Below are 72089 nucleotides of genomic sequence, written 5' to 3' on the forward strand. Positions count from 1 at the left end.
CTACAGGAACTCAGAATGAGCTTGACCCAAGCTTGTATTACAAGAGTGCAAGATATTATAGCTTGTAAAGCCTCTCATTAAATAGTGTGAAAAATACAAATGCAAATAATAAAGTCTGAAGTTTTAATGATGATTGTCAAAGGGATATTGTATCAGAATCCTGTTTCATTTTAGATTAGTAGACCTTAATCATCATGGAATGAATTATCAAAGCAAAGAACATATACTAAACATATATTTATCTTCATAAGCCTAATTACTAAGCTTTAGTAAAGCCACTCTAACACTAGTTCTACTTACCTTCAAATGTTTATCTCTGTGTACTCTCTTGATAAAATGTTTAATACAGATTAATAGAAAATGAAAAGCTTTTAAAATTCCATCCAATGAGCCTAATATTAATAATCAGTAATATTGTACATTTATTGTTATTTACAAAAATAGCTATGAAGTAAATGTTAAAAACAAAGTGCTATAAAATGTTATTCACTTTTTATACTATGTACAATTATTTCTGATCATAAGATATGTAAGCACTTCATAGAATAATTAGAAACATATAAAGAAAAAACATAATTAAACATTATTTTAACTTATAATGGAAATAATAAAATTAATCATATCTCCTTTTTTCTTTTGCACATAGAAATCAAAGCATATATTAACATTCCATTATCCCAAGTATCTAAAGAAACAATTATGAAATTCAGATATGACTATTATTAAATGACCATTTGTTATGGTTTAGATGTGGTGTCTCACAAAAGCTCATGGGAAAAACAATTGAAGGAGGTTTGAAGAAGAAATTGTTGGGTTATAGCCTTAACCTAGTCAGTGGATTGATCTATGATGGGATTAACTGGGTGGTAACTGGGGGCAGGTGGGGTGTGGCTGGAGAAACTGATTCACTGGGGTTTTGCTGATGTGGTATATGTTCCTATCTTGGAAGTGGAGTCTCTCTGTCTCTGCTTCTTGATCACCATGATGTGAGCTGCTTCCCTCTTCCATACTTTTCCTTCAAGATGCTCAGTCTCACCTTGAGCCCCCCCAAATGGAGCTTTTCTAAAGACTAAAATCTCTGAAACCTGAGCACTCAAATAAACCTTTTCTCTTATCCAATTGTGCTGGTCTGGTCAGGTCCTTTAGGCACAGTAGTAAAAAATCTGACTAAAACACCATTTTTGTCTAAAATATGCTTTTATATATAAGAATCATATTGATTTGATCATTGTTTCATAATAATATTAGCAAATTATAATGATGGAGATTGAGTGGTGGTGGAATGCTCTCCCTGGTGCCCCAGTTTTTGGTGAAGGATTGGTATTCCTGTAACAAAAGCTGGTTTATAGTTTGATTAGAGAATTTTTTGGATCTGGTCTTGAACTAATCTAATGACGCAGGGGGCAAGCATGAACAGAAGGCCTATGACAAGAAGAGGGGTCAGTAAAAGAAGTGCCCACTGGAGAAGGGGGTTACAAAGCTGCCAACCTTCAGTAGAGGAGAGCTGTTGTTTCTGATGTTCAAGGTCTTGTTGGAGTTGTTTTATCTTTTCCTTTACTATTCCAGATTGATTGACATAAACATAGCATTCCTCCTATAGGTACAGAAAAAGTCCACCTTTTTTTGGCCATAAAAAGATCAAGGCCCCTTTGATTCTGCAGAACCACATCAGCTAAGGAATCAAGCTGGGATTGTATGGTTTATATGGTTTGAGCAAGTTGCTGTAAATCTCCTAGAAACTGGAATGATAATTCCTGGTAATGGTACCCCTGGGAGGTGAGTGCAGAGTAAGGCAAGAGGGCAAAAATGAAAAAGGGGAGGATGGTACTCATGGTTCTGCAGTGTACTCATGGTGCTCAGAGACCTAAGGAAGACTGGGAGTTCCAGCCTTGGAGAAATGCAGCTTGAGAGGGCCTGTGGGTGTCACTATATAAAAGGGCAAAGAAAAACATGTTTTTAAATTTTTTTTTAGCTGTAGTTGGACACAATGTCTTTATCTTATTTATTTATTTTTATGTGGTACTGAGGATTGAACCCAGTGCCTCACACATGCTAGACAAGCCCTGTACTGCTGAGCCACAACTCCAGCCCCGAAAACCATTTTAAATGGGAGTTATGAAGCCAATATGGGATATCCTAAAGGCGAGCAGCTGAGGGAGTGATAAGAATGACCTGATAGGGTCCAGTCCATTTTGCAGAGAGTTGAGAGGAGGAAGGTGACCTTGGTGTGGGGGGTGGGGGGTGTTAAGAAGTATGAGGAGACAGAGTGGAAGAAGAGGAAGAGGAAGAACTAGGCTTTGCCAGAAGAGCATTACTCTATTGCTAAAGAAGGTTTCTAATGTATGCAAGAAGGGGCCAGAAAAGATGAGGAGCAAGGGGTAGTGGAGAATCAGAGAGTGGTGAGCTGATCAGGGAGATAGGCCATCCATATAGAAGCTCAAAAGGGGAGATGCTTTATGGTTTCTCTGAGAAGGCTCATAACCTAAGAAGAACCAAGGGAAGAAGTTTAGTCCAATACAAATGTAATTCAATGGATAGTTTAGTGAGAATGTTCTTCTCACTAAGAACGTTCCACTTTGCCAGAAGACTGGAGATGGTAGGGGATATGAAGATATCAGGAGATGTGGAGTGCCCCAGCTAAAGACTATGAAATATGGGAAGTAAATTCAGGACCATTATCAAACTGGAGTGAGGAAGGGAGGCCAAATCAAAGAAGAATGTGATCAACAAGAATGTTGGCCACTGTTGGGGCACATTTATTGCTGGTAGGAAAAGCCTCGACCCATTCCGAGAAGGTGTTGACAAGAACCAAGAGAAATTTGTACAACTTGACCGGGGGCATATGGGTGAAATCCAACTGCCATTCAGAGCAAGGAAGATGTCCTCTTGCCTGGGGTAAAGGGAAGGCAGGTGGGTGGAGACTGCAGGTGGGATTGTTTTTTTGGCAGATTTCACAGGTGGCAGAGAGGGCAGAGAGAAATTGTAAATCCTCTGTAGAAAGTTTAAGTTGGGAAGTGAGAAATTGTTTTAAAGATGTGGTGTTAGGGTGAAAGAGGTTGTGAAGAAAGGTAAAGCATCTTTTGGGTGTCAGGTGGGGAAGAGTCTATCAGTGGACTAGAAAGGCAGAGAATGGCAGGTGGAGTAGGTTGTCAGAGGGCAGTGGACCTCCCTTCAGAGTCTGCCTTGTTGTTGCCCATTGTCACAAAGGAGATGTCTGTCTGATGGGATCTACAATGTGAAATTCCAATGGCAGTGGGAAGCTTTGAGGCCTGAAGGAGATCAGAGATAAAGGGGGCATTATTAGTTGAAGTTCCCTTGGTGGTAAGGAATCCGCATTCCTTCTAAACAGCAGAATGGGAGAAAAGTATTTGGAAAGCAATTTTAGAGTCAGTGCAGACATTGAGGGAGGCTCCTTTGTCAAAGTGAAGGCACTGATGAGGCCAACAAGTTCAGCCTGCTGATTGGATGCATTATCGGGAATGGGAGCCGCTTCCACAACTGAGATTAGAGAGACTATAGCATACCCTGCATGACGAACTCCTTCTTGAAGGAAGGAAGAGCCATCTGTGAACCCTAAGTATATTGCCTGGAGCAAGGGGCCTTCCTTTTTGTGAAAGGGATATGGGAGAAGCTCCATCAGAGTTTCAATGCATAAATGGTAAGAGGAGAAGAGGTGGAACAGGAATGAGGAGTGAGGAGGAGAGTAGCAGGGTTTAAAGGTGAGCACATGTAGAAAGTAAGACTAGGATCTTCCACCATGGAAACCTGTAGAGATTGAAGGTGACATGGGGGTAAGGAATGTAAGCCCTGGTAGGTGATGAGTTCCTTTAGGTGATGGGGAGCCAGGAGGGTGAATGGGGCCCCAAAGATGAGTTTCTTTGACTGGTTAATAAGTAGAGAGTCTGTGGCTAATGTTTGTAGGCAAGGGGTCCATCCACAACAGTAGGGTCAAGACCCTTCAATAGCTAAGCCAAAAGGGTAAAGTTTGGCCCCAGCATGTGTCTGAGGACCCCTAGAGCCAATCCTTGCTTTTCAGCCATGTAAAGGTGAAATGGGCGTGTGAGAGCAGGGCGATGGAGAGCAGGGGCCTGGAGGGGGGCCTGTTGGAGCCTTGTGAAAGGCTTTGAAACAGAGTGCAATAGGGGTTCAGATATTGGGCCCCAGGCCACATCATATAGAGTAGTTAGGAATATAAAGAGTATATATATATATATATATATATATATATATATATATATATATATATATATATAGAGAGAGAGAGAGAGAGAGAGAGAGAGAGAGAAGTTAGGAATCAAAGTTCTGAGGAATCCTGCCATACCTAGAAAGGAGAAAATTCTTCCTTAGCAGAGAGCATTGGGATATTAAGTATAAGGTCCTTTCTATCAACCACAATGGCTTTGTGTGTAGGGGTCAGAAAGAGGCCTAGGAATATTACCATTGCCAAGGAAAGCTGTACCTTGGATGGAGAAACTCTATAGCCATGGGCAGAAAGAAAGCTAAGAAGTTTTCTGGTGTCCTGATGACTGACCTTAAAAAAGGGACTGCAAAGAAGGTCATCAACACACGGTAGCACCATAAGCTGAGTGAGATGTATGGATGCTAGGTCCTTAACAAAGGCTTGTCCAAAGATCTGAGGGCTGTCTCAGAACCTTTGGGGGAGAACTGTCCATGTCAACTGAGTGGAGTTATAAGACTCGGGGTCTGTCCATCTAAAGGCAAAATGTCTTGAGATTCAGAATGGAGGGGAATAGAGAAGAAGGCATCTTTCAAGTCTAGTACTGAGAAGTAAGAGATCCCGGAAGGAATGGTGGAGAATTGATTACCATGGGATATATTAGAAAGACTGCAGAGTTGATGCAAGGGAGGTCTTAGACCAAGTGATAGAAACCATTAAGCTTTTTTACTGCTAAGATGGGGGTGTTATAAGGGGAACAGGTAGGTCTAAGGAATCCCTTTTATAAGATGTCTTGAATGAAAGGCTGTAAGCCTAGGAGTTTTTGTTGGAAGAGCAGGTATTGTGATTGGAGGGGTCTCCATTCTCTCCAGGAAATGGAGGGGGTCTTTGAGACAGATGTGAATGGGCTTGTGGTGTAAGGAACTAGAAGGACTTGAAACATCCCAGACAGTAGGGTCCACCTCAGAAGGGGGAAATGGGAAGGCACTGGCAGACGGAATAGGGATGGTCCTAAGGTAAGGGTGAGGATCAGGGGAGTGGCAGGCGAGTCTGGATGGAAGCATATATGGGGGAGATGGAAAGCATAGCTCTGACCTTTGTGAGGATAGCCCTTCCCATAAGGGGAAGAGAGCACTGTGGAATGACCAAAAAGTAGTGAGTCAAAATTAGAGCGCCAAAAGCACAAACAAGGCTAGGTGTCTGTAAGGGTTGGTGAGGTTTATTCTCTACCCTAACAATAGAGGTCACACAATGAGTAGTAGGCCCCCGGCACTCCTTGTGGACCAAATACATAGTCCCTGAAATATGCAGAGTACCTTGGGTTTCTGTGGAGTGATGGTAGTGGTAGGGTTATGGGAGCTGGGCCTCATCAGTCCTCTGCAGCCAGTCTTAACAGTTGGAAAGGGGAACCAGAGGGCTGGATGGCGGGGGGCTGCTATAGGCTCAGAAACAGTCAACAGCCCAGTGTCACTTCTGATGGCACTTAGGGCAAGTTCCTGGAGGCTTTCGAAGATTCAGATGTGTATGAGGCCAGTGATCCATCTGACCCCATTTAAAACAGTGTCTGGGCAGTCCCAAGGGACCCTTCCGTTGGCCAGTGGAACCAGGGACAGATGATAATGCTGGATGGATGGCTTGAGCGAGCATCTGATGAGAAAATTTTGGAAACTTAAATACATTCTCCAACAATCAATAGCTAAATAACTTTAAATGAAGATGTTGTGCTCCAGATCTGATGCCCCATATTCTATTCACAATAGAGTAATAGCTGTATACCATTTTGACATAATTTAATGATTATGATGGTATACTTTGAAGTAACATATTCATCTTTTGTTTTTAAAATGAGAAGTGGTGTATTTTATTCAAAGTGAAAAAATTATCAGATGCTTATTACATAACATTGCAGGGTAAGTAAAACCTCACCGGTAATCACTTGGGATATGATATTCTATCATCCATTTACAGAGTAGTGTGATATTAAGTGCAAATTTGCCTTTGCTGGAAGTGTTTGCATTTTATGACTTATAGCTTTTTGAGGAATGAAAACATTGGTGCTTAATTAAAAATGTTGGACATGAGTGCACAGGATAGGAAGGATTTAGACAGATAAGAGAACAACTGAGAAATATCTGATCATATTACACACTAGAATAATCTGTACAGTGTGCTTGTTAAGTTACTTTAATCAAAGCAAACATTGTACTCAGTTTATCACTTATTTGAAATTTATTGTCTTCCTTAGGGTTCTGACCCTGGGTTTGTTGTGGAGATAAGAGTAGTGTGTAAGAGAGAGCGACAGTGGAGATTCCTGTGGACCTTTTCACTGTAAATTTAGAAGGTCTGCTGATGACTTAAGATGTGTAATCCTGTAGCCTAGTACTATATTCATGTCCACATTCAAGCCTTGAAAACAGTGGCAATGTACTTTGAAAATGGATTTATCTTATTAAGCCATTAATAAATCATAAATTATTCATCCCAATAAAGGCTCTAATTTGATTTTTTCCACTTATTTACTATTATTACTACTAACATTGTAAGAACAGAAATTTCTTTCTCAAATCCAGTATTAATATAGAAAATATTACTATAGCTCCAGAATGGCAAATTTCCTAAATGTTAAGCGATTGACACACTCTAGAGTTATTAGCACAGATGGTGTGTTACCATCCAGACCTTATGAAGTTGTAAGCACATATCCTTTAGAGGATATGATTATGTGACTACTAATAAGACACTTGGACCTTACAAGTGCTACCATCTAACTTCCTGATTGTATACTTATGAAAATAATGCTAACAAATTATCATCCTCTTATCCTCTAGGGCCTTTTAAAGTATGCAGGAAATGTCTTAGACGTGCATATGCATCAGCTTTGTGTCAGCTCGTGATGAGCTACCTGTTCTGTTAGATATTTAAGGGAAGATATTTCCAGGAAAATATCCCAGCATATGGTATGACGACTGAATCCATCACAGTGCCACTTTTCATATTGTTTTATGGGCAGAGAAACAAGGCACATTATGACTATAGGGAGCAATAATTCACTGGAGGTTCTGTTTTTAACTTAGCCTGCACACTAAATTATGAAGGCAGATTGTTTCTTGGTGTATGCTGAAATTTATGGCATGTACATATTTTTCTGTAAATGTCTTTTCAACTGAAAGATGTTACACAAAACTCATAGGGGTTCTTGTTGAGTGATGGGTGGGGGATGGGTGATAGATGATTCATTTAGAATTCTGATTGATGTTATTTTAAACAGTTTTAAAAAATGTTTTAACCTATATTCAACAAAGGTGCCAGTGAAAATAAGTACAATTGGCAAAGACAGAATACAGACTGCTTACAAAGCATAAATTTTATCCCTAAGTTGTTCTCTTATCTGTCTAAATCCTTCCTATCCTGTGCACTCATGTCCAATATTTTTAATTAAGCACCGATGTTTTCATTCCTCAAAAAGCTATAAGACATAAAATGCAAACACTCCCAGCAAAGGCAAATTTACACTTAATATCACACTACTCTGTAAATGGATGATAGAATATCATATCCCAACTGATTACTGGTGAGGGTTTACTTACCCTGCAAAATCTAAACTCCGATAAGTCTATAGCAAGAAGTGGTCACTGTTACTAAAAGGTTCACTGGTCCTACCACTTTGCATTTAGATTATCAGGAGAAGTGAATTAGGTATCAAATTTTCAGATGAAAGCAGGCAGAAAGAAAAAAATAGTTTTGAGCTCCAATTTTATTCCTTGATGATTTTTCCAGCACCTTCTCCAAGCTAGTTTCCTCTCAACTCAAATGCATTCCTCAATAATCACTTTAACTCATATCTATAATGGAACATGCTTTTTAGAAACACAGAATTGCATTGGAGAAATTCCTGGTTTATCCACCTTCCATCAAACAAATACAATTAACTAAGTTATACTCCGTACTAAGTTATACTTCCTTGATTCCTTCTTTCAAATTGAAATAATTTAAGCTGCTGAAAATTCTGTCAAAAGTTTATTAAAAATGTCTCTTGAACTTCAGAGAACAATCTTTAGAAAGTAAAAAGAAAGTCCTAACGTTTAATATATTTAAAGTCAATAATTAAAAGTTGTACACAGGAAAATATTTATACCCCTGCTAGGTTGTTGGTAACTGTCTTTCATTAGTCAGACACATACAGACTACTGAAAGAACATAATCTAATCTGGATTACTTGTATGAAAAAAGGAAGTTTTGAGGAAACTCCTTAGTTAGAAAACACAGTATTAAAATTATTAAATAAAAACTTGAAAGACTTTACTCAAAACTCTAGGAAATCATGACTTAGGAGGTCCTATGGTATTAGCTCTCATTTTCTTGAAAATTGGGGTCTTATAGAAAGTGTGTAATTCAAACAAAACTTCAAAAAATTTGAAGAAAAATTATATTTTCATTTAAATACAGTATGTAGGAATATATTCTTAGTCAAATTTTGCAAAAAATGATTCATGGTGTTTGGGGATTTTTTTTTTAAAAAAATATGATTTCTTTCATTATTTAATATACTAATTTCACCTAAACTTGAAAATATGAGGACATTATAGAGGATATGTAATATCTAGTGCTGCAGAGACAGTAGGCTAAGGCAAATTAAAACTCATATTTCTAGGCTCTTTGGTTTTCACTTCTCTTGGTATATAAAAATTAAACTTTTAAAGACAGTCAAAGAGAAGCAGTTCAGGTTTGATAATAATTGATCTCTCATACATTAAAACAAATATAACTTTAAAATGCAAAAAACAGTGAGGCAAAGAAATAATGCAACACAGCTTTACCTACTTGAAAATTGTTTTTTATCTCCATTTTTATTTCACAATACTGTGGTCATCAGAAGATATTTCTAGCAATGTTACATAAATCATACTTCTACTCAGGAAAAAAAGTGATAAAACAATAAAACATTTCAAAGAAAAACATTGCTTAGGTAACCTAGTTTGCATTCCTGCTTGTTTTAATCATGTTTTATTAAGTGTGTTTAAAAATATGATTCAAAGCATGATTATTCAACAGGATATTATATTTTTAAAACACCGTTATTACTATGCAAAGGCAATTGGTCTTATTGCCCTAAAATAATTTTTTTTTAAAAAAGAAACACTCAAAATAAGTATTAGACTACATAATGGATACTAAATGTATGTATGAGTCTTAGATAAACTAGTAAAATATGACAAAGTTATTCCAAATTAAAAAGAAAACTGTAGTAATTTGGATGGAAATAGAAAGTAAATTGCTAATGTTGAATATTTGGGCTAAGTGTTTTTGTTAACATATTTGCATTCATGTTTGATGTGAAATTAGACTGAAGTTACTGTTTGGCAGATGATTTTCAAATGAAAGGCAAATAGTCTTTTCTAGGAAGAGACATATGAGCTGACCATTGATCATTGGTTAGGATGGCAACTATATTGAATTGTTTCAACTAAGAATTAATCTAATATGGTCTAAACTTATGATTTATGCTTTATATCTTCAATGTTGTTTTCTTCAAAGAATAATTTTTAGAGTTTATTATAGAGAAATTGTCATTTGTCTTTTTCTTTCATTGAATAATAATGAAGTGTGATGCTTCATTTTTATTAAATGCATCATTATCCATCGTTATGGGCTGCATTATACAAGCAGGAGTTCTGTGTGATTGATTCTACTGTACAGTAAAAAAAAAAAATCCTCATATTTCTATCTCAAGAATAGCTTATATAATCTTGATTCCAATCTGTCAGAGTTAAAATTCATTATAAATTTATCTTATTTTAGAATTATATTTTGTATTTAATGTTAACAGAAATTCTGAACTATTATCTTTCATTAATTCTTGCAAAGATTCCATTGTGTTTAACTTTTGTTTTAATTCAGATTATTAAGGTTTAACTAACTATAGAAAATTGGTCTTCGTTAATGTGTGCAGTACTCTGATTATAAATGTATAGATTAATGAAACTATAATTATACAATGTTTCTATATTGGCAATAAGTTATCTTTTGCCCCATTAAAATCAAACCTTCTTTCGTCTCCAACCCTTGGCAATCACCAATTTATTTGCCTGTTACAGAAGGACATATAAAAAGAACCGTTGTGAAGGTAGCCTGTTGACATTGACTTCTTTCATTAGTGTAATGCATTTCAGAACCACCCATAGTAGTTTCTGTTGTGGAAAAATATCACAGTTTGTTTATCATTCACAAGTTGAAGATCATTTACATTACCTCCAGCTTTGCTAATTTAAAACTGCTATAGTCAGGTGTGGTGGCACACATCTGTAATCCCAGTGGCTCTGAAGGCTGAGGCAGGAGGATCTCGAGTTCACAGCCAGCCTCAGCAATGGTGAGGCACTAAGCAATTCAGTGAGACCCTATCTCTAAATAAAATACAAATTAAGGCTGAGGATATGGCTCAGTGGTGGAGTACCCCTGAGTTCAATTCTGGTACAAAAAAAACCCAAACTGCTATAAACATTCGTGCATGTATTTTGCATGAACACAAATATGATTTCTATTGATAAAACACTGATCGTTGATCCTAAGGTAAGTGCTTATTTAACTCTGATAATAAACTACCAGAGTGTCATCCAAGCTGATTATACCATTTTCCATTTCTTCTAACATTTTGTGTGAGTTCTATTTACCTTCATTTGGAATCTGTGTGGGTTTTTTTTTCCCTTATTTTATCCCTCCTAAAAGCTAGAGTACATTTCATTGTGGTTTCAATTTGAATTTTCCTAATTACTAATTATGTACATCATTTTAAGTGATATCTTATTTGCCCTCATATCTTTAGTAAAGTTTCTTGAAATAGTTCGCCCAATTTTCCCTTTTGAAAAATGCCATTTTGCCAGATTTGTTGTTGTTGTTGTTTTCTTGTTGGAAGAGTGAGAGTGATGTTATTTAGAGTTTTTTCCATCCTGAATGGGAGTAGTACTCGTGATAGGCTAAAGTGGATTTCCTAATCCTTAATGTTATCTCTAAACTTTCTCCCAGAGCTTTGACCCAAAGGACGCAGAATAGGTAGGAGCTGCCAAGACTTGTTTCTAGTGTGTGTGATCCTACAAACTCTAACAGGTACAGAGTATAGACAGCAATGAAATATCCTGTAGTGATGGTTTATATTTCTGGTTTTCAAACACGACCACCTTCAGCATCAACTCTTTTCTTGTCAATCAAAGATTTAAGATCAATGCACTGGCCAACTTTTTACCAATCTGAACTGAATTTATCCTTTCTCATATGGATATGAAAGCTTTATTGTTTCCCACAATGCCTAATGAAACCCATCTTAAATTCTTTTTCATTTTAAGCCATTAAAAGTTACATACAGCATACTATAAGGTAGCAATCAATGAAATCTTACAAAACTTTCTGAAACAATTTTCAAAGAACCTATCTTGAATAATGAGAACAACTGTCCTGTTTCTTATACTAACTTCCCATCTGTGTAAACATCATTTAAAATAACATCACACCCATGAACCCGGATTTAACATTAAATAATATTTTATTAGGGGAAAATGATGAAAAATTAAGATACATAATCTCTGGAGTAAAACTATATTTATGGCCTCAGTTATGCATTAGACACTATAGAAACAAGGTTTGTTGAAGAGAGTCTAACTTGAGACTTTCTATCAGAAATTATAAACAAAATGAAGAAGGGACTATAATATGATAAATAATAAGCTGGATGCCGTGACACACACCTGAAATCCCAGTGACTCCAGAGGCAGAGATAAGAGGATTGCAAACTGGAGATGAGTGTTATCAACTTATTGAGACCCTGTCCAAAAATAAAAAAGTAATAAGGACTGGGGATGTCGCCCAATAGTGAATTACCCCCTAGGTTGCATCCTTACTACCCCTCCATCTAAATAAAAGAAAAGCAAAAGGACACTATTCAGATTTAAAGATCAAAATTTTATATAAGTAGTTACTAAACAAAAGAGTAAAACTGAATGAACAAAATAGTGAATATAATTAAAATAATATACACAGAAACTTTTCTCAGTTAAAGAATTATGTGAATCCAGAGTTGGAAAAGGCAAGGCAAGTACTCAGCAATTTGAATATCCTTAAGAATTCATTTATTTTAAAAATCAAATGAAAATTTTCTATAAATGTCTTAGCCAAAAACAAGTTTGAAAAGGAAACTAGTATACATTCATGGTAAAGGACAAAATTATACTGATTCCGGCCTTTCACTATATAAAGTCCTTGCTTAGCATATGGATGGCCATCTTAAGTGCCAGCTGCCATTTTAAGAAAAAAGTTTTTCTTTCCCACCCAAGGGCCTTTCTGAGAAAGGCTCACCACTCCCTTATATTATCCAAACCCTTTACCACCCATATTAGGACCCACCCAGCTCTGATTCCTGAGCCTTCCTCAGGACAGTCCCAGAACTCAAGGCTGTTTTGCTTCTCTCTCCTAAAGAGAGATGGCCTTTATTTGTTAGCTCTGAGAAATAAACTCTGGTGTATATCTCTGCCTGGTTTCTGTCTTTCATTTATTGCTTACCTATCTCTTGTTCCTCGCTTTCCCTTCATTTTGGTGCCGAAACATGGGATTGTGTTCCCCAGTGTGCCCGCTCCCCTCTTCGGGGGTCACTGAACATCCCCAGGCCCAATCCCGATTCCATCATGGGACCAGGCTATCCATTCTGCTGAATGCCCTCTCTGCACCCACGGGACATTTCAGGTAAGACGCCTGTCTCTGGTGGACCTAAATAACCTATGGGTCCCAGAGGAAGTGACTTTTGATTGGCCAGCACTCCCAAGGTTACCATGTGGTTGGGGGCACCCCCAACCACAGCTTTCATGGCTACAGCCGATCCCTACCATTGAGGAAGACTATAGGTGGCCTTTTATTTGGGTCCTGGGTTTTGAGAAGAAAAACACCAAGGATAATTGGGAGTTGTTTCTGGTGAGACCTCTCAGCCTTGAGTTAATCTCTATGGGCTTTTGCCCCTTCTATGGGCTTCTGCCCCTACTATATAGTCCCGGCCAGGTGCCCAAGTGCCTGTACAGTCTCCTTTCCCGAAGCTTAATCAGTGATGATGATGATCCCTGAATGTAATCGTCCTCTTGACTAGGCAATACTAGAGACTGAGGGACACCCCACCTCTAAACTCACCTCCTACATTCACCATGGGTAGTTTTTCAACAATTCCCTCCCATAGTCCCTTAGGCTGCCTCCTGGCTAACCTAGGGTCTGGGTCTCTCTCTCACCCTGTACCTAAACTTCCCAAAATTAATTTGCTTGTGCAATCAGATCTGGCCTCAATACCCTTTGTATAACTACTCTAAATGGCTATTTAATGGCACTCCAGATCCCAATATTATCAGGGATTCTTTCAACTATTGTGAGAGTTTGGGAAAATGGAAAGGGATATCACACGTTCAGGCCTCCTGCTTTCTATGTTCTAAGCCCTCTTTCTGCAACTCTTGCTCTCCCACACAAGTCCTCTTAGCTCTCACTTCCCATATGCCTGCTTCCACAGGGACAGAAGATCCTACCCAGGATTCCTTCTTCTCGACCCAGTGGACGAGCCCCTGCCATACCACAATTCTCTTTGTGATGAAGCTGCCACAGCAACTGTCCTCTCAGGCCCTCCACCCTTCTCTCCTTCTGGCACATGTTCAAGGGCTGCTGCTGACCAACCCACATCTCTGTATCCTCTACACGAGGTGGCTGGGGTAGATGGTATATTTCAGGTTCATGTGTCTTTTGCTTTGTCAGATCTTTCACAGAGAGAAAAGTGGCTTGAGTCCTACACTTCAAGTCCCACCACATATAACAAAGAGTTTTAACATCTGACTCAATCATATAATTTGATTTTCCACAATGTCTATATGATCTTGTCTAACACCCACCTGCCCAGTTTGGAAGCAAGCTAGATATTATGCTGTTGAGGAACATCAGACCTCCCCTGCCCATCCGATTGGCACTGAAGTCCCTGATCAGGACCCCAATTGGGATTATAATTCACCTTGATTAATAACTAGTAGAAACCCATTTGTTACTTGCCTCATTTCAGGATTTAGAAAGGTAGCCACAAGGCTATCAATTCTATCAATTCTGAAAGGCTCCAGGAAATCTTCCAAGATAAGAATGAACCCTTCAACATTTTTAGACCACCTGAACAAGGCTTTATTACAATATTCCAATCTGGACCCTGAAACTCCAGAAAGGAGACAACTACTAAAGACCTACTTTTTCTTCCAGAGTTTCCCTTATATTAAGGCCAAAGTAAGGTGCCTCAAGAGGGAGCCCTTAAACTCCCTAAGCCGAGATTCTGGAAGTGGCCTTTAAGGTATACAACAAGAGAGACTAGAAGGCCCAGAAACAGAAATATCAGATGCTCACTCAAGCCATCCATCCAGCATTATCATCTGTCCCTGGTTCCACTGGCCCATGGAAGGGTCCCTTGGGACTGCCCAGACACTGTTTTAAATGGGGTCAGATGGATCATTGGCCTCATACACATCTGAATCCTCGAAAGCCTTCAGGAACTTGCCCTAAATGCCATCAGAAGTGACACTGGGCTGTTGACTGTTTCTGAGCCTATAGCAGCCCCCCGCCATCCAGCCCTCTGGTTCCCTTTTCCAACTGTTAAGACTGGCTGCAGAGGACTGATGAGGCCCAGGTCCCATAACCCTAACACTACCATCACTCCACAGAAACCCAAGGTACTCTGCATATTTCAGGGACTATGTATTCGGTCCACAAGGAGTGCCGGGGGCCTACTACTCATTGTGTGACCTCTATTGTTAGGGTAGAGAATAAACCTCACCAACCCTTACAGACACCTAGCCTTGTTTGTGCTTTTGGCGCTCTAATTTTGACTCACTACTTTTTGGTCATTCCACAGTGCTCTCTTCCCCTTATGGGAAGGGCTATCCTCACAAAGTTCAGAGCTATGCTTTCCGTCTCCCCCATATATGCTTCCATCCAGACTCGCCTGCCACTCCCCTGATCCTCACCCTTACCTTAGGACCATCCCTATTCCGTCTGCCAGTGCCTTCCCATTTCCCCCTTCTGAGGTGGACCCTACTGTCTGGGATGTTTCAAGTCCTTCTAGTTCCTTACACCACAAGCCCATTCACATCTGTCTCAAAGACCCCCTCCATTTCCTGGAGGAAACGGAGACTCCTCCAATCACAATACCTGCTCTTCCAACAAAAACTCCTAGGCTTACAGCCTTTCATTCAAGACATCTTATAAAAGGGATTCCTTAGACCTACCTGTTCCCCTTATAACACCCCCATCTTAGCAGTAAAAAAGCTTAATGGTTTCTATCACTTGGTCTAAGACCTCCCTTGCATCAACTCTGCAGTCTTTCTAATATATCCCATGGTAATCAATTCTCCACCATTCCTTCCGGGATCTCTTACTTCTCAGTACTAGACTTGAAAGATGCCTTCTTCTCTATTCCCCTCCATTCTCACTCTCAAGACATTTTGCCAGAGCAATTCTTATGATTAAGGAGATAATAATAAAATATTGTACATGCTATTATGGTTTAGATGTGATATGTCTGCCAAAAATTCATGTGTGAGACAATGCAATAAAGTTTAGAGGTGAAGGGTGACATAATGAGAGCCTTAATCTAATGCACTGGCATTAATCCACTGATACGGATTAACTGGGCAGTAGTTGTAGGAAGGTGGGGAGTGGTTGAAGGAGGTGGGTCACTGGAGATGTGCTTTTGGGGTTTTCATTTTGTCCCTAATGAATGAAATTCTCTCCTTCCTTGTTGTCATGTCTTGAGCTGCTTTCCTCCTTCACACCCTACTACATGATGTTCTGCTTCACGTTGAACCCATAGTAATGGAGTCATATACAAAGTGAGATCTCTGAAATCATGAGAGCATCAAATAAATTTTCCTCCTCTACATTGTTCTTGTCAGGTTTTTTGGACTTTGCAATGAATAAGCTGACTAAATATGATGTAAGGAATAATGTAAGTAAGTATTTACTAAAACAGATTTAATCCTCTGTGTTTGGGAAACTTGGACAATGGCACCCCAGGTATATGGGGATCTTGGCTATTTTTCAGGAGTGAATTTACATTCAGCCAAAAATAAGACATAAAATGCAACTATAAGGGCTCCATACCACAGCTTGCGCTAGTCAATCTCCAAGAGATAGATAAGATGACATATTAAAAAGTTAGAAAGCATACCATATTGGTAAATTGTATACATCATGTTCTATGTCCTGATAAATTATGCATGCTTACTACTTCATAATATTTAGAGTGCCCATCAAAGAAGCTGGTTGTGTGTTTGTGTGTGTGGGGGGGGAGGGGCATGGGTTGCTTGTTTTTCCCATCATTCCCAGAAGCCAAAATGAGAAAGAAAAAAATGTAATGCCATAACTGTTACCGTATCTTGTACATGAAGGTGTCCAATAGACAAATTTTACATTATTTGTTCATCCTAAGACAATAAGATAGTGTTGTTCACTCTTTAGGGATTTGTAAATTTTTAAAGATATCTCCTTTCTGTTAGAAAACTTAGACTATAAATTAAAATGCTTTTGAATAGAAACCAAATTGGCTTTCCTGAAAAATAACTGAGTGATATTTGTCTCTTTCAGTACTGAATATTAAACTGACTGGCTCAAAATACTTAGCAATACATTTGGGACTTGTCAAGAAGTGACTCTGTCCTTATCTCTAGACAAGAATTCCTTAAATATTTAAGTCATCTGCAGATAATTAAAAGTGTCTCTTCATATTACAGCATTGTAGTCCTAAGTCATTGTCCTAACAACAGAACATTATTTGGATCAAAGAGATCCTGATCATCTTAATCTTAACAATGTTCCAAATGTTCAAATAATTCTACAGTCTGAATGGATCCCTCCTCTGTCAAATTCTTATATTATTATGACTTCTGATTTTTAAATTGTTTTGTTTCTTCATCTTAAGTTATATTATTTATTGAGATTTTGTGAAACTAATGGGGAACTACTGAATGCTTGCAATTTTCTAATATAAACAAGAACCCTCAAAAAGCACCACGTCTTTACCTAGCTGAACTTAAAGATATAATAAGTTGGCAGGTTGATGATGTCAGTTCTACACAGTTGTGTCTTTGCAAGTTAAATAATGAATTTAGCTTGATTTATCCTTAGAACTCATTTTAATTCCAGCACATAAGGCCTATAAGGTTTTAGTTTTAAAAATGATTATTATAGTAATAGAATTTCTATATGTTATGGATGCTACCTACTTCTCTTCATAGTATTCATTTTATTCATTTAGTTATTTTACTATAAGCTAATTATTATAATAGGTAAAATAATTATCAGCTAAATTTATCTAAGCCACTTGCATGGTAAGTAAGATGAATGAGATCTATAACATACATATTTGGTTGCTGAACAACTATAATATATGACAACAAACTATTTGCCTACTGATAATTAAAAGCAATGTTCATGATGATTATTTCTGATGTCCTTTCATATTTGGATACATCAGTTGTTGATTTGGGATGTTTAAAACAACTTTATTTTCTTTCTTTCATTTCTTCTACCATTTTGGGGGGATGGGTTACAAATGAACTCAGAGCCACTCACTGAGCCATATCCCCAACCCATATAGCATTTTATTTAGAGACAGGATCTCACTGAGTTGCTTAGCATCTCACTTTTGCTGAGGCTGGCTTTGAATTCTCAATTATCTTGTCTCAGCCTCCTGAGCCTCTGGGATTACAGGCGTGCACCACCGCACCCAGCTATTTCTTCTCCTTATTTATATTAACATTGCTAATCAACAAAGAAAAATATCTAACTTTCTAATTTTTCTCCAAAATATATTTTTAACTTAAAAAGTACTCTCCTTTGTTAATGTCTTAATATTCCCAGGGTTGATGAATTTTATTTTGAAAATTGGAAAATAGATAAATTCTGTCCTTAATTGCACTTAAATTTTATCAAATTATCTTCATTAAAAATTCATGTTTGTTCACTTTCTCTTGATTCTTGGATACTCCATTAATAGTTCAGTTTTAAGAACTGAGAGTTGATAGAATCCATCCTGGATTAGTAATTCTGTCTGTTAAAATCATCCCATGTGCATTTCAATATATAGGTAGACTAAAATAAATATATGTCCTAGATTTTTTAAGAAAAACATTTTTTTTCTAATTCACCAGTGTTGTTCAATATGTTGGCAGTAACAGGATGAGTGTAAGAGATTATAAAATTGCAAAATATGTGGAAAGGGACAGATTCACCTTTGTTCTTGGGATAACTAAAACTCTAAACAAAATATAAGAAGCAATGGTAAACAGCCTTTGGATATTAGCCAATAAAGGAAGTGAGTCTATAGAAGAGAACTGAATGCAGGTGAGCAATCACTGTGATTGCTCATGCTGGCTGCCAGCACCACACTCTGGGGAAATTATGAAGCCTGGCAATCACCAGAGTTAAGGAGATGAGGCAACACTGTTGTCAGCCTGAGGAGGCCAGAAGGTTGGAGTTTGGAAGGGATAATTTCAAATAGGAAAAAGATGCTCACAACAGTCATTTTTGCATATATTTGTGGAAATTTCATGAATTAAGGGAAAGAAACACATGAAAAAAGAAGCAATCCCACAATTTCACAAGAGCTGGAAATAGTTTGTGAATCCACTATTCAGAGGAAAATTTTTTCTAAGTTATAGATATAGGTTATACAGAAAGTAAAAATTTGAAGTTACTGTATTGGTATTTGGGAAAAATTAGATTTTAAAACTAAAGGCTTCCTCAGTTCTGTCTAACAAAGTTAGTATGCAAGCTTCAAAGGATAATGCCTCTTCTAAGTCACTTAGCATGACTTAAAGTTCAAAAATGTTACATGAATACAGAAATATTTAGTGTTCAGGAAGGTAGAATTCACAATGTGCCATCCAACAAATTTACAAGGTATTCAAAGAAGCACAACTATATAACCCAAAAGGGGGACCAAAGAATTAGTCATTGGAAACAGACTCAGAAAGAAAGTGAATGACAGATTGATCAGACAAAAATGTTAAGAATTATGACACCCAGCACATTCAAGAAGGCAGAGGAATACTGGAGCATGGGTGGAAATATCAAAAACATAAAAATGACTGAAATCAAATTTTTAGTAGTAAAAATTTCTATATCTGAGATTTTTAAATATGCACCAGATAGAAATCAAAGCAGGTTAGATATTTTCAAAGAAAATATTGGTAAATTTTGAGACATAGAAATATGAACTATTAAAAATAAGAGTAGGGTCTACAAAAAGTTGAAAAGGAACTCATTTTCTGAGAATTGTAGAACCCTGACACCAAAGCAGAGGAATAAATCTCAAGATAATAAAACATACATTAGTATTTCCCATGAATATTAATGCAAAAATCATTAACAAAATATTGGTAAACCCAATCCAGTGAAACATACATGGTATTGTACATAATAAACAATTTACTAAAACTAACAAATTAACACAGGTCATATGGTACAGGTTCAATACAAATTATATTTCCACATATTTCCAAATAATAATGATAAGGAATATTAAAATCAAATTAAGAAATTAGTGTATTAAGAATAGCATACTTAAAAGAATAAAAATTCCTCTCTCTCACCCTGCACAAGATTCAACTCAAAGTGGATCAAAGACTTAGTCATTACACCAAAGACCATGTACCTACTAGAAGAAAATGTAAGCCCAAGTCTCCATCACATTAGTTTAGGAACTGACTTCCTCAGCAAGACTTCTAAAGCACAAGAATGTAAAATCAAGAAATAATAAATAGCATGATATCAAAATAAAAATCTTCACAGCAAAGGAAACAATCAAGAGCCTTAAGAGAGAGCCAATGGAATTGGAGAAATCTTTGCCATGTGCACTTCAGATAGAGCATTGATCTTCATGATGTATAAAGAACTCAAAGAGCTTAACATCAACTGAAAAAAAAATAAAAGAAAAGAAAGAAAGAAAGCAAATAAACTAATCAATAAATAGGCAAAAGAAACTGAACAGGCACTTCCAGGAAGAAATATGAACGGGCAATAAATATATGAAAAAATGTTCAAAATCTCTAGCAATTAGAGAAATACAAATTAAAACTACAATGACATTTCATCTCACTCTGGTCATAATGGCAATTTCCAAGAATACAAGCAACAATAAATGTTGGCGAGAATGTCAGGGAAAAGGTACATTCACACATTGCCAGTGGGACTGCAAATTGGTGCAACTGCTCTGGAAAGCATTATGAAGATTCCTCAAAATACTTGAAATAGAACTACCATTTGACCCAGTTATTCCACTCCTTGGTATATATTCAAAGGAGTTAAAATCAGCATACTGTAGTGATACAACCACATCAATGTTTATAGCAGCCCAATTCACAATAATCTATGGAATCAACCAAATTTCCCTTTAGCAGATGAATGGATACAGAAAATGTGATATGTATACACAATGGAGTATTAATAAGCCATAAAAAGAATGACTTTATTGCATTATATGAGAGGATGGATTTAGAGATTATCATGCTAAGAGAAAGAGCCAATCCCCGCAAAATGAAGGCAGAAGGTACTCTCTGATATGGGGATGCTAACACACAACAAAGCTGGGGCCAGTGGGGGAGAATAGAAGTTCAGTGGGTTAATCAAAAGGGAATGAAGTGAAGGTAGAGGGGAAAGATAGTAGAATGAATTGGACATAAACGTTTATATTTATTAACAATTAATTTCTAGCCAGGGTGTTATATTTCAAAATAGGTACTGAAACAATTACATATTCACAAGCAAAACGATGAATTTATATTCTCATCTTATACCATATGTAAAATGTAAGTGAAAATGGATCACAGTCCAAAATATAGGATTTAAATCTATAAAGCTCTTAGAATGAATCAAAGAAATCTATTGCTATGACCTTGGGTTAGACAGAGATTATTTTTTTCTAATCTGCATACCTATATGCCAATGGTAAGTTTATATACAAGGTGTGTACATAACTTTCATCTTTCATTTTGACTATTGTTGTATTGTTGTTTGTTCTGTGCTAGAATTAAGAACAAAAAGTAATTACAAATGTGCACAAGGGATTTTTTGGGTGCAAAATAAAGGTTTGAAATTTAGAAAGTTGTGATGGTTTCACAACTTTAAAATTAACTGTTGTGGACTTTAAGATTCACTAAATTGAAAATTCACTAAAATTTTTCGAGTATATTGCAGACATCACCATTTTTAAAGTGTGAAAATTATACTTCAATAGGGTATTAAAAACAAAACAGCAGAGCATCAGTGAATTCTGATTCAACTTTCAACTGCCAAATACTGATTAGTTGAATTCCCTATTATGAGAAGAGATCAAACATAACAGAAAAAAATATTTTTAAATATCTGAATTGCTGAAAATATTCTACAATTGGTGAAGGAGAGTTAATAAGCCACCTTTTCAATAAGCACATTTATTATGAATGTGTCTCAAAATGCACATTATGATCAAATTGTTTAACATTAGCGGAAAAGAGAATATTTTAAGAATAACTAGTGTCTAAAGATGGAGAAAATAACAATGGGATTATTAGTGGGATGAATATGACTGAAACAGAGCATAGCAACATATTACAAGTATTAAAAGAGAGAAAATTTAAGGAAGTTGGGGCCTAATTCGATGTGATGAAGATTTGGGCCTACTTTTTCCTCTATCAGGCACAGGGGCTCTGGACTAATTCCTAGATCCTTGATCCACTTTGAGTTGAGTTTTGTGCATGGTGAGAGATAGGGGTTTAGTTTCATTTTTCTGATTAAGATTTCCAGTTCTCCCAGCACCATTTGTTGAAGAGGCTATCTTTCCTTCACTGTATGTTTTTGGTGCCTTTGTCTAGTATGAGATAACTGTATTCATGTGGGTCTGGCTCTACTTCTTCTATTATGTACCATTGGTCTACATGTCTGTTTTGGTGCCAATACCATGACATTTTTGTTAGTATAACTTTACAATATAGTTTAAGGTCTGGTATTGTGATGTCTCCTGCTTCACTCTTCTTGCTAAGGATTGCTGTGTATATTCTGGGTCTCTTAGTTTTCCAAATAAAGTACATTATTGTTTTTCTATTTCTATAAGGAATTATGTTGGGATTATAATTGGAATCATATTGAATCTCTATAGTGTTTGGGTTAGTATAGCCATTTTGACAATATTAATTCTGCCTATCCAAGAGCATGGGAGATCTTTCCATCTTCTAAGGTCTTCTTCAATTTCTTTCTTTAATGTTCTGTAGTTTTCATTGTAGAGGTTTTTCACCTCTTTTGTTAAGCTGATTCCCAAGTAAATAAAATCAAGAATAAATGGGATGGATTCAAACTAAAAAGCTTCTTCTCAGAAAAAAAAAATAAACGAGGTGAACAGAGAGCATTTGGGGATCATATTTTTGTCACACACACATCAGATAGAAGAATAATCTCCAGAACATATAAAGAACTCAAAAACACCAAAAAAACAACTCAATCAATAAATGGGTTAAGGAGCTGAACAGACACTTCTCACAAGAAAATATACATTTGATCAACAAATATATGAAAAAAAATGTTCAACATCTCTAGTAATTAGAGAAATGCAAATCAAATCTACTCTAAGATTTCATCTCGAACCAATCAAAATGGCAGATATCAAGAATACAGACAACAATAAATGTCGGTGAAAATGTGGGGAAAAAGGCACACTTATACATTGCTGGTGGGACTGCAAACTGGTGAAACCACTGTAGAAAGCAGTATGGATATTCCCTAGAGATGGAATCACCATTTGGAATGGAACCATTTGACCCAGCTAACCCACTCCTTGGTTTATTCCCAAAGAACTTAAAATCAACATACTATAGAAACACAGTCACATCAATGTTCATAACAGCTCAATTCACAATAGCTAAACTTTGGAAGCAACCTAGATGACCTTCAATAGATGAATAGATAAAGAAACTGTGGTATATATACAGAATAGAATATTACTCAGCATGGAAAGAGAATAAAATAATGGCATTTGCAGGTAAATGGATGGAGTTGTTAGTAATCATGATAAGTAAAGAAAGCTAATTCCAAGAAACTGAAGGCCAAATGTTCTCTCTGATTCATGCTGGGGAAGGGAAAGTCATGGTAAAAATAGAGGAACTTTGATTGGGCAAAGTGGAGGGAGGGTAGTGAGGGTGCATGAGGGCAGGAAAGATGGTGGAATGAGTTGGATATCATTATGACTGCATATATATAGTGTGATGCTGCATCGTGTACAACCATAGAAATGTAAAGTTGTGCTGCAATTGTGTATAATAAGTCAAAATGCATTCTGCTGTCATATATACCTAATTAAAATAAAGAAATTAATAAAAGAATTCTTAAAAAGAGGAAAAATTATCAATGTAGAAATATCTACTCTTCAAAAATATCTTTCAAGATTGAAGGAAAGACACATAAAAGTTCACATAATTTCTCACCAATAGTCTTATAATACTTAAAAATTTAAAGGAAGTCATTTATAAAAGAAAAACACCATAGGAAAATGAAATTTCACTTAAAGAAATAAATGACAAATAATAATTTGTATAAATATGAAATTGATTCTTGTTTTAGTATATCTTTGAATTTGAGGTTTATATCTAAAATAATAACAATAATTGAGATTTATAATTCATCTTATTAGACTATGATAAGAAAAATATATATATCAGTCATTCTAAAGCAACTACTAAAAGAATACAATAAAAGTTAAAGGTAATAAACAAGGAAAAATGGTATAAAATTAGTAATTAAGTCAAAAGAAAGTTTAAAAACAGAGAAAAGAAAATAAGAAAAAGGGAAACCTATTGTTACCTATAACTAAAAGGAACCAATTAAAAAATTAAAAAACAGATGGGACAAGAAGAATACAAACTAACAAGATGGACAATTTAGTCATAAACATTTTTTCTTAGCACAATAATCCCAAATTTTTAAATAATTTCACCAATATAAAAGCAAAGAATATCAAATGTATTAAAAATACTTACCCACGTGTTATATATAAGAAAGATGCATCAATGTAAACCTTTACCTCCAAAGTTACCCTACTAAAAAGTGGGGTGTTGGGAGAGAAGTGTGGTGTCAGTAAAGAAGTGGGCATAAATTTCCAATTGCAGGAACTGGTGTCAATGGTAAATTATGCACCCCAAATTTGGAGATCTCTGAGGTGCAGTCTTAGAGCTCCTATGATTCATTCATTCTGCTGTGAGAATGTATTCTTCTTCATAAGTTTTGGGGAAAAAAAATCCCCATGGTTTCTCTGTTTCCTTCCTCACACTATAGAATTCAGAGGGGGAGTTTAGTTGAATAAACTACAGCCTCTGTTGGTACATTTGACCTTGGGTCTGAGATTGGTATTGATACTTGTCTTTTATTTAAAATTTCCCTACTTATTTTATATTTTCTTATGCCCCTGTGAATTGGTTCTGGTGTCAATTTGTTTTGTAATCCCTACTTTCTTTTTCAGTGTGGGGTTCTTACATGTGCTTTTTCACAGTCACAATGGTGGAAGAAATACAAGAAGGTGCCCACAATAATCACCTGGATTCCATGCACATTTCTATGCTTTTTGCTGATCAAGGTCAGTTACCTCTACCAATATAGTGTCCCGCACTTCTTACTTCCTTGAACATAAGAAATCCTACCAGAACATAACAATATCTATAACTTGCATTTCCATGGCACACTTGCTTTTCATCTCTAATATGCATGTGACCTCTTTGGCTACCAGGACCTCCAATCCTGTGTGATCAAGAGTTCTGCAGCCAGGAATTTTTTTTCTTTTTAATTATTATTTTTTTAATTATTTATGTGTATTATTTTTTGTGTTTTGATTGGTTTTATTTTTTTATTTATTTATACACAATAGTGGGATTTATTGTATCGTATTTGTATGCATACATAATTTTTTCAGTCTCATTCCACAGTAACTTCTGTTCCCCTCATCATGGTCATCTTCTTTTCTTAGTCTGTGAATTCTACTGGTCTCTCATCTATTATAATTATTATTAACTAGTGCATTATAATTGTATACATGAAAAGGATTCATTGTGGTATATTTGTACATAAACATAGCATAGTTTGATACATTTCATTCCCTAGTACTTCTCCATGCTCTCCTTTCCTCCATCTCTCTTATCCCCTTCCTCTATGCTGTTGGTTCCCCTTCTGTTTTTTTTTTTTAATCCTAATTTGTTATATATGACAGCAGAATGCATTACAATTCATATTACACCTATAGAGCACAAATTTTCATATCTCTGGTTGTACTCAAAGTAGAGTCACACCATTCATGTCCTCATACATGTACTTAGGGTGATGATGTCTATCTTATTCCATAGTCTGTCCTACCCCCATGCCCCCTCCCTTACCCTTCCTCCCCTTTGCTCTATCTAGAGTTCCTCTAATCCACCCATGCAGCCAGGAAATGTTTTTAAAAAATATTCTTAATAGGTCAATGAGAGGGATGATAACTAGGGCTACTTTTTTCCATGCTTTGGTTTACAGAATCGTAATCCTTGCTATGACACAACACCATATGGTTTTTTTATTTGCTATATATGATGCAACATTAAAAGATCATGTCATCTTTTCATCATGTATCTTCTAAGCTAATGCTTCAACTGCACATTTAGAAAGCTGTTATAGTGTCAGAGGGGCTGGTTGCTTGGGTATATGACCTAGTTAGCAAATTGTATGGTCATATGATTACTGCCACTTTCTTTGCTAATAAATGATTCACTGGAAATTTTGAATTGAGTGAACATTCAACCAGTGCCTGTGGATCAAGCATTCAGTTAAGCCCCTGGAGAGTGATGATGCACACCAATAATTCCAGTGACTCGAGAGGATGAAGAAAGATGTCCCCAAAAGCTGCTGTGTTAATGCAGGAGTATTCATAGTTGAAAAGATTAGATTATAAGAGCAGTCACATAGACAATCCATCCTAATTGGAATGGACTAAAGAGGTGGTAACTGTGGGCTCTAGTACATGGGGATTGTATCATTTCCCACTGTCTCCTCTCTTACTCACTCTCTGCTTACGAACATGAGCAGCTACCCTCCTCCACTGCCCTTACACCATGATGTTTTGCCTCGCCTCAGGCCCAAAAAAATGGAATTGGCTGACTGTCGCGACCCCTTGCCCGCAAGGAAGACGCAACTCGGGAATCTTCTTTCAACAGTTTATTCAGGCCCTGGATATTTCTTCTTCTCTCCCTCGGATGCCCCTCCCAGCCTTAATAAAGCATCTCAAGCCCCAATGCGAAGCTGCCACGTGGAGCTTTCTCATAGGGTGGTGAAAAACCATGTGCCAACTCTCCCAAATAAGGAGTTGTTTGTCACAGACCACAGCGGAGCCAGCGCCATCTTGTAATGGCGACCATAGTCTGCAGAAACGGCAGAAGCGGCTCACCACAGCTGACCATAGGCTGAACCTCTGAAACTGTGAGCCAAAATAATCTTTTCCTTCCCTAAGTTGCTCTTGCCATGTATTTTGGTCACAGTGATGCAAACCTGAATAACATAGAGAATCACTTCTATTACTGAAATGAACTATCTCATCTTTGAGCCAGAAATATGATGTCTTCTAACAGTCTGTGGAGAACTGTCTCAGGATAACTTGTTAGCTTGCACATATGATAAAATATCACACATTAGAGTTCTTAGTAAGAATTATAACAATATTAGGGCAACCGCCTCTGTTTATTACTTTTATTCTTTCTTTTTTTATTTTAGAGGTTATGCAGTACCTCTGTTAGCTGCCCATCTAACACACATGATGTGTATATACACATATGGAGGCTAAAACAGAGAGTATGGTAGAAATTTGGACCTGGTATGTATACCAACTTCCTTGCTTGCAAATTACAAAACTGATTGGCATTTTCTTCAGAAGGGATTTTTTTTTAGGGGGGGAACCAGGAATTGAACTAAGGGGCACTTGACCACTGAGCCACATCCCTGGTCCTATTTTGTATTTTATTTAGAGACAGGGTCTTACTGAGTTGCTTAGCACCTTGCTTTTGCTGAGGCTGGCTTTGAACCCATGATCCTCCTGCCTCAGCCTCCTGAGCCACTGGTATTACAATCTTGCCCCACTGCACCCAACCTTCACAAGGGTATTGAATGCATTAGGTTATATACTATAAACAAAACATTGAGACCAGCATTTTGTAGTTATGAAGGGGTCAATATAATTTTTCTCACTTGTTTACTAATAATAGGAAAACTGAAAGTAAGTTATGTGAGAAAACAATTTCAGGTACAATGATCAGATCTGAAATCATGGAATAACTAAAAGAACAAAATATTTTCTATTTTATATAAATTACTTGGCACATTAAAGTTAGTCTATAATATTATGTACCTTTTCAAAAACATATTATATATACAGATTAAAAATTTTCAAAATAATTAAGCTTTATCTTTATGGCAATACCAGAATAATCTTCTTATTGAAATTTCTGTAAATAAGTAGGCAGTAATAATTTTTATCCTATTGTTTTGAAAAATTATCATTGAAAAAACAGTTAATGAGAATTTTCTTTAAAGTCTAATTGATATATGAATTTATGAATAATGCATAACAGAGCAGTAATTTTGAGATTAAACATTAATTAAAACAATTAAATATCTTTCCAACTTTAATTTATGAATTCAGACATGACTGGATATATTGGTGACTTAGTGATGGGAAATTTACTTAATTTTATTTCTGTCATCATGCACAGATAAATTTTTCCTCATATATTAATGTATTAGTGCTTCCTTAAGAATAACTCACTGGATTAAAAAGAGAAGTAAAAGAAAAACAGATAGACATATTAACTAGTAAGACATTCAGTGCATTCTTCCATCTAAGTTGTTTTTTTTTTTTCCCAACATTATTGATTTTGGCCCAGAGATAAACCCAGTCACCGTGAGTGATAAACTATCACCAAATCCCATTGACTTTTTCTCTTTTTGCTGTAGTTTTTGTCAGGTCAATGAATTATCCTTGGCTTATACTTTGTTCTCTAAGGCATAAATCAAGATTTAAAAAAAAAAAATGTTGAATCCTCACAAGTTTGGAGGGATGAAGGCTGGATATAGCCTGAAAAGAATATCTAAGCTTTTGTTTACTTGAAATGTCTTGCTCTGATTCTTAGAATGTCAGTTTAATTGCTGTTTATGAATGATTAGAAGTGGGTTATCTTCATAAAGTTTGAATTTGTTAGTGAAAAACAGAACAGTTATGCTCTGCTCTCTTTATATAATTTAACTTCAGGAGTCATATACTGATATAAACAATTTCTTTAATTGCAATTATTTTAGATTGTACCACTTAATTATGATGATATTAATAATCACAAAAGTTAATTAAATATTCAGTGTACCAGATGTATATTCAGTGTTGTATAAATATGTATGTCTATATGTCCAGCATCTATCCAGTCAACCACTATTCATTTAAAATCACTGCCTCTGAATCTAGAAAGTAGATACTATTATTATCTCTACTTAATTAAGGCTAAAATTGAATCATAATGAGGCTTTGTACCTTACTCAAGTTAACAGATATAGGTTTTATCTGCTGTATTATATAACTGACTGTTTAATGGGAGAGGGGGATTGTATACAATGCTTATTAAATGTTCTACTTCTAATTTTTAAATTATTGAAAATTAGGTGATACTCTATCAGACATGTATCCTATTAAAAGTCACTAAAATAAAAAATACTGATTATAAAATAGCTATTTCAAAGACAAGTGATATAATAGTTTGAAGCATTCAAATTGATAATTCCAGAAAACAAATATTGAAAAGGTGGAAGAGTCATTAGAGATGCAGCAAAGGATTTAACTTTATATAAGGGCTGAATTTTGACCCTTTTTGTCACATAATAATTGCTCAACACACTACACCAGTACATTCACATTTCATTGTTATAGTTGTGTTGTATTTTCTCACTATAAGAAATATATTTTACGTTAGAACTTTTTACCAATAAAAGTAACTAATTAAGAAAAAGAATAATATAAAACTCTTACATTCTTTTGAAATTCAAAATATATTAAATTCAATATTTGATTTTCTTGCAAAGATATTTCTTCACTCTTTATCATTTCTATTAATGGAATCTAAATTTCCCCAGATATCGTAAGGACAACTGATTAGAGTTACCTGGCAGTTTTCTTTCCACAAAAAAAGAACCAAAGCAAACATTAGTGATATTACACTGGGGTAGTTTAAAAAATGCTGAAATGCATCAGCAATGTGGCAGACACTGCAGAACATGGAAAATCAGGATGGCCTTATAAAGGGAATGGGGCATTGGATATCTACCATCCTATCTCCTCAGATAAGATCCATACCAAGCCAAGAGGGACATTGCATGGTGGGGAGTGGGTAAGCAGAAGACTCCCAGAAGTCCCAAACAATACCATGGGCAACTAAAGTATTTGCTGCTTTTGAAGACTGAAGCCTTTATAGACTCCAGGCTTAATTGGAAAATTATTGAAAAACTAAGCTGCTGCATTACATCAAAGAAAGGGTCTGTCCCATATTGTGATCTCTCCACCCAAGCTACTACTGCTGCACAGTGCCATCATGAGATCCACCAACTCATATTCCTAAGAAGCACATGAGCATCCCAACTCATTCTCCTGCAGCCATGGGAAATAGTCAGGTTGTCTTCCAAAATCCTAGGAAGCAGCTGAACAGCCTACTCTGACCATTCTGGTCAGCAAAATCCCCATGAAGTTACCCATGCAGACTTTGAAACTTACAAATTCCTCATCTTTTACCATTGTTGCAACCTGGCCCCTCTATAGCCCTTGGATATTTGCTATGCATGACCAGGGCAAGAGAGGGCTCTTAAATACAATAATAGGCACCATGACCCTGCTATTTATAGTGTTGAATGTGCTCACCTGGACTTATCAGAATGGCCCTATCCCCTCATAACATGCTCTATATTAGTAGCCACATGTGCTACACATAGGACCTCTGGTTAAACCCCCCTGCCTCAGATAGCCTTATCACATCTGGCAGAGAAATATCATAAATATCCCATTTTATATGATCGAGATAACCACAGGCATCACTAACATTGACTATAGCTACCAATACCAACATATTCTAAGCAACACATTAAGACACATGATCAAGAAAAAGACTTTGTGAATGTCATAGTTAAACCAAAAGAGGCAACTGGCTTACCATGTTTTCAAATATCATTTTAGAGACCCAGGAAGCGTGAAAAAACAATGTAACATGATGTTCCAAAAGGAGTCCAATAGCATAATGGCATTCTAATAACAAACCCTAAAGAAAAGTAAATTGATTAATTGGTTGTAAAAGAATTTCAAAAATAATTTTAAGAAAATTCATGATATTAATGAGAAATTCAACAGAAATAAAGATTAAATTAAGAATCAAACAGAAATCATAAAGCTAAAGAACTCAATAAGTAAAATAAAAAACATAGTGGAGAGCCTTTAACAGAAAAGGTTAAGTGGAAGAAAACTTATGGGGTTTGAAGACAATGTTTTTAAAATAATGCAGTCATACCAAAAAGAAAAAAAAAATATAGAAGAATATCCTCAACAGTTTGAACAAATATTGGCATTATGGTCAATCATAAAGAAAAGGGAAGGAGAAAGGCATTGAAAATGTATTTAGTGAATAATAGCTGAAAATGTGCCCCATCTTTGGAAAGATGTGAATATTTGCATTTCCTCTAAAATCTAGAGTAAGACAAGGATTTCTGCTTCCATTGTTCTTATTCCATAACTACTGGAAATCAGCACCAATACTTAGGAAAAAGAAAAAAGTAAAGGGCATCAAAGCAGGAAAAAAGAAAGATGATCTCTATGTACAGATGGTATGAATTTACATGTAGAAAATTCTAAACACTGTACCAGGAAATTGTTAGAACTCAAAATAAACTCAGCAAAACTTAAGAACACATCAACCTAAAAAAATCAGTTGTATTTTTTATACCAAAAGTAAACTTGTCAGAAAAAACTAAGAAAATAATTCAGTCTGAATAACCACAAAAATAAATAAAATACCAACAATAAAATTAATCAAGAAAATTAATGATCTACACAATGAAAATTATAAACATAGCTAAGAGAAATTAAGGAGGACCAAAAAATTAGAAAGACTTCCCATATTCATGAACTATAAGAATTAATACTGATAAATTGTTTATACTACCCATATGGTTTCGAGATCCAAAGGAATCAACATCAAAATGATAATAGCAATTTCCAAAAAAGAAACATAGTACATAAAATTCCAAAAATCCAAAGAAATTCTGTACAAAACAAATAAAACTGATAAAATCACAATCCATGACCTCAAAACATTATAAAGGTATATTAATCAAAGAGCATGGTGCTTACAAAAATATTATTACATAGACCAAAGGAATAGAATAAAGAATCCAGGAATAAATGCATACATCTGTAGTATGCATTTGTTTATTTTTATCTTGCCCAAAATGTACACTGGCCATAATCTCTTTAATAAATGGTGCCTGTAAAACTGGCAATCTGTGTGTAGAAAAATTAAACTAGACCCCTCTGTCTCACCACATACAAAACTCAACTTAAGTATTAAAAGTTCAAATGTAAACTATAAAACAACCCTAAGATAAATCAGAGGAAGCACTTCAAGTCAGCTATATGGGTTTTCTTTTTCTTCTTCTTTTTTTTTTTTTGGGGGGGGGTAAGACATAAATAGAATTGGGAAATTATACTAAACTGAGAAGCTTATACATAGCAAAAGAAATAAGCTACAGAGTGCAGAGACAAACTGAAGAATGGGAGAAAATATTCAACATGGAATTAACATCCAGAATATATACACAACACGTACACATACACAAACTCAAAAACAAGAAAACTCAAAGAAATATAAAATGGCCAACTGACTTAATAAACATTCAGTTAAAAAAAGACATCCAGGTAGTCAAAAAGTTATGAAAAAATGCTCAATATCACTAATCATTAAGAAAATGCAAATCAAAACCACAGTGAGGTATCATCTACTCTAATTAGAATGGCTATAATGAGAAAAAGGAAAAATAATAGAAGCTCAGAAAGCAGTAGTTGTAATACTGTTGGTGGGAATGTAAATTAGTACAACAATTATATAAAAGAGTATGGAGGTTCTTAAAACATAAGAAAAAAGAGCTACTATCTGATCCAGCAATGCCATTATTAGATATGTATACAAATTATATCAACACTATTCTCAACAGCCAAAGTGTCCAGTAATAGATTAATGAAGAAAGAAAATTATTTATCTTTCAATGGTATTATATAACAACCAGAATAACACATATGATTAAGTTCAAATGAAAAACTAGATAAAATTTAGCATGATTATAATGAAAAACCTTATTATAAGTGAATATTATTGTCTATCAAAATTTTGCAAATAGATCTTGAATTTCTGCTTACACTTTTTAAAATCTTATAATTTAAGAGACTGCAGGCAAAGAAAAACCAAGACAGAAATAACAGGAGTGTCAAAGTTTTTAAAAAAGAAAAAAATTAACAATGGGCAAGAGAAGAGGTAAAACAATATTTTAAAATATTTGGCAAAACTTGAAAGAACATACCAAAATGCAATGAAGTAACTCCTGAATTCCTGAAAAGTCATTTAAATGAAATTTCTAAGACTTAAAAAATATGTCATATTATTTACCTTTCTAAAACCTTTATATTTATTTCCACTGTACTTTGGATTTAACTCAGTTTATTGCTTTTTTAAGAGGCAAGGTCACATTTGACCTGATTTCTATCATTCCTAAATTCAACACTTACTTATCTATAGTTTTCTTTTTCCTAAACTGTAGACACAACCACCTATTTTCTCATCAAAAATGTATTAAACTTATTCCTGTCTCAGGATCCTTATTCATGCCATTATTTCTGAAAAAATAACATATTTTATGAGTTTTTTCCATGACTAATATCATGTCATTTATGTTTCTTATTAAATACCTACATCTTACAAAGACTTACTCTGAACACTCAATCCAAGACTGGATTCATCCCCAGCATATCACTCTGCCTAAATTGAACAGGTCACTTCCTGAAATAATATTTCACTTATTTTCATTCATTTATTTGTTTCCTTGTTTAATGGATGTTTTCTCACTTCTTGAACTTAAGTATTGTGAGAGTAAGGACATTGCTAAATATGAATAATGTCAACTACAAAATGTTCAATACATATTTGTAAAATTAAATAAAGTCATCCTTTAGAAACAGACCATGTTTTATACTATCATCATTTACACAAAACTTTACTCACTCCTCCACTTTCCTGGATGAGTCACACAAGACTTGCAAAGAATGTCAATTAAAATGACAAATTGTAAACATGAATGTCAAGTTCTGTGAAAATGGTGTGACTTAATCTGATAAGCAGCATGGATTATAAATCATTAGCTCTTTTCTCATACTGATTAGTTTTTTAAGTGTTAAGATAGAGTCAAGGATTTTAACTCCAAGTTAAATAGCATGATTGATCTTTATTGTTTTAAAGGGTATTAGTTTTTATTATCAGAAACTTAGCAACTCAAACAACATCCAGGTATTAGCTCTAATTTCTGTAGACCTGAAATCCAGACATGGAATGGCTGGATTTCTTTCTCACAGGGCTTAATTACAGATACAGATGTTGGCCAAAATATTTCTCATCTAAATCTAAACTCGTTTTCTCCCAACTAACATGGCTGTGAAAGAATTTTTTCCATGTGGTTGTGGGAATGAGGTCTTTATTTCCTTGCTGGCTATCAGCTGAGAGCCATTCTTGGCTGCATATGCCAATTTAATTCATTCCCATACAGCCCTCTTCATCTTCAACATCAGCAACAGATTCTACCTTAGGTCAAATTCCTCATACTATTCATCATCTCTAAGGGTTCATATGATTAGGACAGAGCTACCAATAATCTCTCTCTCTCTGCAAATTAAAATTTTGCCTACTATAAACAGATATTACCTTGGTGTTAATCAGTGTACAAATTTTTATGAACAATAATTGATATAAATGAGTTAGATAAGAAACAATAAAATTGCTATACAATAGACAGTAGGATATTAAGACATTAAATAAAAAAATCTGTTATTTGTTCAAGTCTTAGGTATACAAGTTGATCCTCAATTTCATCATTCTCCATTACTTATAAAAGATGCTCAGATTAGACCAATTTTTACTTAAGTATATTTGCATATGCATTTCATTTTATCATTGAACAAGTACTTAACAGCTATTTAATTAATATCCAAGATTTAATCAGTTTCCTTAGTAATTTAAATGATATTAACATTTATAATTAGATCATAAGGCATAAATTCAGCATGGGATGAGGAAATGTTTTTTGCTTAAAAACGTGGAAGCCAAAGAACTCAGCTATCCTACTCCTTGTTATATATCCAAATGATCTCATTATTATTCTAGAGAGATGTAGCCACATCAATATTTATAGAAGCACAATTCACAATAGTTGATCTCCAAAACCAACCCAGGTGCCTGTCAATACATGAATGGGTAAAGAAAATGTTATATTACTCAGCCATAAAGTAGAATAACTTTATGGCATTTTGCTTTGCAATGGATGAAACTGAAAAGTATAACATGCTAAGTATAATAAGCCAGACCCAGAATGTCAAAGGTCTAATTTTTGTTTATATGTGAAAGCTAGAATAAAACAAGGGGGGAAGGAAGAGGGAGAGAGAGGGAGAGGGAGAGGGAGAGGGAGAGGGAGAGGGAGAGAGAGAGAGAGAAACGGAGGGAGGGAGGGAGGGGGGGAGGAAGGAGGGAATGAAGGAAGGAGAAAGAAAGAAAGAAAGAAAGAAAGAAAGAAAGAAAGGAAGGAAGGAAGGAAGGAAGGAAGGAAGGAAGGAAGGAAGGAAGGAAGGAGATAGAATTCCATGAAAACAGAATAGAGAGATCAGTGGAAAAGAGGAAGAGAACTGGGGGCGGGGAAGGAGGAGAGACTGGAAAGTGGAACAATGGTACAATAAATATGACCCAGCTTTCCTATATTCATACATGAATAAAACACAGAAATCTTGCTTCATGTATATCCAAAAAACACTAATAAAAAATAATAGCAGAAAGATCATTAGAATAGAGGGAAGGGAATAGGGGGAGGAAAGAAGAGAGGAAAAGGGGAAGTACTGAGTTCTGAATTAGAGCTCATTATGTTACATTCTTATATAATTATTTCAAAATTAACCCTAATATCATATATAACATAAGTGAATTAATAAAAAAAAAGAATGGAATTAGTCAGGTACTTTTGAACAAACAAATCAGTCATATAAATGGCAGATAATATTTATTTTTGCTTTTGTAAGGGTTTATCCTGTTGAATATTGGTTCCTGAAGGGAACAAGTTAAAACTACAATCCTTTGCAATTGTGCCCCATATTCATTCTCTCTCTCTCTCTCTCTCTCTCTCTCTCTCTCACACACACACACACACACACACACACTTACTATCTATGTAGTCCTGGAGAAATTTCTATACAAGATTTGCTTATGAATCTTTTTTTTCCTTCAAAATATATGAGCATGTGACTGCTTCTATCAGTGCACACATACTGCTCCTACCCCTCAGACCCTTGACCTGATTTAGAGGTCAGTAGTAAACTACAACTAAGACCTCCACTGGCCATCTTGGAGCTATCTTGAGCAAACTTTTCACTCCTGCTTATCTTCCTGCAAGAAGCTCCTTTAAGGTCATCTCTCATTTTCACACTCTAATGATTGTTTTGAGTACTTCCCATTTTAACCTGATCTCTCATTTCAAATTCAGGGACTGTTACAAGAAAAAATCCATTTCTTTTTCTCAAATGTTAGTTAAAATATCCCCTTCTCTTTTCTTTCTCCAACCTTAAATTAACTTTCTCTAACTATACTGCTTTCCCATGAGACTCTTGTCCTAACACATTTGAAAACAGTGGGCCTCAGGTACCATAGGCTTCTTCTTTCTAATTGTAGCTTCCAGAAACCCCATCCTCAACTACCTGACAATTCCCAATATTTGAATAACATTTTTAAAGGTTCTATTTTAACCTTCTTTCTTAGTTATAATAGTATAATTTACTACTGACCTCTAAATCAATCTTTACTTTCAACATTTTATTTCTGACATTTTCTTTCGTCCCAGTATAATGCCTATTATAATTTTTGATGTTTACACTTTGGAGTGTAATAATACTCAATAGGACTTCCAGGAAACTTTTATCAAATAACAGAAATAGAGACTATCACTCTCTAGAAACTATTTGTTTTTAGCAAATAGATTATTTTTAATAGGAACAGTCTCTGTTCTTTAAAAGAAAACATGGTGTATTCATATTTATTTTCATAAGCCACATTTTCTTCTGTTGCAGGTGGGGAAAATACACCCTACCTATATATAGGAGTAAACTAAGAGTTACGTCTTACTTCTCAGAACCTTGCAAGCAAGACCACAGAAGAAAAATTTATAATGTTGAGAAAGAAAAAAATCCACCAGCTTAATATTCTAGACTCTAAAAATACTACCCTTCAAAAGTAAAAGAGAAAATCTCAGACAAACAAAAGATTGAGGGAGTTGGTTGTCAGTAGAACTGCCTTGCAAGATAAGTTAAAAGTTGTTCTTCAGAAAAAAGGAAAATAATATGACACAAAATTGCATCTATATAAAGAAAAGATGATTACCTAAGAAGGAATAAATTAAAGTTAAAAAGTAAAAACAAAAACAATGTTACCAGCTTTAAAAATTCAAGAATGTGATAATGTCCTAGAGATACAGAAAAAAAGATTCTTCCCTTCTTCCTTGGAGCCTCTAGAAGAAATGCAGTCCTGCTAATGCTTTGTTTTGTGTTCTTATTTTCAGGGCTGAGGAGTGAGTGAAGACCTTGAGTAAGCTAAGCAAACACTCTTCTACTGAGCTACAGCTTCTGCTCTCACCTTGATTTTTCGTTTTTGTTTTTGATTTTAACATCTGGACTCCTGAATTACAAAAGTGTGAGTTTAATTATTTAAGGGAGTAGAAATCATTGATAACTTAAAATAAATTAAATAAAAATAACGAATCTAGTGTGTTCAATGGTTCTCATAGGTACATGATATTTGCAAGCTTTCAATTATAAAAGGATCAAATAAGTTTGCACATTAAAATTGATCCAGAAGCTAATTAATATCTTCTAATTGAAAAGCAAGTGTTAAAAGTCACAATATTAGCATTAATATTAAACTATCACTTTTTTTTTTTTTTTAGGTAGACATATCTAAACCCACCAAGACAGAGTTTCTTAAGGTCCACTTTAGTGAATAGAGCTACAGGGCTTAGCTTTAATAGTCTATCTTAGATTAATTAGCAGGGGAATTATGTCATTAGTCTTCTTTGAACATGGTTCATTTTGACAATATCTCTAATATCCAGAGTGTGCAAATACCTGGTATATAGAATTTTTGAGTTGAACAATAATAACATGAATGTGAAGTGGTTCAAAAACCTCCACAATAAAGAAATTATTTACATATTCTGCCTTTAGCTTAATTTTCTAAAGTATTTTAATTGCCTGAACTATCACTTTAAACATATGTCTGCTCATATATTGTTCAAAAGTAGTATTGTTATGTCTCATCATTATTTTTGTGATTTTGTTGTATTAGCTCCAACAACTAAGTAAAATTCTTTCCTCCTCTTTGGCTGGATAAACCTCCCCAGATCCTGTTTAAGTAGAGACTTAACTGTGAAATCTTTCTTTATTAACCTTATCTCTGACATTCTCCCTCTTCTGAATTCATTGTCAGCATGAACTCTGCCATCAAATAGTTTAAAATCTCCTGGTGATTCAAGGAAAGCAAACTTCCAGAAATGACTGATGACAGAAACCACGGCCAAGTGCATCTTATAAACCATAAGTGTTTTTCTGAAGCAAGGAAGATCTCAAGGAGTAGGTAAGACCTGTGCTTATTGAAAAATGACAACAGGGCCCCAAAGAGGAATGCTGTGGACTTTAGAGATAAGATTAAGAAATAATAACTTTGGAAATGAACATAAATTTGAGGGGAAACATCTACCATTACTCACTTGTAGAAAACTTATTAAGAAATATGCATAAGGACATAGTATATTAAATAGAGCTTATGACACTAAGGTATTTTCCCAAGTCATCACGTTTCATACGGTCTAGTCCAAATAAATTCAAAGATATTCCATTCCTTGAACCAAATAAAATTAAATGTAATTTAAATCATTTTAATGTGCAGTGAGATATTTTATTAATGATAGGAAATTTTGTTGTATTAAAGAAATGTTGAAGACAGAGTGATATAGTGAGAATTTGTCTGGGTTTCTCTTAGCATCATTCAAGAGAAATAATCTGATTCTGCATGATTTGTCCCAGGTATTCAGACAGAACATTCTCCAGGGTGAAGAAGGGCAATTCATCTCAGTACTACAGAATGATAGAAATATTTCTTAAAGAACATCAAACTCCCTTTGCTTCAATTCAGTGCTCTCCAGGTAAAGATATGATCTATCATTTGTTTTCCTGAATAGACATCATCAATCCCACTAGGACAGTTCCTTATGATGCCCTCCAGTTAGTGGGGCAATATTACCCATTTTAGATTAATAAACAGATGCTGTGTTTCATTAATCAGAATCATTGGAAATTAGTTCACTTGAATTATACCTCGCTTTTACAATATCTCTAGGATAATAAAACAAAAAATGTTAAAAACCAGCATATCTAGAATAACTACCTCTCTCATTTTGTTCCACAAAGTAACTTAACTAGAACAGTTTTCATCTTAAATGAAATTTTGAAGTAAATCCAAAAGTAAAATATGTGTACATACCATCAATAAATAATCAGATTAAATTTAAGCCAATTTTAATAAAATGTTTGTGATTTTAGAATTAACTTTTTTTAGATATATGATAGGGAATTTATTAAGAGAATTGGTTCACCTGTTTATGAAGGCTGAGAAGTAACACAACTGGCCAAGCTGGAGAACCAGGGAAGCAGGTAGTACAGCTCTGGTGCAAGTCTGAAAGTCTGAGAACAAAGGAAGCCTCTGATATGGACCCTGAGTACAAAAGCCAGAGAACCTGGAGTTCTGATGTCCAAGGGCAGGAGGAGAAGAGTGTCCCCACTGCAGAGAGAGAGAGAGAGAGAACACATCTTCCTTTTTTTTTTTTTTTTTTTCAAAGAGAGAGAGTGAGAGAGAGAATTTTTTTAGTATTTATTCTTTAGATTTCGGCGGACACAACATCTTTGTTTGTATGTGGTGCTGAGGATCCAACCCGGGCCGCACGCATGCCAGGCGAGCGCGCTACCGCTTGAGCCACATCCCCAGCCCCACATCTTCCCTTTGACCTTTTCTTCTATCCAGGTCCTTGTCCAATTGGTTGGTGCCCAGCCACATTCAGAGCCCATCTTCCTTCCCGTCCACTGATTTATTCTAATCTCACCTAGAAACACCCTCCAGACATAGTACTTTACCAACTGAGTATCCCACAGTCAAGTTGGTGCCTAAAATTAATCGTCAGAGAGCACAAATCAGAAATTCATTCATTTTTTGTGGCTGAAAAATATGCTGTTTATAGGTTTACCCACAGTTTGTTTATCCACTAATTTATTGATAGTTACTGGGGTTGCTTTCATCTTTTGGATATTGCAACTAATGCTGGGATGAATATTGGTATACAAATACCTGTTTTCAATCTTGTGGCTATATGCCTAAAAGTAGAATTCATGTGCCAATTCTATGTTTAACTTTTTGAGCAACAGTCCAACAATCTTCTTCAGCAATTGTGCCATTTTACATCCCTATAAGCAATGGAATTTTTGATAATGAAAGTGAGAATTCAAAATAATTATTTAGAAATATGTAGAATAGACATGAATTTTTTAAGTATTTGGCAGATTCTCTAAGTTTAAAATTTTTATTGATATATTGCCAATATTGGTGTATTGGCATTGGTACTCTACATTCAGTTAAATGATTACATACATCAATGGTAAACATGATCTGATTTGAAAGTAAAATAGGAATTTCTGAAATTCAGATTTATGTATATTTCCCTATGAGAAACTAATTATGATTAATAAATTCCTTCTCTACAAAATTTTAAAAAATTTAGGAGTCCTCAGGGTATGTATTTCTCCAATAAACTTCTAAATAAGCACTAACTTAACTATTGTTAATTGTTAGCCTTCAGGGTAAATATTACCTAAATTAAATACTCTAGATTTTCTTTTATACAATACATTTGGTCTGGTGAAATTATCCATTTGTCATATCATTTCAGTCTTTTCAAATATACTCACAAACACTGAAACTCATGTTCAAATAAGGAACATAACTTGTTAGGATGCTGACACGGATTGCTTATTCTTTCAAATTTTATTTTCATGTTTAGAGAAAAACTGAATAACACAGAGAAGGAATGGTACAGATGGCAAATTAATATTGCTCATAATTTTCTAAATTTCACTCCTTTATTGGTCAGCACTTGGTTTATTTACATGGAAACAGGGCCTGGGATCTTAAGAATTCATTTGCATTGTCTCAGCACACACACAAAAAATTCACAAACATCTTATTACCAAGTACAACAATAGAATTAAAAGTATATAGGACCCAGAGACACTAGAAACTATTCTTTGCAGTAATGAAGATACTAAACTCCACAAAATAAAAAAAAATGTTCTTTTAAAAGATAACTAAAGTTTTAATAAAGGCAAAACTGGGATCAACTTTTACTGAATCCCTAATAGTTAGCAGTATTGCATTGTAAAGCAGGTCACCAAGTCATATAGAAGACCTATTTTAATATCAGTGTACAAAATTCTCTTTTGCTCATGATGTTTATTGATGATGTTTTGAACATTATTCATTTTCTCTTGGCATTATTATGACAAACTGTAGAAAAGATAGTAGGTTTAGGTGAGGGATGGTTAGCCAATGCTCTTTTAATAATTCCACTTAATGCAAAATGAGAAAAACTGAAAGAAATTTATGAGCATCCCTGCTTCTAGGCATAGAGTTTTTGAAAGTTTCTTAAGGAACATGAATAATACAATAAATGATTACCTACTTTTAAGTATTATAAGTAGCCTTTTATTTTGCCATAAGAGATACTATTGTCCTTGGAAAGTCTTGGTCATAAAAGAACTTCACATGTTCAGTTATCTCTGTCAAATTTCCCTTACTCTTGTCATCAACCTTTATTTATGAAATCAGAAGACACTTCACAAACAAATTAACTCTTTTCCTTGTGAAGCTTCCTGTGAAATTTATCATTAAAGCTATATTGGATAATCTGTTGGTACATTTTCCTACAAAAAAATTTAAAAATACCCCTGATACCATGAACAGCAGGATAAAGGATAATGGAGGTGGTAACCCAGTCATACAACATATTTGTCCATAAATTCTCAGAAATTATTAGACTAAAGTCAGGATCCATTGTACCAATATTCAATGAGTGGCCCAGGTACACTTGTCTAGTTGGTAAGCTGGATCTAGAATGTAGTCTCCTGACTTTGCCTGTTTCACACCTCACTCCTTTTTAATTCCTGCAGTCCTCTGCACTTAATTACTTCAGTGTTAGGACATACTCAGAACTTTTTCTGAAAACCAGTGAGGTCACTAAAGTACTTGTTTATGGTAATTAAAATGAGTAACTTCTATTATTATAATTTCTATGTTACAAGAATTATATACCTGTAAGTACTTGAAAACTAGAATTTTCACTATTTAAAGATATTCTTAATGTGTGTGTTTTTTTTTTTTAATTTTGCAAAATGTAGTCAAAAAATTTCATAGCCCAGAAGCTCCAGAGGCTGAGGCAGGAGAATTGGGAGTTCAAAGCCAGCCTCAGAAATTTAGCAAGGCCCTAAGAAGTCACCAAGATGCTGTCTCTAAAAAGATATAAAAAAAAAGATTTGGGATGGGCTAAGTAGTTAAGCACCCTTCGGTTCAATCCCTGATACCAAAACAAACAAACAAACAAATAAACAAACAAATACTTTTCACAGAATTACATACATACAGTAAATTTTTTTCTAGGAAAAGTATTTTCTCATACACACACACACACACACACACACACACACACACACTGGCTTTTCATTAAAAATTTTCCTATGCATTCCATTCCATAGTATTTTCTTTTTTATTTTATTTTTTCAGTACTGAGATGGAACCCAGGGTCTTATGCATGCCTGTCAAGAATTCTACTATTAAACTACATCTCTACCCTCCGTAACATTTTTCACCAAAGTAGATTTCACTCTAGTATTGGAATATTTTTCTCTGATACCCATTCAATATTGTATAATTTCTTATGAATTTCTTAATCCGTTTGATTTACTTTTACTTTATTTTTCATGTTGTCTTGTGTATTCCATATGGATTTCTTTCTCATGTTGCATTTAGGTAATGTACATATGTTAATCATCTTGAAAATAAGGTTTTTCTTTTGAATTCTGCAATTTTATTCGCCTTTACTCTTTCAGGGTACATTTTCTGAGGAACTAATTGTCTTTTATTTTATTATCAAATGATAGAAGACATACAAGCTTAATAGTTTTTTACGGACACATTGTATATACAGGTCTTAACTTTAGTTAACGTTTTATGAAAGGGTCAAGTACTTAAAACTGGATGCATTCAGATCTCATCTCCATTATCAGATTCTCAAAGGATTAATCGCTTCAGTTTTTCTGAACTGAGATGGGAACTCATCCCATATTACATGAATGAAGAATGTGAAAACCCCATACTTACAGTATTTACTATCACCAATTTTCCTTTTTTTTTCTCTAATTTTGTTTATAGCTTTCAAATTGTAGAAACTTTTTCATTTAAATTAGAATGCACAGCTACCTGTACATATCTTCTTTACTTTCAATTGGTTTCTTTATCAGGATTTTCGGTGTCTCAGGAGAAGAAGAGAATACTGATAGGAGAGAGAAGAAAGGGCACTAGCATACCAGGTTCCTCAATGAAGCCACGTGTGTAAAATAGAAATTCGTAGATAGGTTTGAATCTCATATAAATTTTTGAGCAATAAGTGAGGGAAAAAAAACATCTCCCTGCAGGTTTGCTTCTTTTCAAGACAGTTATGAATGTCTGAACTATTAACAGTGTTTTTTCTTTCTTTTTTACTTAGCCCATGCAATTACCATGCTGCTAAAAAGAAATCCTTCCAAATTTTTGAAAATACTTCAAAATATTTTTTTCTTCTTTGTTTTTCTAGTGGCCTTAGTTATGTTAGTATTAATAAGAAATTTTTTATAAAAATACATGAACAACTTGAAGTAAGAATTAGCTTAGAGATACACTATAGAAAAATATCAGATTCATTTCTAATGTATCTTCAAATATTTCTATATTCTTTCCTCTGAATCCAGTAGGCTTTTTCTTGGGTCATTAGCATTGACAGAATAAAATCTAAGCCTTTCAAGAGGACATTTGATGTTTACATTGATTAGTCCCAAAGTGACTAACCAGCTTCCCTTCCTCTTCTCTCCCCTAAAGTAACAACATGTAGATCTATGGGCCATTTAGGCCTACAGATGAAAACCTTCCTGGTCTTTATGAGATTGTGTCTTCTCTGCTCATCACTATGAAAGAAGTTTCTTTCTTTCTTTCATCCTTCCTTCCTTCCTTTCCTTTTTATCTCCCTCCTTGTGTCCCTCCATTTTTTTTGCCAAAGTCTAATTTACATAGTTTCTCTTTGCCCTCATTACATAGAGTGACTAATTCTACCAAATAACAACTAGTTTATTTTAAATGCAATCTTTCCTTTTTTCTAGTTCATCAGTATTTCAAAATGTTCAAAATTTGTCACCTTCAACATCAATTTGATCACCTTGTGTATTAATTTATAAAAAGAAAAGCTCTTTTTAATGTCTATAATTTTCTAATTATTGTGATATAATTCAAATATATTCTCTTTGAATCCTATCTACTCTTTTGCGATTATTAGGATCAATAAAAAGAACCATGTAAGTATCTCTGTCTATGATTCTCTTGAACTACAAAGCCACAAACCCAGACTTACTGAGTATGTCCACTTATTCCCCCAAACTCTGAAATTCTTCCTCTATTTTTTTTTCTTGCAAAGCCCCTTACCTTAGTAAATACTGAGACCTTACAGTCCATTGGGAAAATCAGAAACCTGTGTGTATCAATGGATTTTTTGTTATTCCTCAACATTAAGCCCTAATCATCACCAGACCCTGCTGTTTCCTTAATATCATCTTTTCAGTCTTTTCCTTTATTTTCAGACCCACATTCAAGCTTATGATCCAAAGCATCATAATTTACCACCTGGCTGACAACATTATCCTTTGCTCTGTCATTTACAAAAGAGCCAGATTGATGTTTCTAAATTGCTCAACTTTTGGTACTGGGTAAAATTCTTAATATGCTTCAAATATTCCTTGTCTTCAGGAGAAATCCAAATTATATAGAATGGAAGAGAAGGTTTTTCTTAATCAGAAACTTATTTTTTTTCTCTTATGATGCAATACTTACAGTTGGCCCTTAATAGCTCTTTTGAGATTCTCCATATTCTCGTTTATTGTCCTTAACAACCACAAATGTTCAGTGGACCCAGCCAGAGCAAGGCAGGGAGAAGACACCCTGTCATTGTGAAGTGGAAAATCATTGACTGATTTGAATTGGACAATAATACCTGAAAAGAAATATAATTATATGTGTAAGACTCAGAGATAGAATACTTGTTACTAATTATTGTAACAACAAGTTACATTAGCATGTGCTTTAGTTATACTACCATAACCTAAAATATTTAAGAGAAGAAATATATTTTAATCTATTTATTTATTTATGTATTTTTATGTGGTGCTGAAGATCGAGCACAGTGCCTCATGCCTCTGAGGCAAGTGCTCTACCACTGAGCTATAAGCTCAGCCCTAGGAGAAGAAATTTTGGAAAAAAAGAATATAATTCTCATAAATTTGATTGGCACAAAAGACAAATTTAAAAAGATAATTTGTGGCAGAAATATAAAGTCTATGTACTCCCAAATATTATTACTAAGTAGAAATAGTTGAAATTATAAAATAAATGCTAGTAGTGATTCCAGATTTGGTTATTTGAATGTAAAATTATTTACAGAAAAGGAGAGATGAGACAAATGGAGAGACAAAGCTAATAATTAGAGATGTATAAGGAAAAATACCCTAGCTTAAGTAAAAGATGAAATTTTACACTTTAATTACTTATCAGATGAGAAGCACAGTAAATTATAAAGACTGTATTTAGATTTGTCCATGGAAAATATCACATGCTAGAGACAAAAATTCCTACAGGACTCCCTTCCCTGTTATTTCTTCTATCTTTGCCCAAGGCAGTTACAAGCACATATCAACAAACAAACAAAAATAAAAACATACATGATGCAAAAAATAAATAAAAAGAATACCAAAATTCTCTAGGGTTATCACTCAGTCCTACTGGACAAATATAATAAATTGTGTTAGATTTTTATTGCTATGAACAAAATACCTTATATGGATAACTTAGAGGAGAAAAGTTTATTTTGGCTCCTGGTTCCACGGGTTTAGTCTGAGGCAGGCTGAGTCCATTGCTTTGTGCCCAACATTAGGCAGAACATCATGGTGGAAGGATGTGGTGGAGAAGCACTGCTCCATTCATTGCAGCCAGGAAGCAGAGAGGGAAAGGAGGAAGATGAACACTTTCTGCCTATACCCCCAGTGGCCCACCTCCTAGAGGTGGTACCTCACTATAGGCAGGCTTTTCTTAATCAGAAACTTATTGACTGGGTAACTGCTATAGTTACCCAGTCAATCCATTCAAACTAGAATGGACTGATTAGGTTACATGTCTTATTATCGAATCATATCACCTCTGAATATTACTGCATTAACACAGGAGCTTTTGGGAACACTTCATATGTAAACCACGACATAAATCAATTTTTTTAAAAAAATATATTAAGGAGAATGCTTTGAATCTTAAAGTACGAACATGGTATAGAAGATATAAATATCTTTGATATCACCTGGAAGAGGAGATGAGAAAAAGATTCCATCTACATTTTCCTCCAGATCATCATCAACTTGCAATGTTTTGCTTTATTTATTTATTTGAAATGTTTTTTTTTTTTTTTTCTGGTGCTTGGGATTGAACCTAGGGTCATGTGCATCTTAGTTAAATATTTTACAACTGTGTTACATCCCCAGTTAGCTACTATGTGTGAAGCATCTACTATATAAATAGGTTGTTTTCTAAATTACATAGTATTACTTTTATTACCCAAGGATGAGGATATCAACAAGAATGAGGATCAAATATCAGAAAAAAGTAAAATAAAGCATCCTTCACAAATTGTTATTTTAATAAATAGCTTATCTTTTGTTTTTCTGGTTTTCATTCCATATATATCAATAGTTATTTTCTTTATGTTTTGCCAATCCTTATTCCCATATGTTCCTGTGAGAATTAAGGCTTCTTCAATTTAACAAGAAAAACCTGCAATTATAAATATAAAATCACAAATCAAAAACAAATTTATATTTAAAAATTTTTGTTTGATAGATGAATATGTTAAAGCTCCCAAGTTAGTTAAAGATGGAGTCAGAACAAATTAGAATCCAAGTTTTCTAACTTCTACTCTCTTAGCTTACCTTAAATAGAGATTATTATATTTATTAGATTATGATGTTTCTTTGAATTCTTGTTTCTTTTAATTAATTAGAAAGACTTTGTTCTGAGAACCATACCCCATCTCTTGTAAAATAAATAGATAGGTAGATAGATAACTTCATAGGAACTTCTAAAAATAACTGACTGTACTTTTCTATTCTCTCATCTGTGAGACAATCGAATCATTCCTAGGAAGATAGATTTGAGGATTTTGTAGCACAAACATTTGATGTGTTATTAGTACATGCCATCAGAGCAGGCATAATATATTTAATTAAATGAAAAATTCTGATAACAACATTAAAATTCATATATTAGATGTCATTGGAATGAATATGGCCAAGGATATATAGTTTTTTCTGTGTTCTCAAAGTCTCTTGCTTCACATGGTTCTCATATTTTCTGAGATCTATTGTTGTCTTTGATGAGGAAACATCAGACTTTGAGGAACCAACATAATATTAAGCCAGGCACAGAGAAAAAATATCATATGTTCTCATTTATACGTAGAATCTAAAAAAAAAAAATCTCATTAAAGTAGAGAGAAAATAGGTGGCTACCAGGAGTTGTATGGGCTCTGAGTGGATTGGAGAAAAATTGATAAAATCATATGGAATTTCAGTTAAAGAGGTAGAATATCCACAAGACCTAGGGCACCAAGGTAACATGGTGATTATAGCTAATAACAATGTACCACACACTTGAAAATTTCTAAGATTTTGAGTGTTCTCAATATTAAAATGGATTATATGAGGTAATTCATATACCAGTTTGATTTAATCATTATACAATATACATATATCAGGATACCACGTACAATTTCATAGATACAATTGCATATTTTCAATTTTATTTATAAATTACAATAATAAAAAAAGATATTTCAATGAATTTAGTGCAAAATAAAAAAAATGAAGCATAATTTTTCCTTTGAATCACCTTAACCTTAATTTGTACTATTTTTAATAAAAAAAATAAAAATGCTTGTTATAACATAACTTGAGAAGTATCTCTATATAGTGAGAGAATTAGAATTTGTTGAGTGTTGTTTAAATTTGAAAGCATTTTACTCCAAGTAACAAAGTCTTACAAGTTTATAAATTCAAGAGTACATCTCCATTTCATTGACACAGAATTTCTTTATACATTAAATAAGAAAAATCTGGTTTTGTTATTAACATTATATTTTTTATCATTAAAATAAAAGCCCATATAGAAGTTTCAAGATGAAAGGTAGTACATAAGATGTTCAAGAGATTCTTCATTAACTATAATTATAACTGAAATAACTTTCTACTTAGTGTATAGAAACTGGTATCCTCCTTTGGTGGCATCCCTTGTTCTATTTCTGAAGAACAAGCATTACTTTTTTATTAGCTTTATGTGAGCTGAATATATATGATGTAAAATTATATTTTACATCCATGGAGAGCACAAAAATGAAAAAGTTGATTTTTGTTTCTCACATACAAATATTAAGACCTTTTTTGTTTGTTTGTGTGTTTTTGCTATGTTTTAGTGTTTAGTTTTTTGAAACTCTGTAGTTATTTGAATCCAAACAATTGAAATGAGTTATTTGTTTGACATAAATGTCAAGTCTTTATTACTGTGCCCTGTCTTCTTCAGGATAAAAGATCATTATAGTGATGTGTAAAGAAAAGCTTTCTGATGATGGACAGCAGGAAGAGGATGTTGCTCTTGGGCTGAGTCTGTATTCTCATGTGTTTTCTCAGGGACAAGTTCTGAAAGAAGATAAGTAGCTAAGGTCTGAAGTCTAACATGATATTGATCAGCTTCGGGGGAAAATAAAAGCCAAGGAAACAAGAAATTAATGGAGTAGCAAGGAGAGAAGAGATTCTCTTCTGACAAACACAATGCCTTAAGCTAAGAAACAAGCATAAAAATATTTGTAATATAGAAGGACAAATAATTATTATTATTGAGAGATTTAAAATCCAAAAGAGAATTGAAGAATGAACCATGTTTGTTCAAAAAATGTCCTTCTAATTCATGTGACATTGAATTATGCACTACTATGGGAGCTGAGGATATATGGCTGGTAGAAAGAGAAATGCCATTATAATTCTGTCAAAGTGTCTCTTAGGTGAAACATGTCAAAATTTGGCTTTTTCATGGACACGTGATTTATGTTTGTCTGGTTTTTGTTGTTGTTGTTGTTGTTTTTCTAGGAAATCTACCACAGAGACTTTAGTTCCACCCAATGGTCAGTCTAATGTATACCATGTTTCTTTTAACTAAGTTAGAGACCACATCCTCAGTATGCAGCCCTCAATTGTTGGGCTTCTCTTGGCTTTTCAGAATTTTAAGAGTAAAGGGTAGAAAAAGGGAACATGTAAAATCAGAATAGTTAAAGTTGAGGAGAAAAAAATCACCTAGATTTAAAAATTATCTTTAGAAAGAAACTCTGCAGTGTAACACAAACATGGAAGTTGAGGGTGGAACCAGACCAAATTAGGCTGAATAGAGCTGAGGAAAAAAAAAAATGAATTTTGCAAGTGAAGACAATTCTTTCATGAAACATGCTTTATCAAAACAAAAAGTAAAAGGATATTTAAAAAGTAAAGAAATATGTTGCAAAGAGTTCAAATAAAATATAGTCAATCTTTTAAGAAATAGAGACACTTTTCACTCCTATATGGAAAGAAGGAAGAATCCAGTCATTTATAAAATATGTTTTTGGAAAAGAGAGTCAAGTAACCCTATTCATGTTTTCTACACATTTTGTGTACTAGCAATCAAAAACATGTTATGACTAATATTAATCATATTTCAGTTATTAAATAGCTAATTTGACCAATGTTTATTGAAGTTGGCAATAATCTTATGAGAAAAACATTATTTTATTCTTGTCTTATAGAGGAAGAAACTGAAAAAAAAAACTAAATGAATTCAGATAGCAAATGGGAGAAATTTGTGCTAGAGTCCATACCCTTAAAATAATATAATGAATGTATTTCAAAATTAACAAGCAGTGTTAGAGTTTTAGTGACATGATTTTAATTTATAGTGATAACTCACCTCTTCAAATAATGAAAAAAAGTTGTTTCAGAGTTTTTAAAATTGAGTAGTTTTGAAGGCTTCCCTAATATTGGAGAGTAGGAATTATAAGTGTCATTGATCACATTATTGTGTGAATATTTTTTTCGTCAAAGCACTACAGGTGAGGTGAATAGGAAAAAAAAAAAAAAAGATCTACTAAATATGTCCAAGGTTAAGTAATTGTGTTGAGCAGTTAGCAAAGAAACAAGGGTCAAAGTTGCTGTATGTTCTGCAATATGGTCAGGCCATCCTGAATCTAGGCTAAATGCAGAATTAAATGAGGACAGGAGGGATCTGAGGATGGGAAAAAGTTGAATTTAGAGAGGTTAAAATAATTTAAAGGGGGGAGGGCCATGGGAACAATAATGTTATACGCACAGAGCAGAAATTATATGCACAGAGTTGAATTCTGAAAATGGGATAAATATGACTGTTGTTGGGATATGATCACAGAGCGAATGAAACTGAACATTTAGACCTTATAGAGAACATGTCTAACAGACCTGAGCCTGCCGCACAGCTGTGACCAGCCAAACACAGAAAAGCATACAGTTAGAAGGGGAGGCTCTGCAGCCATATGAAGCTCAGACCATCCTGAACTAGCAAAGTTCTACTTTCTCTGCCAATACAAGTGCCAAATGCATATCACACTGAATTATTAAGATAGCAACTAACTGATAAAAGAATCAATAACAGACAGTGGTATATATGTGTTGCAGTAGGTTAGGGACTCAGGTAGTATTTATAAAGAGCTCCTATAAGAGAAGAGTGTGGAAAAAGAAGAATTAAGAGGAGGCTATAAAATTGGTGATCAAATGCTATATATAGTAAAATCTTTGACAAACTGTCACTTGTGGTAACATGGAAGGCAAAAATTATACTTAATGTAATTGTACTGCTGATGTGGGGAATCATAGGCACTATGATGAAAATTTGAGCTGGCTGCTATTATTGCTGTAAAAAAATGTGGTTTTAATACTGATAAGGTACTTTAAGAAAGTTGAATCCTAAAAACGTACTTGCCCAGTTTAAAAAAAAAAATAGAGAGCATAAAGAACACAGATCTTGGAGTTGAAAACTAAAATTCTTTCTTATTCTTATTTGTATTGTGTGCTGGTTGTGAGAGTTCTGATATCAAAGTTGTAGAAGAGTCCTGTTCCCTCTGAATCCCTTAGAAGAGCCTAACCTTGCCTCTACAGGCCTCTGGATGCCTGCTGGTCACTGACTTGTCCCTGTATACCACAACTCCTCACATCTCTCTTGTAGTCTTCTCTCTGAACTTATGTTTATGTGTCCAACTTTCCCCTTTTTACAAGGACATCAGTCATAATGGTCATAATGGTCTACTTCTAATGACCTCATTTTAACTTGATCACTACTATAAGACTTATTCCCAAATAAGAGAACATTCTGAGGTACTAGGATTTAGGACTTTTACATATTCTGTAGGAAGGACACTCTTATTTTCCCCATGGGAAAAGATTATTAAATTAATAATATAGTAGAGAAATATTAAGAACATTAAGATATGCCATGTAGTAATACACCAATCTTACATCACCTTGTGTTTGCTAAGACATCTTCCAGGAACCAAGGTGGCCTTCAGTAGATCCACTAATCTGGTAAGAACTACTTAAAGATTAAGAGTCTGATCCCGCCAAAGTTTAATATACCCCAAATACTCACAATTATGTATATACAGAGAGTCATGTCTTAAAAATATGACTTTCACAACCCAATCATTTCTCCTCTGAACTTTCTTACATTGTTTTACATATGAGCTTTTAGGGGACACCTCATATCCAAACCATAACACCTATTTAGGTGTATTCCCTAAACCCAGAGTAGATATTTTTTTTTTACAAATGAGATTTCAAATTCAACAGTAAATCCCATGAGTCTCCCTTTCTATCTCTCCTGGAAAAAAAAAAAAAGTGTTGTTAAGTTTTCCCTGTTTCAAAATTTATGGTGAATGTTTGGGGAGATAAATAACTTTTTTCTTTATATCATTTATATAAAAAAGTATATATTTCACAAGTAAATACCTGAAGACAATCATATTGTGAAATCCTGGTCTTTGTTTGATGCTGTGATTTAAACTTCTAGCCATTGTGGAATAAGATATGTGGAATTTTGAGGTGGAAGTAAAGTGAATTTTTTATGGGAAAGAGGACAGAATACAGTTGATAAGATGATTATTGAATAAAATCCACTACCAGCCAGCACAGTGGCACCTACCTATAGTCCCAGGTACCTGGGAGGGGTTAGACAAGAAACTCAAAGCCAACCAGGGCAACATAGTAAAAGAGAAGACTAGGGTTTCACAATATGATTGTCTTCAGGTATTTACTCATGAAATATATACTTTTTGATATAAATGATATTGATATTGATATAAATGAATTGAATTGATTCCCCTTTCCTTCAGACCTCCTGAGTGGCAGAATGCATTCCTCTTGTCCCCTCAACTTGGATTGCCCAGAGGATTTCGGTTTGCCTTGCCCAACATTACACAGGAGAGGCTTCAAATGTTTTCAGGGAGTTAGATTAGCTCTCTCATACCTCCCCATCCTTTGGAGAAGTTCCCTGAGCCACTGTTTTTCCTTCATCCTAGGTCCCCAACTGAACACACTTAAAGCAGAACCTGGCTCTGCCAACAGCAGTGAGGTGAGGAGCCTTTAGCAGTCAGACCTGCCCAAGTAAGGCATGCAGATAATCCCCACTATGATCAGAAGAGTTGCACTAGCTGAATCAATTGTGAGGTTGGTTGTTACACGGTTTTATTGCAGTGCTACCTATAAACACACAGAGATAGTACAACCCATTCTCCCTGGTGAGCTGAAGAATGATTTTTCTTTTGTCTCTTTTATACATATAACTAACTTGCCATTATATATGTTTTAAACTTGCAAGAATGTATTAACATTTGTGGGTTTTGTTTTGTTTTGTTTTTTGCTGTCTCTTACTATAAACAAAGGTTGTATTAAAGAAAATACTTGTCACCTAGAAAACAATCAAATAATTCATGATATTTATACAGCCATGTGTCAATTAGCAATGGGAATACATTCTGAGAATGCAGTGTTAGGTAATCTTGATGTTGTGCCAACACCACAGATTATACTTATACAAACTTAGGTGGCATTTGTCAATCATTGGACCAATATAACCTTTGGGTTTTTTGTTTGTTTTTCTCAGTGTTGGGATTTAAACTATGTATGGGTTCTTAATACAATCAACAGAAACTGTAAATTCAAGGTGTAACAGGCTGCTGCTGGTGCAACATGGCATATGCTTTTACAGTAAACAAATTTTCTATAAGTAGGAGTACACTCTAAGGATAAAAAGTGTGTAGTAAATATATAAGCCAATAACAATTATTACTTTATAATTATATACTTTAATAACTGTATGCACTATAGTGTTATATAACCAGCAGCACAGTTGTATGATGTCAGACATCACATGGGCATGTCATTGTACTGATAGTATGACAGTTTTGACATCCTTTGAGAACAGGAATTTTTCAGCTTCCTTATTTTCTTAAGGTATCCCTGTCCTTAAAGTGCATCATTGATTGAAATCTTGTTATGTAGCATGTGACTGCATTACCTTCAGTTATCTTTGATTCAGAATATTATATTGTCACTCTAGAAAACAACAGGGTCAACAATATGACTGACTATCTCTTGTTCTTATGCATTTATACTTGAATTTTAATGAGGTAATTTAGTCAGCTTTTGTGTCTGTCACTGTGACCAAATTAACTGACAAGAACAACTTAGGGGAGGAAAAGTTGGTTTTGGCTTATGGTATCAGAGGTTTCAGTCCACAGTCAGACTACTTTATTGCTCTGGGCCCAACCCAAGGTGAGGTAGAATATCATTGTAGAAGGGCATGCCAGAGAGAGGCTATTCCCTTCATGGGAGCCAAGAAGTGGCAGGGGGTAGGGAGCTTCAAGGAGAGTAACCTTTCTTGGACACTCCAGTGACTCTCCTCCTCCAGCCACATCCCTCCTACCTAAAGTTATCACTCCCTCAGTTCATTCAAATTAGAAAGTATTAATTAGGTTCTCATAATGTAATCATTTCACTCTGAATATTTCTGCTTCAACAAGATTTTTGGGGGACACCTCATATACAAACCATAACAACAGGTAACTATTCTCTCTTAACATTTTTGATTCCTACGTATAAGCCACTATATTAGGAATAATAAAACTTTTACACCCAAATTGGGTCTTTTACACCCAAATATTTTTCATGGCTTCTTAGAAAATTTCTAGGCAGCACCAAAACTTTACAATCTCACCTTACAAAAGGAGAGAAACTAGAAATGCCAAGGTATGCCCAGAATTCTTTATAGTTTTATAGCCCAATTGTATTTCAAGAGCCATTCCTATTTTACAAACACGAAATGTAGGAAGTAAGTAAGTCAAGGAAAAATAAGATCACCCTGCCTTGGCTAAATTTTATAAGATAAAATGTTATTAATATAAATATGCTTTTCTGGTTGTCTTCTTGCTTCCAGGTGAGTGGAACCACACATAAATTTGTATGCAAGAGCTGACACAATGATCACTAACAAATTAACATTTTAAATGTTTCATTTCTTGACTACAACACCTTTTTCTATTATTAATGATTGTAGCTAACCATTTTTTAGGTCAAATTGAAATACCCTAGAGATTTGTTAGTACTTTCAAAGTCTACAATACATTCTTAAACTTGGGATAATTATCACCTGAAGTCTTACGAAATACAGATAAATCCACATACTTATATATTACCTACATGAAGATCTTGACTTTTATCTGTAAAGATGCAGTCTGCTCAGTAGTAAATTTACTAAATTATTAGCGATTGGTTTTCATACATTTGTGCAAGAGTAGTCTCACACTGAAGAACATAATATTCTAAAATAATTTCAATAGAGAAATAGATGACTACATGCCAGTAAGCTGTAATCTTTCAATCATGAAACTGAGAGAAAAATGTTTATTTTTCTTAATAACTTTTGAACATTATTATTAACATTTTGTATCAAGAAATTTCACATATTATCTTCATTATGGATGAAATACAGGAATCTTAGCTCTGTTCTATCTAAACAAGTTTTAGTATATAGATCTAACTCCAAGTGGAGCCATAGATATCTTAATCTTAAATAATTTTAAACTATGAGGTAGAATTAACTATTCTCAGTATACCTTACAATAAAATTGTGTACCCAATGCTGTGAGACTGGGCATCTAGTGATGAATAAGATGCTTAATTTTATGAGCTAACTTGACTCAACTATGCTACCTAGTTGTTTGGTCAAATATCAGCCCAAATGTTGCTGAGAAGGTACTTTTTAGATGTGATTAATGTTTAAATCAGTATTTTGGAGCAAGGCACACAACCCTTGTTAATGTGGGTGGGCCTCTTTCCATCAACTGCAAGTCTTAACAGTAAAGACTTTGAGGAGGAAAGAATTTGTATTAAATATTGCAACATAGAAATCCTTCCTGGATGTCCAGTCTGGCTGACCTGCTCAGCAGAATCTGGACTCTGCTTTCACATGAGTTTACAGACTGCTGGCTTGCTCTGAAGATTTTAGGAGTTGCCAATCTCAACAATTCTGTGAGCTAATGCCTTAAAATAAGTGTCTCGCTGTCTCTTTCTATATTGAGTGTTCCTCTATCTCCTACACTCCCCCCCCCATCCATCTATTATCTTGAGTTAATATAGTTATTAAGTAGAATGGACTGCATGTTCATAATATAATAATAGATATTGGTTCTAAAAATATTCACATATATTACTAATTGCAAAAACTATTAAGTAAATTCAGAGCCGAACAATTGCTCTGCTTCAGTGTCTCATTTTCCTCTAGGATAAGCGAATATGTGTTTTAACCTTTATGCAGTGATTTAGTTAGAACCCTCCACCTTTTTAGCATTACTATCCTGTGCATTTAAACCTTTGCATTAATCCATGGGTTCTCAAATGATTTCAGTTGCTGTTACCAAAGCAGCCTATTGGTACTTTTACAGAATCAGGAGTTATGCAACTTGGGATGACACAGTCAGAATAGCTGCACAACTCTGACAGTTGAAAACATCAAATCTATCACTATGTTCTATTTTAGCAGCTGTGGTTTGAGAAATGAAATGTTCGTAGAGAAGCTCTGAGGAAAGAGATACTTCTATCATCACACCGACAATAAGTTTCAGTTTCCAGCATCCAAATTTCAAGAGGATATACATGCAATTCAAGTATCAAAAAGATCTAAAAAAATGAATTGCTTGCTTTTAAGAAAATCTCTATGGTAGAGAAAATCAAACTAGAAGGATATAAGACAGTGTCTAGTAGAGTAACTACCTGAATGGTGGTTCAGTTTATCAACTGTGAAATACATACTGCTCACATTTGCATATAAAAGGTAATAATAGTAACATGAATATTTTTAGATTATTCCTCAATTTTACCTTGCCTTGATATTTTCTCTTAGTTATACTGAGCTTATCATTTTTATAAAAATACTACAGGTAATATTCTCTTTTCAATTAGCTGTGAAAGAGTTCATACAATTGACATGTCTTCTTATAGAACATAGTAACTTTGATCACATGGATGAGGTGTTTTTCAGTTTTCTCCACTGCAAAGATTCTAATTTTGTTTTTGTAATTAGTTAATGTTTTGAGAAAGATATTTTAAAAGTATGCAAATATTTTACTTCTTGAATTTTATGCACTGATATTAAAAATGCATCAGTAGGTATTACCTATAGCCATTGTTACCACATTGTCTTCCATTAACATTTACCAGAGAATTTGTCAGGACTAAGAGGTGACACAAATGATTGAGGGTTCAGAATGTGTGTGTGTGTGTGTGTGTGTTTTATCTGTTTTGTGACATTATTCTTATTTTCCTTGCAACTAAAATTACTCTCCTATTGATCTGGTGATATGAGACACCCAAAAGGCCATTAGGTAGCCTCAGTGTCCAATACAATAAAACAATGGCTGTGTTTCTTGGTATAAAAGAGACCTCATTTCATCATATTAGATAATCCTGAAATGAAGGAAAACATTTTTCCTGTGGTTTGTCAGATGAAATTGCTCCCAGATTGTGGAAGAAAGAGCACCATGCATTTGTCATTGATTTAAAGTATTTTCTGTATCTTTAACCTTGAAAAGCATTGCTTTTCAGATAGAACCAAAATTAAGATACTATTTTCACAATTCCATAATAAAATAATAATAGAATAGACCATTCTACTTCTGCCATTTCAGCTATTTCTGAAGATATGGTACTTGGCAATGACCACACAAATGTAACTCCATTGCTTTATTTGTATTGTCTATAAAGTAAATTTCTTTAACAGATACAAGGATGATGATGACAGCATTCAGTAGTATACATATGGTGTTACTCTCTGAAGCATGTCATCTTTTGTTGATGGAAGTCCATTATAATCAACATGCTACCAGATATAAATTTGTCATATCAAGAACCTGACACAGATCTCTTAGAATAAGCATTTATCACCCCCCCCCAAAAAAATGGTATGCTTTATTCTGAAACTACATATGAATTATTCTATGTGGGTTACCACATGAACCATAGAGCACAATGAACTGTTCACATAGAGAAAAAGATATTGTTTACAAGCCTACATAGCTGGGGCCATGCAAGTAAAACTTTCTTCAATATAATTTTGATGAAACATTGTATCATACCATCCTATATGGTCATATTCTGTATCATCATCCATTGAACATATGTTTTCACATTCTTAAGTACAGAAAGTTCCTTTGTCACAAAAGAATTCTATGAAAACAGAAACTGTTAGGAAATATGCTAAATTAGAATTGCATAGACCAACTTATAATGCTGGTGATTCTCTCTGTCCACAATCTTCCTATCTTCTCTCACAATCCATTCTTTGGTGATCAATAACAATATGTTTTCTCTGCCATGTTCACCCTCAACTTAAATGATTGAGTGGTGTTCTTTATTTGTACTTTTGCTGAAGCTCACTTTTTTTTTTCATAATGTTATGCCAATACATGGTCAATAAAATTTCCAGAAGCTCTGAGATGAAGAGTTAATAATAGATCACATAGATTTCAGAACTGGATAGGTATGTGAGGTAATACTTATTCTGCATAAATAGTATCTCATTCTAGATTATTTCAACTAGGGACGTAATGAGTATCTTGGTTTTGTAACATCGTACATATATTTTTCTCCATTCCCATTGTAATTAACATTCTTTATTGAGTAAAAACTATACAATGAAGTTTTATGCTATGGCATAGTTACAGCACCCAGAATCTATTTTTATTCACCAATTACTTTTTTGTCCTGTGCATAAATCAATGAGTATGGAAGATATATTTTTTAACATTCAGCTCTAAAACATGAGGTGAATATTTGATTTGGCAGAAATATTCTGTTATATAAATTGGCTAGAAATGGTGTCTATCCATTATCCTAAAATGGCCTTATGTTGTTAACCTCTTCACAACATCCTAGACCATTACCTCAGAACTCAAATGAAATTTTTAATCTTCTAACTGCTTTAAATGTAATTCAAATTTTTCTAGAGATTCTGTTTAAGAAATATAATATATTTTTATCCCTTTCTATCCTATGATATTGCCTACCCCACTGCATCCATATTTTCTAAAAGACCCATGACTGCTGTTGCCCTTTGGAACTCTCTAGCCAGGGACTCTTCACTTTGTTGCTGAACTATATCACCTAAAAACTTAAGACTCTTCTTTAATCTTCTCCCCCACTCACAGGAAGTCCATTTCCTTACTCCTTTTCTGGTCAGTGGCCTTTTGCTGCTATGTGTTGGTCTGCTATCTATCCAGATAGTACCCACTAAAGTTTGCTGTGCATTATTGCCTCGTGTGATCCCATCTATTCCTTTTTCAATCCCCAAACTCTCTAATTTACCACACAATCTCTGAATTTAGCAAACTTCTAACCACTTGGCAATCAATATGCTTAGCTTATAAACTTTGAAGGCTACTTTACCCATTCTCAGCCTTTCCAAAAACTTAGGGAAAATGGGACAGTCCCTGGTTATAGACAGGTAGTTAGAGGGGATATGAGAAATCTAAGGATCTGAACAGCAAAGGCCCACAGGTAGATTTTGTTTCTCCCAATAGCATGAAGAAAAGTCACTTGGTGTTTGAAACATCAAAATTATTGATGGTAATAAGAACACAGAATGTGCAGGAAACAGAAACTTAATAATACAGAATTCAGACAACAGTAATACCAGGGAGACTTTAGTACAAGGAAATGGCAGCAGAGAGATAATAACCAATGGTAGTGGGAAAAACAAATCCTATCCTCAAATGCTCCCTATGTTGTTAATTACAGTATTTCTTAAAAACCAAGTGTAATTTCTGTTTGCATCAGTCTCTTTCTTTATTCCTAAGTTGTTGGCTGTATGAGTCATGTCCTGAGTTTCTCTGCTGGAACAGTGGGAAAAAAAATCAACACAAACACTTTTGCTTCTTTTCTCTAAAGTACTGAAATGATAGAGGAAAAAAAGAAAGATGAAATGTTGATTATATGGTAGTACGAGATGGGAGCAGGAAAAGGATGATTTTTATGAGCTCATGTTCTTGCAACCCAATTCATCAGTTTGAAATTCAAACACTTGTCAAACAAGACAATTTCTGCATGGTTATAACTTCAAAGTGCTATAGCTATTGATTTTTAAATTTAGTTTCTTTGTCTTTTTTTTTATTCCTAGGAATGCACTGAGTTTAGTAAAATTTACCGCAATTTCAGTGGGAAGAAAATGACACAGTAAATATAAGAGAATAACTCAAGAAAACTGCTCAAAAAGTATTTTTCAGAGAATTGTATATACACACAAAGCAAGCTTATGTGTCAGATTTTCCAGTACAGAGCTGATCATAATATCCTCATTTTTTGTGACAACTTATGGGACTATGTGTCCCAATTTTTACCTCAGAAACTCAAATTGCTAAGTATACACTTTTACATGCTTGCTGATACACGAAACCAGTTAAAATTTATGTATGTATTTTTTTTCACTGTATAAGTTTGTTAGTTATTGATTAGGCTTTATAATCTCAAAATATTCCACTTTAGTGGCTTTTGATAAAGCTGAGAATAAATAATGACAAAACTTATTTCAGACATAAATAAATAATTTGAAAATTAGCTTAAAACATCATTCAGAGGTAGTAACCTTCTACCTATGGCTGTGGTTTGGAACTGGGTTGTCTTATAAAGGCTTGGGTAAGGCCTTGGTTTCCAGTATAGCAGTGTTCAGAGGTCAGGCTTTGGGGAATTGATAGGCTCATTATGATTCTAATCCCATCACTGGATTTTTCCATTGGTAGTTGATTGTACAACTGGAAGGTGGTGGAGGCTGTGGGAAGTGGGACCTGGTTGAACAGGGTGACTCCTTGGAGGCGTGCTCTTGGAAACTACTTCTTGTCCCTTGACCCTTTCTCTCTCTCTGAGGTGAAATTACTTTGCTCAGCCACACCCTTCCACAATGATGGTCTGCCTTATGGTAGGCCCAAAGCAATGGAGTCAGGACTGAAAAAAAACCTCTGAAACCGTGTGTCAAAATAAACCTTTCCTCCTATAAGTTGCTCTTGTCACATACTTTGGTCACAGTGACACAAACCTGACTAACATGCTTATTATGTTATTAGAATTATTATTATGAAATAGCATAATTCAGTCAATAGTTTACCAATTAGATGTATAAAAACCAAATCTGGTTAATATTAAAAGTAGGTAAGTTGAGAAATAAAAATATTAAAGTCAACTCCATCATCAAGGGCTAATTAATCCCCCATTTATTTTATATACTAGCTTTGCTGACCAGGACATTTGAGTAATTTTGGAATCGAAGTATAACATTACATATAAACATAAATGTTTACATTTTGTTCTGCTTTTTCTCCTGTTAATATTTACTATAATTTCTACATATTATCTTAACTTTATCCTAATACTGTACCATGCAATATTTGCTAGCTGTTTTATAGAAAATACAAGTAAACAAATTGAGTAACATCTGATGAATAGTTTACCAAAATAATGACAAGATATCAGTCCAAGATTACCTCATAAAAATGCCTGGCCTTTTATGTTGCTAGGTTCTCTTGATCCCTTATTTGCAATACCTTGAAACATAATGATGTGAGATGTTGAGATGCTATGATGTGAGGTGTACCTCAAAGAGAGCAAAGTATGAAAGAACAAAAAATAAAAACAAAAACCTGCAGGAGTTAGAGGTTTAACAGCAAAAAAAAAAAAACAAAAAAAAAACAAAACTAAAGCCTGCAAACCAATGAACTGTGGAGACTGAATACCAACAGGCATGCAGGTGAGCCTGCAAGTAGATCTTCCTTCAGTCAGACCTTGAGATGACTTCCTCTAGATCACCACCTTAAGACAGATGGTAAAAGTGGCATATCCATGATCCTTTGCAGAATCAGTTAAGTAGGCTACACCTTGATTAAATTTACTGTAGTTCCTATTGATAACCATGATAATGAAAGTGAAATTACTGATGACATGCTTTTGTTTTATAATTCTTAAATACTGAGAATCTATTACAGAGATTTTAACCTTTAACCTTTTATTTACGTATGTACTTTGACATACATATTATTTTCAAAGCAACAGATCAGACACTTGTGAAACAGTTTTTCACCTTCCCTGAAAAACATGATTTTATGAGTCAACAATTTCATCCATGGTTTCAGTATAGAAAGCTCTAGATAAAGATATGCCCCTCTTTCACACTAGCTATTTCTTTAGAAATAACTTTCACCTCATGTTTAGACAATCTGGCTTAACTGTATGATCAGAGGGTCATAAAAAGAGCCCACTAAGAACTGATCAATGTTGAAATCAAGATTCTTCATACACATCTTGTTGGTTCAATATGGAGACAAATCTCAACTGTGTGCCAAAAGAATACTGCAAATATTGTTTGCCTGGTATCTAGATCTCAGATATTCAGCACTTGTCTGCACCCTTTTCCTTCAAGCAGTATATCATTTGGCTTTAAAGAAAAACTTTCATAGCAATGATTGTCAGAGTTACTTGACTCCTTTAAGTATGACTTTGCAAAATCTTTGCATAGAAGAAGTTCCAATAGGAGAAATTTAATTACTTGGCTTCAGCTGTGGGCAACTGTTGCCCAAACTTGTTTGAAACTCCAAGGAAACAAGTAAAAACATGGTTAACAAATATAATCCAGAATGTGAGTAGGTTGATCCTTCCAGTGATGATTCTCCATTTATCAAGAATTTATACAGAAAAATCAATACCTTTATGCCTCCAACTTGTACTCTGCAGTAGGCTTATGAGCTTTTCTGTCTCTGTAAAAGCTTCAGAGTGTGAAACAGGGACATGTTTTATCTGGAGTTTTTCATACTAAAACGGTGGATGAAATTTTTCACTATGGTTCTTACACAATAATATGTTCCAGCGGAGGTGAGAAACTGTTATACAAGGGTCTGATCTGTTGTTAGACCTAGCATACCTGTTGCTTGTTTGTATCAGTCTATTTCCAGTCACATAATGATCTTTCAATTATTTTTACTAATTTCATTTTATTCAAATGTAGGATATATATGTTAAATTTTAAAAACATCCTTGCTACATATTAAATGGTGGAGAGTTGTAAAAATGATGTTTAATTAAAAAACCTCAGTGTTACTTTATGACACATTTTTTAAGAGTAAAAATTATTGCTTTATCACTTGAAGGGATATAACTTTTCTGTTAATCTGAATATACATTTCCATGAAAGATTTTTTTTATTAAATATGAATTACAGCTTCACATATGCTTACCTGAGTTTCTTTAGAAGAATTATGAAATATGAGCTTCAGAAAAAAGCTTATTATTTTAAAAGTTAGCAACTGGATTTCTTTGTCTTATTTCTACATATTAGGTAATCCTCGTGGATACAATATGTGACAAAAAGAAATCCCACAGAGCTTGTGATTACATGGTATCAGGAAAAAACTCAAATCAGTCTTTATTCCTAATTCTTTCTTCTGTAACTCTTCTAAAGTTACTTTTTATTAATTTAGAATTTCTAATGTTTTCTCATTAGGCCAGTGAAAATTTATTCTTAATCGACCCTTAATTGACTCAGGAAAAAAGTAATACTTTCTTCAAAACTTGCAAGTTAGTCACTGTAAGCCTAAATACATAAAACATATTGATATGTGTTCATTAATATTTCATAATACTTAGAATTGGGCTTTCAGTCCATGTGATTTTTTTAATTGAAGGTTTAAGAGTATTTGGGCATTATATTCATCAGTAAAAGAAGTGATGTATATGTCATTTTTTCCTACTCAAATTGAAATGCACTAATAAGATCTAATATATATGTTAATGTAATCTCATATAATTCTTGCATTTTTATTAAGAAAATGGTAATATGTACAAGTTTGATAATTTTCATCTTTGCTTCAAATTACAGAATTAAAGAGCACAGAATTCATTCAGGACAGTCTAAGCACTCAATAAATATTGCCCAAATGATTGGCTGAGGCAAATTTTGCGTTTAAGTAGGAATGCTTTAACATCCATAAGATTATAAACTAAGATGCATGAGTTCAGGTTGATAAATTATTTCCCCAATTGTGTTTAGAATAACTTAGCTAGAGTTTATTAAGACAGAAGAAAAAAGGATGAGTGATTATGAAATCAAATGAAATTTTGTACTAATTTAATCTGGATAATGTTGTACAAAATGCCAATGAGCTTTTGTATTATCCTGAATTACAAGTATGAAAATAGGGAGTCCAATGAACACTTCTATTTGTCTAATATGCTAGCCTTGTATGCATTGTTCTCTAAATGCATTTTTATTTATCCCTGGTTGTATCAATAAAGTGAATATGATGAATATATTTCTGAACTTCTGTCTTGTTCAGGCTTTTGACAAGAGTAGATTTGTTCACCTAATATTATCCTTATATTAATAACACTCTTTTAAAATTATACAAAAGGGCAAAAGACATGGGGTAGAGGATTGAACTAGAAACATAAAGACTGGACTATACAATTTAAAATACTAATAAAAGTTCTATAGAATTTCCCATTCATCAATGAAGTGTAATCTCCTGATTTTAATCCTACCAATGAGAACTTTAATATTCATGTTATTAACATTAATTTGTATATAAAAATCTTTATAGAAACATTTTCATTAATATCATACACTTCATAGATGTCACCTGGTATCATCTGCGTGTGATGATTACAAATTTCATTCAAAGAAAGTGCCTTGGTCTAGATTGAGACTTAAGACAAGATAGTGATTTCATTCCAGGTCTTCAGAAAACAATTATTCCTTCTAAACAATCTTGCCATTGTTGTATACTATGCCTGAAAAGTACTGAACCTAATAGAGTACAGTTGTTCTGGTGTATTTCAGATTTTAAAGAAAATTAGCACAGTCAGTACAGCTTAGAGAGCTATGGCCATTGTTTTGCTTTGAGAATCTGAGTCTAAAGAAAAGGATCATGTATTCTGATTTTAATGAAATGGGACTGCAAAGTGAAAACTGAGAAGAAGCCCCAAACAATTGTACCAGGGAAACTTTTTACACAAATTCATGCCAAGACAATCAACATGAATGAAGTTAGCATGTTCTCAATGCATGTAGATCACATTTATGTGCATAGAAATCGCCCAAATCAGTATAGGTTGAGTATCCCTTACCTGGTCCTCATGATTTGGACTGGATTTAGGATATTTTCAGATTTTATAATATTTCCATATGCCTCATAAGACATATTCAGGAGGGGACAAAAGTCTAAACCAAGAATTCACTTATGTTTCATAAACATCTGACATACATAGCTTATAGGTAAATTTATATAACTTTTCATGTACTTGCATTTTAATAGTAACTTGTCACATGATATAAGATGTGGAATTTTCCACTGAACATCATGTCAGTGCGTGAAAATTGTGCATTTTAAAGTGTTTTGGATTTTGGATATTTGAGTTACTGCTGCTCAAGCTGTACTTTGTTGTGTTTGAAAGTAGAGGTTAGTATAAGCTCAAAACAAAACAAAAAAATTCATGATGACATGGCATAGATTTTTTTCTTTCCATTTTAGTTAATTGTTTCACAAGTCTACTAAAATAAAGTGAAAATAATTTCATTAAGTTGGAGTTGTAAAAGTTTACTTCTAAAGGATTTATTAGATTTTCAATTATGTGACACACGTATTTGTTGACATTACTAGTCAGGCCATCCAACTAATAATACTTTGCGTACCACTGGGATAATTTGAAAAAATCACAAGGGAATAAAGAGACAGAGAGAGAAAGAGAATACAATTATACTTCATAAATATTAACACTTTAAGCTAATTGGTAATATATAAAATTTTCATTTAAATTACAATATAAAATACTTTAGGAAACGATTTAATCTTACCTAATCTTTCAAAGAAATTGTTTTACATCAAAATTGAATTAAAAATTTCTGTTCTCTTTATAAATTTAAGCAATAATAAAAGTGCTGACATAATTTTGTATTATTAATAGAGGCACATTTTAAGAAAATTTTATGTTACTTCTACCTCTACAATACAATCTTTGGTGAACAGATATAGATTACTTTTATAAGTAATATTTAGTTTTTCAAAGTCTGGAGAAAGTAAACATTTTCACAAGAAAAATGTAGAACTTCAAACTAATTAAAGAGAATTGAAACTAGAATTCTCCAAATCTATAACATTGTTCTAGATTTTTGTAATATTATTTGTGTACCTAACTAATTAAAAAAAAAAACAGTTTTCAAAATAATGTAAATTGTACCTGTACTCTCCATTTCTAATTCTTTCATGCAAGAATCATCTTGTCAGAAAGCATTTACTTAAATCATACATTTAATATAGTTTCACATTATTCTGGCATTGAAAGTGATGTTTGTTCCTTTGAACACTTCAAATGACTAAGAGTGTCTCAAAAATTGTTAGATATATTTAGAGCACCATATGAATTTATACTGTCCATATGGAATAATAAGGAAAAGTATTCATATAATACATGCCTCATTTAGATGCAGAAGGTGTTTAGGTATCTATTTTTTAAGTTTTCTAAGATAATTTCATTTCATAGATGTCTAGAATTTTAAATAGTCATAATTCTAAGTAGATTACATTTTGTATTCCTGCCATGTTCCATATATATGCAGATTGCAAATATATAATGCTTTAATATTTGAAAGATAAATAATTGACTATGAACTTGTCTCCTGCTTCCTTAAAGAATGACATACCTGGAACACATTTATAATTAAATCAAGTTTCACAAAGCCTCAAGGAACCATTATTAAAATATTATACTTATGCAAAGAACACAGGCCTCACTAGCACAGCACTTTGTCAGCAAAATGTAATTAGCTTACCGAAAGTTATATATACTAAGAGAAAAAAATGACAAGGGATGCTTTGTCATAAATTTAGTCATTGTCAATCTCAAATCTTGCAATTCTTTCAAATCTCCAATCAAAGCCATTAACTTTGGATAGATTTCTTATGTGTCAGAGTTCTGCATAGAGATTTTGAAAAACACAACACTTAAAATTAAATTCTATTACTGAGTGATATTACCCTACATCTACAAAAATTGTTTAAATCTCATTGTTCAACTTACTAAAATTAAATTACTAGCTTCCCTTGTCTAACTGGCATAACATACTGAATATATTATTGATCCAATATTAATAATATCCTATGTAAATATTGAAATTAGCACATCATTTACTACAAAATAATAAGCTTATGCTTTTCATTACAATTATGTTCTTGAAAACAACTTTTACATTAAGATAGCTTTCAGACATTACTCAGTTAATATAACATCTATATCAATTTGTATTTCTATATAATTTTTTATTTTACTTTAAGTTCCACTTATTCAATGTGGTCTAAATCAATTCCTGAGTTCCCCCCAAATTTTTCAATTGTTTCAGCTCTGAAAATTATATCAGAGGAGACCAAAATGCAATACTGCATTACCCCAAATGTTACTGTGTTCATACAAAGATGATTTACATCATATAGCAACAATAAGCAATACACTTAAAATCACCTTATAAATTCTAGGCACACTATTTCATTAAGTATATATTCTCAGTATCTAGCGCAAAGCTTTACATACAAAATACCTACTCAAAGGGAAAAGCCACATTAGAACAATGTTCTAAAAGCAAGGATAATCTTCCACAGAAATACTTAATCTTAGGAGGCACTTCCAGAGGAAAATCAAGAACTTGACTCTGTTGTTTCTGCTACATCAGGATGTACCACACAGATTAAATATTTAACTCCTCAAGACCCCAGTGCCTTACATAGCAAAAAAAGTAACACATAAAGCAGACCTAGAAAGGGTTCATCTACTCTAAAATTTTATGACTTCTGAAAATCCAGAGACTTTTTTATGAACATGTTTTTTCAATTCATGACTAATTGAATTTAGGAGATTGAGTTACATAGCTTTTAAATAGTAAAAATAAATCTTGCTTAATTGACTGCTCATACTTGTGAAATCTTAATTTAATAATTCAATAGTTAGCTAAATTGTATGTTCCAATAAGAAGCAACATTGACTATATTTTAAACCTTTCAGCACTGATTTTAATAAGTATGAGAAAGTTCTCCATGCTCTTTTAAATATGTAAGATTATTAAAACTCATTGCTGTTGGTGTCATAAATATAGAAAGTTAAAAATTATCTAAGACATGTCTCTATAACTTTTGGTACAACTAAAAATGTCATAATAAAAACTAGATAAGAAAAAATCCTGCTAATTCAAGTCAGGCACTACATTAGAAAGAATCTCAGCCAAAAGAGAAGATTGACAGTAGCTATGTTGGAAGGAAAATGGAGCTGCCAAGAATATCTCAGTTAACACTGACATTCTTAGCAAAAGTATTTAAAGTAACTTAAATTCTTGTTCATATATGATGGGATGGTTAAAAATAAAGAGATGCCCAAATAAGGCTTGGATTTGAAATTTACATATAAAAATGTAATGGGTTTAAAATTTAATGCCATCCATATAATTAATTCAGAAACCAAATATAGCCATGTAAATTAACTGAAGATGTTGTAAGCAATAAAACTTGCTCGTAATTTTAATCGCTATGTGGAAGACTGCATTTGAAAAGTCTTCAGAAAAGTCTTAGGAATTATTTTCAGAATTATATAAAATGGATACATTTTATATATTTTCTTCAAATCGACACACACTTTGAACAAAGTTTTCAGAGAGTCTGAGGAAAGTAAATTAAAATAGCTATATTAAACCAGGAGACAGGCAAAAGCTATGTGAGCTGCCTAGGAAGGAACAGGAGATTGTGGAAATATGCAACAAGAATGTTAGAGAACCAAGGAGACAGAAGTTCAGCATCCTGGAGTAAAAGCAGCTTGAGGAAGACCATTTCAAAATATACCTCACTGAGCTCTGTATTAATGGATGGATTCCAATCTCCTACAACTTGAATCACAGGGAGCATCTAGAAATCCTTTCTTCATTTTATCTATAAGCCAAGAGCTCAGGTTAATAAATAATTAGCATAAAACCAAAACTGTGTCTTAAATCTTCAATTTCCAAGTTTACTGCTATTTTCCCATTTGCTGCATCTCATTTTTCACAAAAACAATATCAAAAGGATTTCTTTTTAAAAAATTGTTAACTTCTTTGAAACATGCTTCCTTAGAAAGACTAAAGGCAGTACCAATGATTTCATCTCAATCTATTATTTTCTTGTATAAAAATACAAAAATAAACATTAATTTCACAATTCCAAATGAAATAGGAAAACCTATTCCATTTATAAAGCATGGGTTAAATTGAATTGTAATTATCTCATTATACACCAGATATTTGTAGTCAATGTCATTCCTGAAATATGCACCCCAATTATTTGCAAATCAAGAAAGTCTGAATTGTTCCTTTGTTGAAATAATGTTTATAGTTCTGTCTCCTAAAATATCAGGAACCAAAGAATATCTTAAATTGTGTTCCAGCATATAGATCTCTTTTGAAGAAATAAATGGAGAAGATAATCATTGGAATATCATTCTTTCCTATTTCCCAAGAACATCAGACTTATCACAAAACAACTTCATTTGTTAAAATTTCATTTCTCACCTCTAATTGTGTTTTTTCAAACTGAGTTGTACTAGAATTATCTTGTTAAAACCAAATGGCTGACACTATGTCCAGAGTTTCAGTTTCAGTAAATATGAGATGAGAACCAATAATTGGCCTTTCTAAGAGATTCCTTGCCACTGCCAATATTAAATGGTATGGTGAACACACTTGGGTGTTAAGTGTGATAGCAGCAAAAAGCTCTATGTGCTATGGCAAAGTAGGGGGACTGGAGATGGCAGTTATGTACCTTATATTTCAAAAAGCTAGAAGAAAGGATTTTGAATGTTTTCAACATAAGTAAATGGTAAGCATTTGAGGAGATAGATATGATTGACCAAGTTAAATATTATTCAATGTATACATGTATTGGAAAAATACATGGCACCCCACAAACATGTATAATATTTTATTTTACTTATAAAACATAAATTTTAAAAATTAAAAAGAATCAATGCTCTAGTATTTCATTTGTATTTGAGTTTATGTTATTATGTAAAATTAATAGTTAATGTAATTCTTAATATAATTTCCCTATAAACTTTAATTTTTTATTTTTGTTGACTTAAAGTGGGGAAAATTTCACTCATGTTAATTTTTATAGACTCTCTCCTCATGTTTAAAAACAGAGTATGCTTCAATCTACTAAAACATAATTATTATGTTAATGATTATGTTATATTATCATTATTATACAATTTCATCATAATTATAATTATTATAATCCAATTAATTCATATAAAGCCAGTTCCCTCTTTAAATCCATCTATAGATGGACTATACCTGTACTTTTGCTTTAACAGAATTCTGAAATATTTAATAATTTATATTATATAAATAACTGAATCTTTCTTCAAAAATTCCTTATGAACAAACCCTTATTGCACGTCCTGCTAGAAAAGTCCAATTTCAGGAGTTGTGAAGTACAGCTTGCCAGGTACAGTGGGAGCTATTCAATCACCTTACTTTTCGTTTTATAGGTTTCTCTTCCTGAATTACTAGCTCATATATTTGTAGTTCCTTCAACTTCTCAGCGATTTTATCTGTTAAATTGCTCTCCCTTTGACCCTACCTGATTCTTCTCACTCTAATTGAAATGTGGAACCAAAAAAAAATGAATTTACAGAGGTTGAAGTATATTTTGAGTTCCCACATTCACAAAAATATATATGGTTCAAGGCATTTGTGTGCTTTGGGTATTTGTGTATGTGCAGCTTCGGTAATTCTCTTGTGAGGGGAATTACATTCTCTTTGGTATAACTCTTCCACAAAGTAGTCCTTATTATTTATTTATTATTTTATTGCATTACCAGATCAAATAATTCAGCATGTAATATTATACAATGGTCTACCAAATATGAAATTGCCAGAGAACACTTCAGTATTTGTAGACACTGGAAAATCTTTATGAGACTTTTATAGTAGCTGAAACAATGGCAGTAAATTCCATGGCAAACATAGTGCCCTAGGCATTTTGGAGTTCCTGGTCTGTGAAAAACAAAGAAACCCTAGTATTCTTTGGAGAGTTGTAAAATTGGCTAGAAAATTCTTAAAGCCAAAGTGAGTATTATAGAAATATAGGTGCCTTTGGATCTTACTAGAAGGACACCATGTTTAATGAACTGCTTTTGGAACTCAAGAGAGCTTTGTATTCTATATGATGCTAAAATACAAGTTTTTATTTTAAAGCACAAAAGATCTAATTGGTACTAAAACATTCTCAAGAGTTGGCCACAGGTTGCTTATATAAAGGTTCTCATTTTTTAATTAAAAAGATGAAAACATAAACAAAATGTTTTTTTATTTGCTACCTCTCCTAGAATCTTGAGTTCAAATATTGTCCTGAATAATATTAGAATTTATTCTCTACTACCTGAGAGAACATCTTCTAGGCTATGATAACCTCAAGGAACATCAACGTGTACTTACATGTAGGTTTGCTTTGCCACTGGAATTCTAAGAAATTTATTGATGGAATGTAAAGATATGTTTTGAGTTTTACATTTTAATTTCTAAATAGTTTAGTACATTTTTCCAATGTTCTTATTTGGAAAAAAAAAGATACACACACACACAAACACACAATAAGTTTAAACAAACAACTCACCCTGAGTTTCTTTTTTCAATTGACTTCAAAATGTATAAATAATTAATGGATATTTGCCATAAATTAAATAACAACTGGAGGATTTGGTAAAATTCTTTTACTTTTGAAAAGTAACTCATTAGAACAGTCATCATAAATTGATTTATGCTGTAATTACTCAGAGTCAGACTTGCCACCAGAGGGTGTGTTTCTAAGCAGCAGGGCTACAATATGACTACATGTGTAAGAAATACACCGCACAAACCCCTATGTGTAGCATAAATATAAGCAAATAGGATCTAAGACATATTTAGTGCTTATTATAGGCTAAGTACTTCTGGGCAAGAGACAATCTCTCACACATTACAATTGCCTCCCTACCTCAATTGTTTTGACTGTATTTTGCATTATCCTATTTCAAATTTTTGAGGAAGAGAGACAAAACAAAACAAAAACAAAATTATGGAATTCTAGAAGCTTGTTTTGTTTTGCATTTTCAGTCTAATTATTTTATTTAATTTTCAATAGATTGTGGACAACAGAGTGAATATTTAAAATGATACAAAAAGTGTGCATAAATTTTAAGTTTCCATTCCTTCCTTACTCCAAGCCTCCCAGATTTCTTATTCAGTAGTAATGATGGTTTCCAATTTCTTTGTATCCATTGAGAGATATTTTATGCAAATATGAGAAGCATTAAAATGATTTAAAGTGGATATTCTGTCTTGCCAAGGAAAGAAAATAGATTTTAATAGCATACAGATTTCCATAA

The sequence above is a fragment of the Marmota monax genome, unplaced genomic scaffold (assembly GCF_021218885.2).
Source record: "Marmota monax isolate L192 unplaced genomic scaffold, Marmota_monax_Labrador192_F-V1.1 WCK01_AAM20220418_F8-fsc00016, whole genome shotgun sequence".
In the NCBI taxonomy this organism is placed as follows: domain Eukaryota; kingdom Metazoa; phylum Chordata; class Mammalia; order Rodentia; family Sciuridae; genus Marmota; species Marmota monax.